Here is a 69698-nt window from a genome sequence, read left to right on the forward strand (position 1 = left end):
GCTTGCGAAAATGACAGTATTAGAAAAGAATAAGGATCTTTCTGGCACTTATGATACCAGCAAGTGTTGGAGGAGAGATGAAAACTTCACTTTCTACCCCCACCCCCATTGCAGTCCCTGGACATGAGGCTCTAGAGTTCAGTTCAGTAAAGCCTCCTCCCTAGTAAGAGCATGGAGAAATCCCACCTAAGCATGGTTGGAGGATTGGGGCAGCGACTCCGCATTAACTTAACCACCAGCTGAATGTTCAGGGATAAGCACCCGGCATTAACTCAGTGTATACACCCTGAGTAGGGATGTTGTAACTGTTAATGTAGGGGAGCCCTTCAACTCCGAAGTGAGTTGATGTTAATTTGTTTAAGCATTTATTTACATTATTTATAGTTGATCTTTCATGCTGACACTCAAAGCTGATTACACCATGTGAAACAGTACAATCGTTTGCAGAGACATTTCAATAAACAATGCCATCGGGTATATAAATGCAAATTTGCAAAGGTTTGAAAACAAGGAGAAATCCAATGCAGAGCACAAGCACTTCTAAACCTGACACATTATAAACAACACAGAAACTACCCAATAGGCTTTTGCAGGAATAGACAGTACGTAGTAGTATAGTCTATTTGAGACCATTTCCCTACAGTGCATCCCTCCTACCTGAATTTTTAAAAGCCCCTTTGAATTAATTTGGTTTTACATGTTTTGCAGAAAGCCAAGAGAATGGGAGCTTTCCTGACCTGATCTGGTAGGTAATAATACCTGGTTTTGTTAAATAGATCAGTAAGTGAAACTTAGCAGCTTGCCTATGTGGTTGATTGTTCTCATTAACCAGACCAGCATTACCCAGATTTCGATTAAGAGGCCGAGTAAAAACAAAACAGCCAAAGAATAAATAGCATGGAATAAATACGATTCCTCCTCAATGCCGCCTGCGAGACCCAAAATCCACGCCGCTTGTGGGCGTGACTTCCTCCCTGCCTGGCTCCGCCCTTGTCCCGTGTGAACTCTCCGGAGAGCGCCACGTCGGATATGAACGAAGCAAACTGGGAGGGCCGAAGCGGACAGAGAGGAATCCGAGGCTGGGGCCGGAGGCTGGTCTGGAGGGATCGTCTTGAGAAGGGAAGGAAAGAGGCTTACAGGGATAAGAAACGCTTTTGGTGTGAGCTCAATTTGGGGTCTGCCAGGAAAAGAGGCTTTGTTGGCCCCGATCAGCCATGCGGGTCCTCGGACTCCTGGGTCCCTTGGCACTGGCGCTGGCACTGGCGGGCGGATGCCACGGGCTTTCTTTCCACCTGCCGCCGCAGACCCGCAAATGCCTTAAAGAGGAGTTGCACCGGGACGTGATGGTCACCGGGGAATACGAAGTCTCCGAAGCTGCTGCTCCGGGACTCAGGACAGACTTACGGGTAAGAAGACCAGACCTTCCCTGCCACCCCCACCCCCTTACATGGGGAGAAATAGGCTTCCTCCTTTGGGGTCTTCCGCTTTTCTTTGCTGTTTCCTGCCCCCAATTTTGGCTTCTGCCTCCATTTGCCAACCAGTGTCCAGAGAGGCATGGAGTTTACTCAGGTTTCTCCCCCCACTTTCTTTCCACAGGTCACTGACTCTTCTGGACACACTCTGTACTCCAAAGACGATGCCAAGAAGGGAAAATTTGCCTTCACCACTGACAACTATGAAATCTATGAAATCTGCTTTGAGAGCCACGGGCAGCCAGGTAGGGGCCTTCCAGGTGCTCTGAACCCCCCCCCCCCCCCCGTGATCCTCTGATCACCTGCCCCTCCATGGCCAGGTCTTCCCCTGACCCTGCAAGAAACATGCTTTGGTGCCAGCTTGCAACCTTGGCTCCGAATCCCAAATGTCAGTGGGCTGGTTGGAGAGGAGGCTGCTCTGTACATGCTTAGAAGCCCACATTCTCTTTGGTTTAAGACATATTCTGGATCTGAAAAGGGGCTTCTCCCAGTTGGTACCCAATTCACCATCTGTTTGCCATCCCCCGGTACTGCCCGTGGAAATCAAAAGTTGGTTTTAATTCTTAGGGGTGGAAATGTCAGATTTGAACTTCCGTGGATGCCCTGTGCCCTAATTTCATGTCTGGCTGTGGCTGCTTAGTGATAAGGGGGAAGGTCTTCTGCCTACACTCTTTGTAATTGCTGCAGAGTTCAAGAGGCTCCACTTGTCAATTACTTGTATTTTGTAACACTCTCTATACAGAGGCCTGCCTCTCTCTCTGTATTTTCCTTGTCAGAGCTCATTCTCTCTTTTTCTGGTCTCCCAGGGAACTTCAGGATTCCAGACCAACTGATATCCCTCGATATCAAGCATGGCGTGGAGGCACGGAATTATGACGATGTAAGCAAGGCATCTCGTTGACTAAGCTTAGCTCTAAATATATCTGGGAAATATATTCATAGTGCCCGTGCCAGGCATGGGGAGGCAGCTTGTGCCAATCATTACTGCATTGGGAAACGTCTTGCAAGCTTGTGTTGCCGTAAGGTAAGGCTAAAAAAATGTTCTAAATAAATACAATAAATAAATTGGTTGGAAAGAAGAATGGAGTCATTCTCGCACAAACATTTGTAATGCTTCACCCCTGAGGCAGTTGCATCTTGGAGTGAAGAGGTTTTGTATTAAAGTGCAGCCACTCCAGAAGTGATTGTTGGTCCCCACAGAAGTAACCTGAGTTGATCCAGCCCTAGTTAGGACTTCATGTGGGTTATTTGTATTCATCTGGTCTTCAACCTACCTTGCAGATCGCTAAGGCAGAAAAACTAAAGCCCTTAGAAGTAGACCTGCGTCGTCTTGAGGACCTTTCAGAATCCATCGTTAAAGATTTTGCCTTCATGAAGCAACGTGAGGAAGAGATGCGGGACACCAATGGTGAGTGACAGGCAAACATTGTGGGTTAAGATGTTTCCCCTCTATAGGATGGGGGTGGGAGAGCAAAATAAACTGTAATAACGCTTCTCCACCTCTCTTTCTTTTTTGCTTTTAGACTGTAAGCTCCTTGGGGCAGAGAATTTTCCTTGTTGTTTAGGGAACTGTAAAGTTTGAGTAGCATAGTGGGGAAGGGAGTGGGGGCCAGGAAGCCTATTGTTCTCATCTCTGCCATGAGCTCATGAGATGACCTTGGGCAAGCCGCTGTTCTTTCAGCACCTCCAGCCTGCAATATGCGAATGATAACAACACTGGCCAACACTGAAGTTCTGGTGTTTGGATTACTGAGATAATTTCAATGAAATGTGAATTGCTATTGAAATGTCCCGTACATTTGTGGCCCTATGAAATAGAATGTTCTTCCTAATTTTTCACCTGAGAGTTTAATGACATGGCTTTTCTCCTGCGAACACAGTGAATGCCTGAATTCCCATTACCTTTCTGAGATCTTTGAAAGTATCAAAATCTGCCCACTTTTGATTTTCTTTGCTGTTGGCTAAACGCGCCTGATTTCTTCAGCCTCAAACAGCACTGCCCCACGCATTTTCTGCTGCAGCATGTCAGGATTTCCTGCCTTTTCTCAAAGGATGTTGGAGACATAATTTGAATGCCTGCTCTGCCATGGAAGCTTGATGGGTGACTTTGGGCCAGTCGCACTCTCTAAGCCTAACCTACCTCACAGGATTGTTGTGAGGATAAAATGAAGGCGAGAAGAGTGATGTCAGCTGAGGAGGGTCTGTGGCTCAGTGGAAGAGCCTCTGGTTTTGCATTCAGAAGCCTCAGGTTCAATCTCTGGCATTTCCAGTTAAAAGGACCAGGCAGGTGGTGTGAAAGATCCCTGTTTGAGACCCTGGAGAGCTGCTGCTAGCCTGAGTAAGCAATACTGATCTTGATGGACCAAAGGGCTGACAGCCATGTGTGTGTCTCATGTGTGCTTTGGGTTCCCATTGGGGAAGAAAGGCGGAGCATAAATGAATACATTCTCAAATCACAGTAAAAACGGATTTTTGGACCAAACCCCTGGTTACAATGAAGCCCTGTTAAATTTGTCTTCCTGGATAGAATTTAATTCAGCTCTCCAATTTCTTGGGTAATTTCCAAACAGAAGAGAGGAGGCAAACTGTAGTGCATTTATCCATTCAATCGGCACCTCATCTCTCCCATAAGGAATGCAGAGGCTGTACATAGAGTTACGCATGGCTTTTTTCACCTCCCAAGAACCCCGGCTGAGGGAATGAATGGTGACTTCCCCAAAATGACCCGTTGATTATTATGGCAGAGTGGGAGAAGAGCCCTGTGGGATCAGATCCTTGGGGGCAGGGCCCATCTAGTCCATCCCTGTTTCCCACAGTGGCCAGTTAGATGCTTCCAAGAATCCCAGATGATGACAGCCCTCCCCTCCCTCTTTTCTAAGGTTCTAGTTCCGTACCAAGGCTAACAGAGCTGGCCCCCCATCACTTTGCCTCTCGGGTCCAAGTCTGACACTACCCTACACTGGCACTTAACTCCTGTGCCAAGGGCTGAACTCTGGGAGAGGTGACGTAATAACAGGGTACCTCTGAGCATCTAGGAATCTGTGACAGTGGTTTCTGGGCAGGAGATGTGGCTTCTAGGCCCTGACGCTGTGTTGCTCTTTCTCCTTTGCAGAGTCCACCAGCGCCCGTGTCTTCTGCTTCAGCATCTTCTCCATGTTTTGTCTTGTGGGCCTGGCCACTTGGCAGGTCTTTTATCTCCGGCGTTTCTTCAAAGCCAAGAAACTCATAGAGTGAATGAGCTTCAGCCTGGGGGGGGGGGTGGAGCAAAGAGCAGCTGGCCCACCCTCCCCACCTGGTTTCTTCCTGGTCTGTGATCTGCAAGTCATCAGAGTTCTTCCCCTGCCAATCTTGCTGAGCTCCTGAGCTGATTGGATGTTTTTCTCCAGGGTTTGTCTCAGCTAGGACTCTTGATGGGAGCCCTTGGACGGAATCTCTGCCAGCCTGGATGGGACTTTGGTCATCAGAAAGGCATAGATTCTGGATGCCAGACTTGAATATGATTTGCTCCTCTTTTCTGGTGTGGAATGTGCCGTTCTTTCCCCCCACAGTGGTGAGGGATCTAATTCGTTTTTAATTTAAGTCCCAATTGCTGAATGCACTAAGAAAATTTTGGAAATAATAAAATTTGGTTTTTAAATATCACTGCTATTTTGCGGGGACGAGGGAAAATGCAGGCAGCTGGGTCTCCCTCTCCCTCCACTGGGACAGGATCATAGTGCTCTATGGCTGCAATCCTAAGCACGCATAATAGGGAGTAATTTCCATTGAACTCAATGGGTCTTGCTTTTGAGTATGTATGCTTTTGAGTATGTACGCGGATCTGGAGGCCCCAGGATCAAATCCTCACTCTGCCATAGAAGCTTGCTGGGTGACTTTGGGCCACTCGCTCTCACTGTCTAACCTACCTCACAGGGTTGTTGTGAGGATAAATGGAGGAAGGGAAAATGGTGTATGCTGTCCTGAGCTCCTTGGAGGCAGGGTAGAGTAAAGGCACTGAATAAAAGAAAACGATAGACATGGGGTCTGGCAACCTAACCCTACTGACTCCAATTTTCTGCATTTAGGGTTGCCAGCATGCCTGGAGAAAAATGTCCATTTATTGATGTGTGGAAATGGACAGTTGAAACTTTTCATGGCATGTAGGTAAATCACATCCCATTAAGCCTCGGTTAAATGGATTAAATTCCCTGACCTGGATAGCCCAGGCAAGCTTGATCTTGTTGGATCTCAGAAGCTAAGCCAGGTTTGCCTTTGTTAGGAACTGAATGGGGAGCCCTCTAAAGAAGACCAGGGTTGCTGTGCAGAGACAAGGAATGGCAAACCACCTCTGTTAGTCTCTTGCCTTGAAAACCTCAGCAGGGGTTACCATAAGTTGGTTATGAGTTGATGGCGCTTCCCCCCATCAAATGAATGAGAAACATTTCTCCAGACTTGTTCGCAACCCTCCGTATATTTTGTGAGGATCTGCTTACTTCACCCTATAAGACACTATGCAGTGTTAATTTGGAGTTAACATCTGTCAAGGTTGCTAGCACTTTCCGGTGTCTCTGCTGCTGTGCCTTTAAACAGTCTTCTTTAAAAAAAAAAAACCTTTAATTTTGTTGAAAAGTTCTTGTTTTACAGGAAAAGGCAAACACATAAATATAAATAGCCTTCTACTGTGCAGGAGGAGACCATAGAACGGAGACAGGCTGCTTTTGTTTAATTTCGGCTTCAGGTGGATATGAAAGGCACAGCAGCAGAAGCAGTAAAAAAAAAAAAAGTTGTCAAATAATTGTGTTTCCTGTCTTCCCCTGCCGGCTATGGCCGTCCTGGTCTGGATACAATTTTCTTTTAAAAGAAGGGGTTAGGGTTCATCATTCTTTAGAATACTTTCTCCTGCCTTAGAAGAATACCGGAACTCTAGCCTTAGATAAAGGCTGTTTGTGGATTCTCTGGAGAGAGAAAAATGCACCATGCACAGGCTCAGAGATACTCTCATCCTTGGCAGCAGATTAACCCCATGGGACTGTGCTGTGCAAATGGCAAAGACTTTGTGCTAATGCACCTCGAAATAGAAGGGGGTGCGTGTGCGAATATAGGCTCTGCAAGGGTCAGTGCCAGTCAGCTTGTGTATAAACACACACTTGCCTGCTTAATTTCTAAACAACAGATGCCGGCCTTGCAGCTTTGCCCTGTAAATCCTAAGCTGGCTGGACTTCTTGAAGGGGTTGGGGGCAGGGGAGAGAGACATTAAAGGCTTATTTAAATGTTGTAGAAAAATAAATCTTTACTGCCTCATCTAATAAGGGGGTTTGGGATCACTTTGTGAAGTTGATTTGCTACCTGTTCAGGACTAATGAACAGAAGTAAATCTTTATGCAATGGATTTATAAAACTCACTGCTACAAGATGGAGAGGTGTCCACTAGCCAGGATGATTAATTTTTTTAATAGATGATTTATGTACTTCAAAGCTACTGATCGACTGATCCACCTCTATTAGTCGTGAGAGTTAAATAGAACCACCATATTCAAAGGCAGTATACCCTTGCGTACTGATGCCGGGGACAAACAGTAGTGAAGGGCTGTTGCCCTTGTGCCCTGCTTTCCCAGATGCATACGACCAGCCATTGTTGAGAAGAGAATGATAGTACAGGTGGACTTTGGGGTTTGATCCAGCAACACCATTAGGTCACAATCCAGCCAAAGTTAAGCACCTTTAGGACCCATTGTTTTAACAAAGTTTTAAACATTTGCAAAAGTGACGTGACACATGTTTACTCAGAAGCGAGTCCTGCTTTGTTCAGTAGAGATTTTTCCCATTTGAGTATGCGTAGGAGTGCAGTCTTAAAAGAGCTGTGGCTGGATCATAGTTGGAGAAAAACACTTTTGTACGTGTTCAGAAGCCCTAGGTATTGTATGATCCAGGGATAAGGGGCTGCTTGCCTCACTGATCATCCTGTAGCGCTGAGATCAAAACTAATCTTTCTTCTCCCCACCCCATCCTCATGGGTGGGGAAATTTCCCCCTGTCTAAAAACGTGTTCCTGGCTCTTCCGGAACAGAAAGAGGACAAACTTTTACAGAGGCTCCGAGTTGTATTAAAATAGTTGGTGTGTTTTTATTGTAAGTCTGGAGACGTTTCTTCATAAGTGATAACATTTTTTTAAAAGTGTCCTTTGGCAACCTCCTCCCACCCCAAGTGGGGGAAAAGAACTGGAGGAATTGACATGGTGGAGAGGTCTACACTGCATATATAAACCAGTTCACTATATACTGGACTGGCATGAGTGATGCTTTTATCTGATGTGTGCCAAGATTATAGAATAGGGTTGCCAACTGACCAGGGAAAAAGCCTGGCCTGCTCCTGTGCCTTTAATAACTGCTTGATCAACAGAAACCAGGTGGTGAAACTTTCTTGGGTAAGGAGATAAGCCTGTTTTCTTGCTGTTAGAGATATGAGCAGGGATTTTTTAAAAAAGCAACAGTATTAAAGGAATTATTCCTACTCAAAAGTTACCTCATTTTGAACAAAGTTCAGCAACAGGGCTAAAGATCTCAAAAATTAAAAAAAATGTTGCAATTCCTAGGGTTTTTTGGACTGCTAAATTAGTTTCAAACCGATTTAAATGTGCAGGGCAGATGGGCTTTTTAAAAGGCCATTCTGCTGCAGCAGAGGACTCATGCGCTCCGTTTCGTGTTGCAGAGTTGGGTAGAAACAGGTTTTCCCACTGCTCCTCTCCTGCGTTAGAAAACACCAGTTTGGGGGCATTCCTTACAGGAGAAAATCTGTGATGGTAGCAGATCCCCGTCATCCTCAATGTGTGGTTTTTTCTATGTCAAGCTGAGCAGTCTTCAGGGTTGGCAGTGGCAGTCGCTATTCAAGCGTGGCGCCTGTACAACCAATGTACCGTCTTCTTGGAGGAACGTGAAGGGGAGAGGGGTCCGGCGTGGCCGGCAGCAGCGCCCCTGGAGAGAAGCAAAAGATTGTGATTGAGATGAAGGGCAAAGAGACGGACAATTTCTGCACTGTGCTCTCAAGCGAATAGTAACAATAGTTCAGATAATGGTTGTTCAGGAGCAGGCTGTAAGTATTTTAGTAGGACAAACACCTAACTCCAGGGTAGGCAACCCTTTTGACCTGAGTGCCAAAAAAAGTACATCTACCCAAGTTGTTGCTGGTGTGCCAGCAAACAAACGGGAAAAAGAGTGGAGGGTCACACTTGGCCAGACACACATGGAGCAAGCGGAATAAGCAGCCTTTCCAATAGCTTGGGGGCTTGCAGTGGCCCTGGCTGGCAACTGTATATGTCCAGGGGGTATGGAATCATAGAATCATAGGGTTGGAAGGGATCTCTAGGGTCATCTAGTCCAACCCCCTGCACAATGCAGGAAATTCACAACTACCGCCCCAACTGCCCCAGGGGCCCCCTGCTCCATGCCCAGAAGATGGCAAAATACCTCCAGGATCTCTACCCAAATTGCTACCTGACCCCAAGGTGGCAAACAGCATTACCCTGGGCATGTAAGAAGGGCCACAGCACTGATGTAACTTGCCCTCCCCCTCATGATCTGCCCAAGTTCACAGAATCAGCATTGCTGTCAGATGGCCATCTAGCCTCTGCTTAAAAACCTCCAAAGAAGGAGAGCCCACCACCTCCCGAGGAAGCCTCTTCCAGTGAGGGACCGCTCTAACTGTCAGGAAGTTCTTCCTAATGTTTAGCTGAAAGCCCTTTTGATTTAATTTCAAACCGTCGGTTCTGGTCTGACCTTCTGGGGCCATGGAAAACAATTCTGTGCCATCCTCTAAATGACGTCACCTGCCTTCATGGTTCTGTGTCAGATTGCATTAGAACAGCAAAAGAAGTTTGTAGTCCTATCCTGAAAATCGTGCCCCAGGCACTTTTGGCCTCCTCCTGTCCCCTCAAACATGTAAGAGCATCCTGCTTCAGTGGCATGCGTGGGTTATTGGAGAACCACCGCCTGTACCTGCTTTGAGTCCACTGGCGGCAGATGGCTTGGTTGTTCAAGGAGTCCACATTCTTGAATCCAAATAGGGGTTGGCGATCGCTCTTCCTTTCTGTGGCATTGGCAACCCAGGCATATGGTGATGATGAAGGAATTGGGGTGAAGCACCCAAGTTTGCCAGCCAAGATCTAGGGCAGTGGTGAACATAGGGAGAAAGACATAAACAGAGAGGAGGGTATGGGTAGAAGGTTGTTTTCACAAGTCACAGCTAAAATCAGTAGTTGCCTTTCACATAAAATGGCTAGAATGGTAATTCTCACGTGGGAATTGCAAGAGTGCCATTAAAATACACTAAATTGCTAATGTGACACCTATAAGGAGGCAGCCCGTTGAATCTCTATATGATCAAGTGCTCTAGCATGGCTGCCTTCGCACCAGTCTTTGATTAGATGCCTCTGCATCAGATGTGATTGGAATAGAGACACAATAGAATTCCAAAGGAGGTTGCTTGTTGAATCTCTGCAACAATCACTAATCTAGCTCTGCCTCCTTCCAATCCAGAGGCATGTTCAGAACAGCTATTCACACAGGATAAACTCTTCTGAGTATGGGCAATTCTTTCCTTTCTGTGTTCTAGGACTGTTTGAGTGTAAGAGCTTTTGCCTTGGCTATCAGAATTTCAGGGAAACATTTGGTAGAATATTTGTTTCTACTTAGCACTATTCACTCTTCCCCTTTCTATTGCACAATAATAATATTCACAAGGGACACTTATTCCAGAATTAAAAGTCCTTCCCTTGAGAAAAGGGTGCAAGAAGTCATTCACAGATTTCAACTCAACAACTAAGGGAACTCCAAGTCCTCTGGACTGCTGAATACTCTTGCAGTTTCAGCTTTGTGCGTTCCTTGGCTTACCTGGTTGTTATGCCATTTGCATGAGCAAGCTACTCCAAGGGAAAAGAGGAAAGGAGAAAATAAATGGATGGCATGGGATATGTTCTTTGAAAAGGAACTGTTATTCATTGGAATTGCATTAGGTACCCTGTTATTTCTCTATAGTTTCATGGGGTGTACGCGAATAATGCCTTAAACAAATGCATTTAGTGTGGAAGCATTCTAGAATCACAGACAAATCACAATCACAGGTGTCTCTTTGAAACACATGGTTGTCTGCATTGTCATCAACCTCTGCTCCTGCGCCTGAAGTATTTCCTAGCGTGATGTTGGGGAGGGGTGAATTTAGAGCAGATGGCAGAGGAAAGATGCTTAGTTCTTCCTCCTCCCATTGGAGTTTTTTTCAGTCCAAATTGCCCCTCCAAGCTGCTTCCATCAATGGAATTAAAAATGCAGGGGGGAAAGCCGTGGGGAGTGATGATGATAGTGATGACACAGGATTTGAACTGGAATGAAAAATGATGGACAGGGTAAGAATTAACATTTCCTGCCACCTGCCATTTCTTTAAATTCCTCCCTCCCCAAAATAGCTTTCCTTTAGGAAAGAAACAAAAACAGCACATGCATTTGTGCATAACATGTGGCCAGGTCTCCTAGGCAAGTTCCATGTTGCAAATTTGAGTACAGCAATAAACCTTGGGGAATCCTGATAGGGACCAGGTTTCCTGACACAGGGGTTTGATAGCACAACCTTATTTTTATTTACTTTGTAGTCCACCTTTCTCACTGACACTCAGGGTGGATTACACAGGGTAAGTCAATGCAATCAGTAGGATGGTGTGCATCTAATAAGCAGTGAAATAGGATGCGCTTTGAAACAAAGCAAAAAGAGTTCAACATGGTATGTCACAAACAATGCAAAAATGGAATTACAAAAGTAGAAAGCAATGCAGTAAGGGTAGGATAATACATACAACGGACAGATAATGCATAACATATGCAGGGGCATAGGCTACAGTTCTGTTCCCTTTATCAAAGCACCTTCCTGAATCATTACTTTTATAAAAAAATACCCTCCCAGAACTATTCTGTTTTACATTGTTTATAATCACTTGAGTCAATCAACAAGTTTTAGTATAAAATGTAGTTACTGCAGGAGACCCACAGTACACATATAACTATCACCACCCTACGTTTTGGGCAGCCTTCTAAACTAATAGCAGGCTGGTTTGTTCTTTACCGTGTCTGACAGCATCACAAGGCACTGCACTGGCTGGGGAGAAAAAGAAAGACATTTTTTATCCAAGGAGAACTAGAACATTTACCATCTAGTGTGACATGATATGAGATCTGAACGCAGCTCCCTCTTCGTAACAGCAGCATTTGATTGGAGGAGATATCTGTTTAGGGAAGAAAGAATACTTGGTGATTGGTTAATCAGGAGAGAGAATCTCAGCAGTTGCCGATTCTCTCTGCAGCACAGCATTATGATGGGAAAAGTTGTTACTGCCAGATCTGATTTATTTAATAGGATCCTGGATTAAGCAGGGCACAGAGTGAAGGACAGAAGAAACGAAAACCTTCTAATAGCCCTGTTTGTTTTACTAGGTATTACGTAGCTGGCTAAACACTGCTGATCACCTTTCTGTGAATTTCTTCCCTGACTGATAAAAGGCATTGGCTGTGCTGCTGTGATGTCACAGATTATTCAAGGAGGTCATTCGCTTAATGTTTAAAACCAAAGTGCAGGAACTTGAAGGTTATATGACAAGGGGAAATACTTCAGAGTCTCAGGGCAGGAAGAGAAACTGAATGTCGGGGCGGGGTGGGTGGGTGGATCTGAGTTGTAGGGTTGCCCACTCTGGGTTAGGAAATTCCTGGAGATTATACCCCCCTCAGGGGGGTATAATACAATAGAGTCCACTCCAGGGGAACTGCTCTCTGTGGTCTGGAGATTAGCTGTAATTCTGGGAGACTTCCAGGCCCTACCTAGAGGTTAGTAACCCTCGAGCAGAAATAGGTGGCAACAGAAACAATAAGCTAGTTGGGATGATGGAGGTATATTGATTTGATTTTAACAGCCAAGCATGACTATCGGTCTCAACAGCAAACTTGTAATTCTGGTCCCGCTTTAAAGATGGGAGAGCTGAGACTGAAAGTGAAGTCAAAATCCACACAATAATCTTTAGTTAGGGTTTCAGCAGGTTTGGCAGGGGGGAAACGTCCTGTCCCTTTAAAAGAGACTTAATGGAATGTGTTTTACTTCCATGCCACGAAAAACTTCAATTGCCCATTTCTATGTACTAAACTTCTGTTTAAAAAAGACAGGATTTTTTTTTTGTCCTTAGTACATGCAGGATTTGAACCCAGGTTTCTTGGGGTCAAAGCCAACCAAATTGACCTTTGCATGCCAATCAATCTAAGATGGCTACAAGAAACTTAGAAAGTGAAGGTTTTCCAGCCTTCCCTGAAAAGCATCAACTTTTTGTTAAAAGGCTGTTTTAAAGGTGGAAGAGAAGGGTTGGAGGGAGGGGGAGAGCAACCTTTATCTCGGCAATACCTGGTGAGGCATTGGTTAATTTCTAAAAAGCAATCTAGAATCTCATTCCAAAGCTGCTATGGACCAGGCAATGGCTCACGGTGTGGCAGAACACACACTGCACATGCTGAGGGGTATTCTCAGCAGTTTGCACGGTCTGGAACCAGGCCTTGGCACTGAAGGCTAGTTCAAGGGCTTGAATTAAAATCCTGTTGTGAAGCTGAAGAAACAGGTCATGTGGGGCTCAGAGGAACTCACTGTGGTGCTGCCCCTGACTGGACAGGGCCGGGAGCTCCTGCGCCACCTTTGCCCAGGCTTCACGAGCTCGGTCTGCCACGTTGGCTGCAATCCTAGGAGGCCGGTCCAACCTAAGGTGCCGAAGCATCACAGAAGCTGTTCGCCAGAGAACTTCTGCCCAGCAGCTGTCAGGGGAGAGAGAACAAAGCAAAGATATGCTGTAGGTGCCAAAAGCTGGACTGTTTGACAACTTCCCTTTGTTACCATTATGATCACAGCGACGGCTCTGTTTGGGTTTAGAGGACTACAGAGTAGCCAGAGGCAAAAGAGGACAGCTGGACTCCTGTGCCTTTGGAAGTTGGCTTGAAGGAGGCATTTCAGCCATGCAACTTTCCTCACCTCTGCAGCAGAAGCTGCACCTCCCAAACTCCCTCCTTGAGCACATCTGTTAAAACACAAGACACATCACCTCCTTTTCTCCTAGGCTGCCAGCCCATCAACATACTCCTGAACCTTAAACAGCAGCTGGCTGTGGAGGAGTTAGTGAACAAACTTTTGCACAGTCATATCACCGGCTAATACCAGCTCACAGAGTTGCTGTTGTAGGCACAGGAGCAGCTGGAAGGCTGAAAAGTTGGCCATTCTACTTGCAGCTGGGCTATTTTTTAATAATAATAATAATAATTATGCTCTCAATAAGTTTATCTGCCTCCATTCCCTCTCCAAACAAGACACTGTTTGTTTCTCCACAAAGTGCTGCACATCTTCCACAGATTAAACATTTCCCTGCTCAAAAAAGAAAAATATAAAAAAAATAATTCACACTTCAGCACCATTGACAACCGTATCTTAGCAAAAAGAAGTTTTCTGTCCTCCACAGAGGACAGGCCTCGTATGTAAAATGTGGTCCACCCTCTTTTCTAGAGAAATATGTTTAACCCTACCGAAACAATTCAGATTCTCTTTTGAGATGTGGTTTACCTTTACTAGTCTCCAGACCTCTTTAACAGGTAGCAATTCAATAGGTAAAATGTGTCAGGGGAATCTGCACTGCTGTTAATGGTGAAAAAGGAGCCCCCAAATATTCCCTCTTCTAAACAAATATGAAAAGTACACAGGAGTCTTGACCTCCTAGCGATTTTCTTATGCATCTTACCCTTAACATCAGGCAATGAAAAGCACAACAACCCTTTTCAACTCCCTTAAAACGATCATAGTTAAGGATCAGTAATGCATTAAGGAGTCATTCAGACACCATTTCTGATATGCAGAGAAAATCAAAGAAATGGAAAGATCAGTCACCCCCAGCAGTCCTACACGGAGCAACTTACATTGTAGGCCACAAGCTGGAAGGACGGAAGGAAGGAAGGCCGACTTTTTGGCTAGATCCTGTTCCTGTACCTTTAAAAGCATATTGATGAGCAGGCGATGGATGTTTTTATTTCCAGAGCCTGGAAACCATTCACTTGCAGACCAAACTAGCTGTGCTAAGATACAGAAGCAGGCCAAATAATCTTTTCCGATCAGCTGGCGGTCTTACTGAAAAGGCGCTTACAAAAGAGAGGGAATAGTCTGTAGTGATAGAGCATCTGCTCTCTTGTGGAAAGTCTGCAATGTCGACAGAAGGGATCAAATTAGCAGATGATATGAAAAGATTCTGGGAACCTGCTGCTAATCATTACTACTGATCTTGATAGGCTAAGGGTCTGACTAGTATCAGACAACTTCACGTGTTCGTTTGTAATAAGGAAAGAAAAATTGCTCACAGGGTCATTAGATTTACGAACTGAATTACAGTGGATAGACCCTGAGCATCAGCGGGGAAAGTGGTTCCTATAAGCCAACAGCAAGGGAACTCTTCATCCAAACGTAGCTCTGTACCACCCATTAGAGTCATCCCCAGTGCCTTGGAGGATGGTGGGGGAATAAAGCCCTTCCCGAACCCATGGAGGTCTGAACTCCTCACTGAGATGCCAGGACTGGAAAGGGAATAAATCTTCATTGTCATTTGAGAGAAGTCTATTGGGAAGCGGCTTCCCCACCACTCAATTTCTTGTCGTTTTTCGTCGAAAATCTCTTATGCTATTTAGAAACCATGTATGTGTGTCAGCTGGAAATCTTGGGGCAGGGGTACCTTGTACTAGTTCTAAAAGGACACAAAGGAGGTGTTGCAAGGGGAAAATGCAAATCGCCCTTCATGAATGAGTATATTCATTTCTATCTTGAACCCAAAGACTGGAAAAACTATCCCAAATTTTTCCTGAATCAAGTGGAAAATCATCATAGCTGTAGGCCGACCCTGTGAGTTTACATAACCTTTTTTCAGTGACGTCTAGTGACCGGCATCACCACTTCTGGCTTGAAATTCTACAAGTGAATTTTGCAATGTGTGATGAAGAACGTACCTTGATTTATCCTGAATCTGCTGCTCATCAGTTTCATAGGGTGAAGACTGATGAAAGAGGGATAGTTCCTTCCACCCCATACATAACTGTGCAAATCCCTTTCACGTGCCTCTTTAGTAATCCTTTTTTTCTTAAATGAAAAAGCCCCAAATGCTTTAGCCTTTTCTCCTAGGGAAGCTAATTGAACCCTTGCTCATTTGGACTGACCTTCTTTTGCCCCCTTTACAGCCCTACAATATACTTTTTGACCTGAACTTTACTTGATCAACCCGTTTTGTTGTCTGTTCCTTGGTATTTCCACCTTTCAATAGGGAGACCAAATGCAAAAGAAGACGGGCCCTTTGGAGGAATTTCAAAAAAGGCAGCAACTTTTCTTTCCATGTGCATTGCAGAAACCCATTCTTCCGTGCTACTATTAAAGGCAGGTCCCTTTTAAAAAGTCACTGTTTCCTTATTTATGGCTGGCCACCCCAATCCACAAACCGCAACTGCCCAGGAGGGAACCCAGATATCTGTGCAGCTGCTTACCTGTCATTGAGGGTAACCACAGCAGATTCCAGTGGTTGATCATCACCAAAGTTTGTCTCCCGAGGGGCACAGGCACCCCAGGGTGGCAGCCCTGCCAGCAACCAACTCAGAAAAAGCAGGAGCAACATAGCCAAGCAGAATGTATCTGGGCTAAGGCGAAGGGGTGTGGGTTTTGCAGCTGGGTGGGTGAAGCTGGGGGGGACTGGATAAAGATGTGAGTGGACAGACTGTGGGAACCCACTTTTATCTGCCTCTCCTCCAGCACTGCGGTGACCTTGGCATTCTTCACAGGCAGGCTTGTGTCTTCCTGGCAGGGAACTGGGAAAGGAGTATCTGATGCCAGCTTTCTGCCCTTTCGGGAGTGGCCAGACACTCCACCCCATCAATTCCACCCCTTTTAAAAAATCATAAAAGCAAGGTGAATGTAAGAAGGTTCCTGCGAGATCAAACCAGCATATCACTTCATACATGGGTGAACCAGGTGCCCTGGAGGGCTGATAAACCGGGCATAGGGACCAAGGTCTTCCCCTGTTGTTGCCTCCTAGCACTGGTATTCATAGGTTTACTGCCTCTGAATATGGGGGCTCACTTTAGTCAGCAGGCATTGACAGACCTCCCCTCCATGAATCCGTCTAATCTCCTTTTAAGTTCTCAAGGCCGTCACTACATCCACTGGCTTAACTCAGAAGTTTAACTCAAACTCAATCCAAAAATATGCATCTTCGGAAGGAACTGTTTTACATTTTGGAACAAGTGAGTAAAGGTGAGAGAGAGCCTCTGGGCATGAGCAGAGCGCATTTTTAAATCATCAGCACCGAATAACCACAGCCTATGCCAGGAGTTGGGAGTGGAGCTTCCAGATCAGAGGTGGATGTAGCTTTTATGCATGAACCCTGACACCAACAGCATGAAAGAGATGCCCGATGCCAAGCTAGAAAAAAAGGGGAGAATTGGGCTCACTGAATTCTGTGCGGCTTGAAATTATGAAAATACTGTGCCAACAGAAGTCCTCGCCATTAGATGGATTAATATTGTTGTGGTTTAATAATGCTGTTTAGTCACCCTGAACCTGTTTGTGGGGAGAGTTGAGTTAGAAATTTAATAAATTAAATTAATTAATTAAATTCTTTTGGGGCCTTTTTTGATGAGGAAACTGCAGATTTTACACTAGATGGGTTTAAAATATTTAACCTTACCTTGTGAGAACCCCTCCCGCACAAAGGCCTCTCAGAGAAGAGAGCAGTAAATGGGGTCTTTAAAAAAAAGCAGGTGGGAAGGGAACTCAAGGTGAAAAAGTTTCATAAGCCCTCAAGGCAATTAGAAGAAAACCAAAATATTATTTTCTTTTCAGAAATATATTAAGCACTATAAAACATTCTCAAAGCATACAAATATTGTAACATAATGGTCTGAGATGTCCAAATGTTGCATAGACATGCACACACCATACCCAATATTTGGAAGGCCTACAACAGCCTACAGGCATAACAAATATTCCAATTCCCCCCAGGAAGATAGTGCCGTGATATCCTGTCAAGGAAGCTTTCGGAACTCCAGAATGCCTGAAGGCCCAGAAAATGCTTTTACCAGAAAAACCCTGGAGTCCAGTCTCAATGGAAGCTGGGCTATGACCTGTTTTAGACAACTTGCTTGTGGGATTTTTTGTTGGTTGTTTTTTTTGCTGCTGTTGCTGTTCAGTTTGCACAGAAAAAGCAGAATTTTCATGTACCTGTTGTTCCTCATAGAAATGGATGGGACTTCAGAATTTGTGACTTCAAGTTAAGACCTAATCAGCATGGCCTTCCAAAAAGGATAATTTCCATTTATTTTAATTGCTAGAAGTTTGACATTTCTTGGGCTGGTTATGCTGCAGATTCCCTCCATGCAGGGCTGGATGATAAAATAACTCAGCAGGAAGCTGGGTTGAGTGGCTGTAATGGAGTTGACTGTGCCACTCCACAGGGGCTGCTCAAGTCAGATTTGGAGGGACTAAACCTGGGGCAAGCCTATGCCCACCACATCACCACTGCTGACCAGGTACAAGCCAAGAAGCCTTAAGGGGCAGCCTGAATGTTCTTGATCCTGGTGTCATGAACACACCTAAGGTTACAAACTTCCAGGTGGGGCTTAGAGAGCTTTTGGAATCACACCTGATCTCTAGCCTACAGAGATCAGTTCCCCTGGAGAAAATGGCTACTTTGCAGGGTGAACTCTATGGCATTATACCATGCTGAGGTCCCTCCCTTCCCCAGGCTCCACCCCCAAATCTCCAGGAATTTCCCAACCTATAACTGGCAACCCTGAGCCCTCCAGGACCTTTCCAGTGAGTTAAGGGGGCCAATTCACCTAGGTTTGTAGGCACAGGATTATACAAAAGGGTTAGTGTGAACCAGTGATCCCCAACATGGAGCCCATGATCATCATGGCTCCTATCAATGTATTTCCAGGTGGCCACTTAATTCTTCCCCATAGCTTGTTGCCAAAGCAAAGAGCCAATCCTGGCTTTCCTGCACTTCAGTGTAGGAAGAGGTGCTTCAGAAGAACCTAGGTGGTACCACCTTTGTGTCTGTAGGGAGCATCCGTTTAGAAACAGTTGCCTCTATCACAGGAGGATGCTTGTCCTGGAAGCTGTTAATATTTTGTTGTCCAGCCTCCAAAGTTGGCCATTTTGCTGTGGTACCCATGACCTGTTCTCATATATCATAAAAATGCCCATAAGTTCAATAAGGTTAGGGACTTCTGCTGTGAACCAACAGGGCTCTGGAGAGCCACTATGGGTCCCCAAAGATTTCCTCTGCCCCCGCAACAAAACATCATATGAAAATATGTCCTATGACTCGCCTGGCACAATCGTCCCCGAGTGTAGCCACAGCCCCCAAACTTCGCTCCCTCTAGTCCCATCCTTTCAACAGATATGGGAACCAGGGTGTATGCATTGTGTGTTCATTTCCAATGCTCTTTTTCCATCAGCTGTAGTTACAAAGCTGTCTTGCGGTTTGCTGTGTGGAAAGATTTAACAGTCTGAAACAGTTTGTGGCTGCATCTTCCACATCTTTCAAGAAGCTTTGTTCTCGGTTATTTATTTATTCAAAACATTTCTATGCTGTTTTTCCACCCAGTTCAGATGCTGCAAATTTTATATATATATTTTCACACAACTCAGTAAAATACACAAACTGGGAGGAGGGCTTAATAAGTTAGTAAGGGAGATGCTAAATAAAACAAAGTGTTCACCCACTGACAGAAGACAGTGATATATACAGAGAGAAACAAATCTCCCTAGGGAGGGAGTACCAAAGTTTTGACTTCATCACGACCAAGACTATTTCTCCAGTTGCTGCCATCTGCCTAGCCTCAGATGGTGACAGCCCTGGATGCGAGGCTTCCAAAGCTGACTGGTAGGGTTCTCATTTGCCCATTGGTGGTGGGCAATCTCCCAGGGGTTTGCCCCATTGCCTGCTGATTGCTGCTGATCGGTGGGTGTTGGCAAACCACCCAGTGATCACCCACCAGCAGCAGGCAACCTGGGCATGTAGTGGGCATGCTCCTGGTGTGGCGTGGTTACAGGTTCATAAGGGAGTCGGTGATACTTCAGGTATGTTGGCCCCAAACTCTACAGGGCTTTACAGCCAAAACCAGCACCTTGAACTGGGCCTGGAGGGATTTCAGAATCACACAATGCCTGATGTTGAAATGCATGGAATTCTGGGCCCAGTCCGAAGGTGTGTGCCTCAACCATCTTGCTGAAGCAAAACAAATCTGGGTCTAGCCACTACCTGAATGGGAGACCAATTGGCAAACCCCACCCCAACCCATGGACATAATCCTTGAGTTCTCTGGAAGAAAGGCTAGTGATAAATTGTAAAAAATTAGTAAATATGGTACCCACTAAGTAGCTCTAGCCTCACTTCATTCAACAAGCATTTGGCTCAATACGAGCAGAGAAGAAAACTACCCAAAGTGATAATGCTATAAAATACTATTCAGTTAAATATAAAATGCAGAAAAACAAAGATAAAAGTGTATTACTAGTAGGTTGGGAAACCCTAGAGATTTGTCAGGTGGAGCCTGGGGAGGGCAGGGTTTTGGGAGGGGAGTAGGGTTGCCAGCTTCCAGGTAGTGACTGGCGATCTCCCGGAATTACAACTAGTCTCCAGGCCACAGAGATCAGTTCACCTGGAGAAAATGGCTACTTTGGGGGGTACACTCTATGGAATTATGCCATGCCAAGGTCCTTTCCCTCCCCAAACCCCACTTTCTCCAGGTTTCTTCAGGTTTCACCCCCCAGATCTCCAGGAATTTCCCAACTTAGAGCTGGCAACCCTAGAGGGGAGGGACTACAGCTGGGTATAATGCTATAGAGTTCACCTTCTAAGGCAGCCATTTTCTTCGGGGGGATTGTTTTTTGTTGCCTAGAGATCAGTTGTAATGCAACAGAGGGGTTCTATTTGATTGATCGTTTGTGGCATTTTAACTTGCCTTTCTCCTCAAGGGGCTCAGATAGGATTGCCAACCTCCAAGTGGGGCCTGGAGATCTCTTGAAATTACAATTCATCTTCAGATGACAGAGATGGTCCCCTGGAGAATGGAAACCAATTAAGATCTTATAATAGATACCAAATATGGGCATGGTGGGATGTGCCTGTCGACACTCTAGCTACCAAATTTTGATCCACTTGCTGCTTCCAAGAGATCTTCCAGACCAGCTGCATGTAGAAGGCATGTAATCTAATCTCAATCAAACCAGAGTGTAGGACTCTGTACCCAGATTGTTACTTTCTAGGACTAAACCCAGCTAGTATACGAGGCCCCATCAAGAAGTCAATGCTCACTGGGTATGTGCCTTTCAAAAAAAAACGATTACAAACATTTGTGAATGATAGACCTCTCTGCAGCAACTAGCCAAAATATCCAAATAGAACTAACATTAAGAGGCAGTCTGTGGCGCAGAGTGGTAAACTGCAGTACTGCAGCCCAAACTCTGCTCACAATCTGAGTTCCATCCTGGGGGAAGCCGGGTTCAGGTAGCTGCCTCAAGGTTGACTCAGCCTTCCATCCTTCTGAGGTTGGTAAAATGAGTACCCAGTCCCCTGGGGGTAAAGTGTAGATGACTGGGGAAGGCAATGGCAAACTACCCCGTAAAAAGTCTGTCAAGAAAACGTCATGATGTGACGTCCCCCCATGGGTCAGTAATGACTCAGTGCTTGCACCTTTACCTTTTACCTACATGGGTACCAGATGCTATGCTGAAGATAGACAACTGGGCAGGGCTAGTACCTTCATGCCCTAATGGCAGGCTTCAAAAGGCGCCTGGCTAGTACAGTAGGATGCAGTACTAGATGGGCCATTATTCCAGCAAAGGAAGCTCTCTTGTCCTTGTAAAAACAGTCTCCTTTTTGCCAACAATGAAGGGGTAGAGATTGGAGAAGAGGCCAGCGAAGGGAGCATCTTTTTTCTGTTTTCTATATTGTTCTTTCTTCAGGCCAGACATTCCAGTGGAACAGAGAGAACTGTTGTCTATGCTATAAATAGCTCCCCAGGTTGGCTGCCAGGAGTGCATGTGGAAGGGACGTATGTGTGTGTGGATGTGTGAAGGAACTGAAAGCCTAGAATCCGGTCAGAGTAGATTAACAGTTTGCAAACATGACCCTGCACCTGCTTCCAAGGCCTTTGCATCAAAGAGCTGAGTTCGGATGGGTTAGGGAAGCTGGTAACTGGATGAAAGGAGTCACCTGGGGAGGGAGCAAGGGGAGTCTGGCCCCTTCCAAGATATTTCAGACCCCTTCTCAGATTTTCAGTTTAATTTAAAAAGTAATTATAACACAAGTTGAACTCTTTTGTTTTGTTTTTTACTTTCAGAGATAAAGCAAAAACAAAATGTCCAGGCAGGCAGGATGCTTTCCAAAGTTCCAGGGTTCTCAAGGCCACTAATTGTACCTGTTTTCTCCAGGTACAGGAGACTAGTTGAGACCTGTTTGTGCTTAACAGATTGTCTGGATTGAGAGATCCCAGAAAAGAGCCTGCACAAACAACCCCTCTCACAATAGATATCCAGGCTAGTTTTGCTGTACCTGGAGCAGGGGGGCGGGGAATTAGTGGCCCAGGTAAGGAAATCCTGACAAGTAGCAACTTTAGACAACTGATCTTAACTCACACAGTGCTGAATCCAGTGGCAAGTGTGTGTCACTACAAGGCAGGCTTGTACACTTAGCTTCTAAAAGGAAATGTGTTTAGAGTGGCTCATATCTGCAGAACAAAATTCAATTCGACTAGCATCTTAAAAGTCCAACAAAAATTTCCAGGGTATAAGCTTTTGGGAGTCAAAACTCACTTTATACCCTGAAAAACTGTTGGACCTTAAGGAGCTAGTGTGGTGAAAAGGGCCATCAAATTGCAGGCAATGGTGATCCCATACAGTTTTCAAGGCAAGAGATGTTCAGAGGTGGTTTGCCGTTGCTTGCCTCTGACTAACAGTCCTGGATTTCCTTGTGGTTTCCCATCCAAACACCAATCAGGGCTAACTCTGCTTAGCTTCAGAGAGCTGATGAGATCAGGCTAGTCTAGGACATGTCAAAAAGGCACTACTTGAATTTTGTTCTGTTGCTATTGACTAACATGACTACCCACCTGAAATAATCTTGTGTGTATGCCTAAGGATATACTATGGTTATCTACATAAACAGAATCTGTCCAGTCTACCTAGCAAGAAAGAGTTGCCAACAGGCCTGGAGAAAAATGCCCTGTCCATTGAATAGAGGCTTAACACGTGGAAATAGGCAGTTGAAGTGTTTATGGCATTCCATTAAAGGGGCACAACATTTTTTCCTGCAGGGAGTTGGCAACCCTAGCTTCCAAGCCATTGGGGATGCTTGTTTTTTTACCAGCTCCTGCTACTCTACCTTTAACAGCTGGCTGACGTGCACATACGAATAAGAAAATGATTGTGTTTCTTATTTCTGTGTTGTGAAAAAAACATCTCCGCTGATTTTCTACAGATCAAATTATTATTTCAAGGCGCGAAACTAGGAGAGGCTGTTTTGTTCGCTAATCAGTTGGCAGCCTTAGAAACCACATCCTCTGATTTGAAAGGTCGGTTCCCATTCCATACGTGCAAAGGGGTCGCGTTTCAGATCTCAGCTGGGGGAGGAGGTGCAAAGACAGTTGATGGGCACAGAGAAATCCCCTGAAAGGTTGGGGGCTTTCAGAGACATTCAACACAGAACTGCATAATCCATAAATTGATTTAAAAAGTATTTGTTGTAATAACAAGAAATAAAAGTAAAGATCCTCTGGAGGAATACACACACACCCTTGCAATTATAAGGATGGTTATGCAGCTTACATTTCACGGTTGTTGTACAGATTACAAGATAATGTACATGGAACATTCTGAAAAGTTATAAATGCAAAGTAGTAGTAGTAGTAGTAGTAGTAGTGATTTTCCAAGTGGATTTTGGTACAATTTCTGGCTTGTTTAATCCCAGATTGCAGAGGGGAGGGGGAAGAGAGACAGAGCCTTTCTTTTTCTCCCCATTCAGACTTGCAGATATCAATTTGCAAAAAGTGGGAGACACAGAGAAGATGGTTTTGAGTGGCAGGATTGTCCTTTGGGTCTTTTCCAACAACGTGCTGCTTCAAGCCAGCCAAACACTGCTCAAGGCCAACTACAGAACAAAGGAACATTGGCAAGGGGCTATTGATTGTGGGATGGGCCTGGGGGCTGCAACCAAGTATGGGGGGCAGAGAGAGAAAGGATGTAGATAGTTGAGAATTCAGTGCATGGCTGGGGATTTTGCAATGGTAGTCTTGGAAGGGAAGATTAAAAAATCGCAGGTGTTGGTTATATAGTTAATGGACATGGCTCAATTTCTTAAGAAAGGGAAACGTGCAGAGATTCGTGCTTACTATTTAATCTAAAAGTCCCTTAATTCTAAACACAAGGTGATGGTGATACTGAAAGGCATTCTGCATGTGTTCAGGGGCACTCTGATAGATACCAAAAGTCAAATTAAGCCCTGCCTGCACACACACAATTTGACTATAATTCTCAAAATATCAGCCCTCCTCTTCTTCCTGCCTCAGCTGTTTCCCCACCGGATGCCTCACTCACCCTCTGCTCCTGAGTCCCTATAAGTACTTTTGCACGCAGTTACAGGCTGGCAGTTTCACAGTGGAACAGCTACACCTGCAATGTGGTCAGCCACTACTCTGCATGCTTGCCTGATGCTGTGGGGGTTATGGGACTCTGCCCCCTATCCTGCCAATTCCTTCCTGCCCTTAGACCTGAACCTGGTGAGGAGTGAAGAATGGGGTGGGATGGAAGGTGCCAAGAATGCAGTGGGCATGAGCAGAAGCAGGCACAGGGTGAGGGGTGTGCTAATAGGATAGTTTAATACCTGTTCTTTTTCTGGTGGGGCTTCTATGCCTTCCACTGATGCTTTATGGACAATAGGATTTGAGTCCAGTGGCATCTTAGAGACCAACAAGATTTCCAGGGAGTACAGCCTGACAATCTTGTTGGTCTCTAAGATGCCACTGGACTCTAAACCTGCTGTTCTACTGCAGACCAACACAGCTACCCATCTAGAGAAATTCAACAAGAAAACTCGCCCCCCCCGCCCCGGTGTACAGCCATATGAGAAAAAGGAACTTTTCCTGCGTTTCTTTTGCGCAGCTGTTAAAAAGGCAGGAACAAGAAGGAAAGTCAACAAGCCTGCAAGGAGGTCGTAGATAAGGCACTGAGGCCAGAATAGGGGTGGGTAGCCAATTAATAATAAACATTACAAACATATTTTTAATAAATAACAGTTGATGGGTGAGGGAGAAATCTGCTCCTTTGGGGAATTAAACCCTCTGCTTAACTTTTTAAAAATTTCTGTCTCTGTCCTAGACAGCCCATATTTTCCAGGATTTTATGACACAGTTCAACAAAACCTACAGGACCCAAGAAGGTAAGGGCTCCAGCCTTCATTGCAATCTGCAGGGACTGGGAGGGGAGACGTGGTCTTTTCTGACCAATTTCCAAGGGGGGGGAGGGCTGGCAGGCAGAAATTTACCCAGAAACTGTGTTTCCGAATGAAAGGTGGAAGCCTGCCTGTTTAATTTCTGCTGTGTCTGAACCTGTTAACGTTGCAGAAGACATGCCAGAAAGCAAGCAAACTTGGCCTCCCACATCCAGCATGCCTCCTCCCCAATCACATTCACTTGTTCCCCAAATTTGGCAGTTCTTGACAGCTAATCCTCACAGGCACGCTGTGAGGTCAGTCACAGTCATGCCCATTTTCCAGATAAGGGATCTGAAGCTGAGGGACTGGACCACAGTAATTTAGCAAGGTTTAGGACAGAGCTTACTTTTTACTCCAGGTCTCCTCTGTGTTCCACTTTCCCTTGTTGAGCATCTGTTGAGGGAGGGGCAGCTCCAGAAGTCATCTGAAAAATATCTCAGGATGATGTATGTTTCCTCCAAAAAGAGCCAATATGCAGTGTTGGTTGAGATCGTGGGATCTGAGATTTAGCAGAAGTCTGAAATGTGTGATGAATTTGTTCAAGTTTGAGGAAGTCTGCTGAATCTGCCATTTCACACCTCAGAGAGAGATTATCGCTTCACAGTCTTCGTGCAAAACCTGAAAGCCAGCTGTGTGTTACAAGCCTCAGAGTTGGGGACGGCCCAGTATGGGGTCACTTTGTTCAGTGACCTGACAGGTAAGGAGGGGTCAAGCCTCAAAGGGTCTCACAGTCTCTGGCTGTGGATGTTTTATTTATTTAAAACTTTTTGTGCTGTCTTTCCATCTTTCCCAGTTTCCACAGCTTTCCTGGGATCTGCTGGAAGCAAAAGATAGAGCTGAGTGCCATCTGCATGTTGCTGGCGACTCAGCCCAAATCTCCAGACGACCTCTCCCAATGGATTTACATAGATGCTGGGTGTTGAAAATGTTGGATGTCAGTCAAAGGTGGCAGATAGGAGAGAGATCAGACTTAATGGCTGTGTCCCAGGACTTATGAAGTTCTCCTGCATGACCCCCACGGAAAGTTATATTGATTAATGGGAGGAGGAGGGGGCATTTGGCTTTTCCTGTCATGCTGGTGTGGGGCATCTTCCTCTTACTGGAGAGAAGAAACTGGGACCTGTCCCTTTTCTAGAATTGCCATATCAGTGGTCCTTTGTGGCTAGATATTCTCCTAGCAGCGAGTCCTATCAATGTAGCTATTTCAATGCCCCTTGCAGCTGCGTCACCTAACACATACGTGGCTATTCTGAGGTAAAAATTCTGCTCCATGACATGAAACATGATCTGACCAGGACTAGAGACAAGTAGGGAAGCTTTAGAGGGTGCCAGATTTTTTTTAAAAATTAGAGGATTAACTCTGTGCCCTTGGCAGCATTGTATCAGGAGAATCCACAGATTTGCTGCTATAGTAATGAGGCAGGCAAACAGTCAACAGGTAGACCTTTTCTCATTACTGCACTTGAGGACATTGCAACTGTTGAATTTCTGCCTGTCATGCAGTCATTAAAATCTCTCCCCACCCCCATGTGCAGCCTTTTCTCCAGCTGTTCTTTAAAACTTTTCCGAAGAGGAGCAAGTCTCCACAACCTCCATTGTCCATAGAATTCTACCCAAGGTTTAAGGTAAACCTGCCTTCCTCTAGTTGAAACTAGAGCTGCTTACCGTTTTTTATTCTCCCCTAGAAAGTGAGTTTGAGAAGATGTTTGGGATCCAGCACCCTTCTCACCCCCCCACATTGAAGCAGTCGGTGAAACTCCTCAAGGGTGCAAAATCTGTGTCCTGTGACTGGAGAAAATTTGGAGCCATCACAGCAGTAAAACATCAGGTACAGGGATTTGTTGTGTGATGGAAATCGTTATTTGATGCAGACTAAAGCAGGGTGTCCCTGTGTAATGAACAATAGAAAGGAAGAGTTATTCATGCAGTGATGGTGTTAATGTCAGAGTGCTTGTCTCTTGGGGTGGGGATTCAAGGACAGCTCTTGCAAGCTGCCATTTGGGACAGCCTCCAGATACAGGCCTTTCTGAAAAATCTTCCTTTTCAAGTTTATGGGGTAAGAAGGAAAATGTTGAATAGGTGCAACTATGGCAGAATCAGAGCAGGCCCAAGAATCTTGCATGCTGAGGACAACCATCAGGATACTTTCCAGTGGGGCTGGCCGAGGATAACTCAGCAAGCTCCTTGGCCGTGTGAGGATTTAAACCTAGGTCTTTTGGATTCTAGTCCAGAATTCCAAACTATTGCCCCTGGGAAGAGTGGCGGCTGGAAACAAGTTGTGCTGTGCAGCCTGTCCATTTCCAGAAGAGGTGGTTTTTTTGTCCTGAAAGAAACCTATTCGGATTTTGAACAAACTACAATTGCCATTTTTTCTAACTGTCCCTGTTTCTGGGCTATTGATAGCAGCCTGACAGAAGTTTCCCTGCCACTTTTGGTCCACGCCAGTACAATGCTGGCCAACAAATGGAGTAAGATTGACAACTGTAGTGGCTCCCACCTTGTGGAATGGCCTGCCTGAAGAGTGGCTCTTTTTGCATCCTCTTAGTGCTGTAATTCTTTCTTCCCCTTCTCTCAGGGTAACTGTAAGTCATGCTGGGCTTTTGCTGCTGTATCCAACATTGAGGCCTTGTGGAACATCCACTTTGGTTTGCCACGAAACCTCTCCGTGCAGGGTATGTCTAGTATCAAATGAAAGCTTGATGAGTTTGGGCCAGGTCTGACAAGAGCTGAGCACTAGAGCTGTTGTGTGATTGGCTGTAGGATATGCTTCCAAACGGTACAGCTCCAGCTTCCATAATTTGAAGGATGAGTGCCTCTAAACGTATGCAGACTCTTACACTTAGCAATTTGCCATTGGCCACTACCACAAAGCTATGAGTAAATAGAGTTACTCTCTTTTCCACATTAGATGAGTTGAGTCTCCACCAACTCTTCTGATTTATGGAATTATCCTGTGATTTTGTGCATCATTAATCTTTGTAACTCACTGCCGTAGTATGTAACAAAACCAAACTGAATTAGCTAGACAAATTCTAGGAAGATGGGATGCAAGGAAAATGTTTCTGGAGCCTTAATTTCAACAAGGGATTTTTCCTGCTAGAGAAGGGCTACCTCCCTGCCTTCTGCTGTATTTACATGTATATACAATGAATATAGATAGAATAGTATCAATTTTTCTGCCTGATTGAGTGGTTCTGCAAAAAAATATTTGCAGATTAACCTACCTCCTATCTATGGGAAGTAAGGAACTGATTACGCAACATTACCAGAGACAAATAATTGCTGGATCTGAGCATTTTAAGAGAGTGTAAAGAAATGACACGTTCATTTCTGAAATCATTACCCTTTTTTACAATGAGATTTACAAAAAAAAAACCATTCCAAGTGAATTTTTACAGGTTTGAAAACTGAAAAATTCATATATTGAAAACCCACCTGGATTTCAAATGTGTTAAAACGTCAATCCTGTATGAAGTCTGTTTTGTCAGTTTTCAGTTTCAATTGAGGGTTGTTACTGCTAACCATCTAGAAAGGGACTCGCATTTTTTAAGCTAGCTTGGATCAACCTGTCTTAAATTAGGGGGAAGTGAGAAAAGGACCAGGGGTGAACACTGCTCTTATCAAGTCTTATATTTCCCCAGCCAAATGTGAGACTTTAAAAAAAAAACTTGTTGATGTTGCCTTCTCGTTTCAGAGGTTGTAGATTGCATGAGATGTGCACATGGCTGTGAGGGGGGCTATCCATGGGACGCCTTCCAGACTGTTCTCAATCGCAGTATGTATACCAACATACTTTCTCCTACGCTGCCCTGGCAACCACGTGGCCATTCTGATCTGGAGGAAGTTCTTCCTCAACCCGAATATCACAGGATTGTGAAAAGGGGCCCTTTTACACCTGGCTGGTTTTTGTACTCTTCTGAAATCTGGCCACCCACTTGCTAGGCCCTTTCTCTGTTGGTGGCCTGCAGCAGGCCTTGGGACAGACAGATGATAACTCATCTCTTAAACAGGGAAGAGGAGGCTAGGACTAGCTGATCCCAAGACTTCCTACTGCCTGCCACACTTTTTTCTTTTGCTTCTGTGCCTGTAGGCCACCTGCGCACCTTCTTTGACTAAGGGCTTCAAGCCCAGCCCTTGAGAACAAGAGGCTTATGGTTCAAATCCCAGAGGCCCTATGTTAGGGGAACCCCAGCCCTAGCGGTAGCAATGTATCAGTCCCACAAGGTGAACTAGTTTGCGTGTAAACTGAACTTTGTTAACCTCATTATTAGTGTCGAGACTTGGACCAAGAAGACCAGGCTTCAAATCCCGGCTTGGCTGTAAAAGTTGCACAGTTGGGGAGCTTGAGTCTATCATATCGTGGGTACAAGCTCTGATGAATGAGATGGTTAGACAGAAAAAACCTGTTTTCCTGTTAGCCTATGCACTTTATTCCAGGTGGACTGACAAATGATAAACAATATCCCTACATGGGCAAACAGCAGTCGTGCAGAAAGAACCAAGGAAAAGCAGTTGCCTGGATCCAAGACTATGAATTCCTTCCCAAGGATGAGAAATGTAAGGATTTATGGTGATTGTGTGGATGATTTGATAAATGATGATTGAGAAGGAAGGACCTTAGGGTTTTTAAAGGTTTGTTTTTATTTAAACAGACAAATATACAAATAACAAAACTTAACATAAGATAAATAGAGCACAGAAAGACTAGAAAAAAGGGAAAAAAGAAAAGAGGGGAAAAGGAGAAAGGAAGGGGAAAATAAATAAAAGAAATATAAAGAAAAAATGAAAGGCTTCCTATTTTCTCTGAGACAAACACAAGTACAATTATAATATTATCTCTTAATCTATGGTTACAAAGAAAAGCTTTCTTTTTTCTATTTATCTAAGTATTTTTCTTAATTGTCAAAACCACAAATCATCAATTCTTTTCTGTCTGTTTCATATAAAGCCTATAAGGGATTTTCACTCAGCAATAAATGTTGATATTGACCTTTTTCCTAATGCTAGTTCCAGCATCTTCACTAACCATTCCTCTGTTGTAGATATTGCCAAATAAAAGAACCCGTTTTGAGTGCTAGCTTAAATGAAGTCTGGTGGAAAAAAGACTAGACTACATCTAGCAAAAGGGCTACATCCAGAGAGTATCTGGAAGAAAGAAATTAAAAGCCCCTGAGCAGGGCAAGGAGAAAGTAGGGAGAAGGGGAGGACCTAGAACAAGATGCCCGGAGCTTGCTCGCTCTGACGATCTTCTATTGTTGCACTGGGCCAAAGAATGCTCTGAATGCTGGGGATTAGCTTCTGAGTTACACAGAATTCTTTGTAAGGGTTGTAACTGTGAACTTCCTTTTTAAAGACAAAGAATATTGCACATCCAGAAAAAATGGCAGTTCTTAAAGAAATGGAGCAGAGAATGTTATTGGGCCAATTACCAGGCTGAGAAGATGGCATCCTCTCTCTAATTTTCCACTGGAATGTGTACACCTGCAGAAGAATTCTGTACCCCAAAAGCTAACTTCTGGCACTTTAACCTTTAGTCAGTCCACACTGATTTCCCCTGTCTTCTAACAATGCCCTGGCCACCACACACAGGATAGTTGAGGTGACTTGGAAATGGGAGAAAGCCATTCGGCACATATTCAGTGGTATTAATTATAATTTCACATGTGCCAAGAGTGGAACTTGACATGGGTGTGGAGATCACATTCTGGGGCAGGAACAAGGCTCACAATTAAGGCCTGGCCTCCCTTCTGTGTACGCGCATGCTAACCTAGATGTCTTTTCCCTTGCCACTCCCCAGACATAGCCCATGTTGTTGCTTCCCGTGGTCCTGTAACTGCTCTCCTCAATGTAAAAGCGTTTCAGGTAGGTGTCTGGTGGAGATACGCAGAAACTCACTCCCCCATCCTCTCCTTCCCACTTTCCTTGGCTCATGTCACCTCCAGGAAAGTAAACTGCTCCTCGCGCCAGAACTCCTCCTGTTCCCTTTCGGATCAGCACTTGCTTTAGTTATTGTTCTCTCTCTGCCAGCACTACCGAAAGGGGATTATCCGGAGACCTTCTCAGGCATGCAGCCCTGAAAACGTGGATCATGTTGTGCTCATTGTGGGTTATGGTGAAGGTGAGGCTTTCGTTAACGGGGCAGGGCAGACAAATAGGCCTAAGGCCGAGGGCAGTGCTTTTGGCACTGAAGCGGGCACAGAGGGACAGGAGCCACGCGTGAGGGGAAGTGGGTGGCCAGTATCCTCTCCAGGCTTGTGTTCAGTAGCACCGTTCCTCTGAATAGCATTAGAGGAGGGATAATATGGGGGAGACTGATGCCTCCATACTGTGTGTGTGTGTGTGAATTTCCTGGAAGCAGATTGACCTTACTCTGAGCCAGCAAGGCAGCTCCTATTTTGCCTTGCTCCTTTTCAGAAAAACTACCTCTTTCCCTACCAGCAAAGTGGCTTACTAAAATACATGCATACAGACGTAAATATCCTCTCCTCAAAGGGGGGGGGGCACATTAGAAAAGGAAAACAAAGCCATCAGTAGAAACTGAATTTAACTCATCTTAAATAATACATTTTAAATGAACTTTGGAAAATGTGACCAGCCATGCAAACCATGCAGGGGACTGAGTTCTGCAGTCTACGGCAACTAGGAACGGTCAGGGCTGCTTCTCTTTGTAACAACCCATATGACAGTTGTGCTCTTCTACTGTCTGCCAGTTAGGATTAATATTCTAGCCACTGCTAAATTGACAGCTCTCCCCCTCCCGCCCCCCGGGCTCCTGTTCTACAGAATAGCTTTCCTGACGTTTCTACTCTGCTGAGATTTCAGAAATGTATGCATGGCAGAGTTATTCAGAAGGGCTTTAGACACTGCCACCAAATCATTTGATGAGAGCTAGATCTGGTTGTTAGTTCTTATGGATACCTATTGCTTATTTATTTAAGACATTTCTGTGCCACCTCATCAGGATCCTGCTTATAATGAGATAATTTATCAACAACAACAACAACAAAACAAGCATAAAATTAAATTTCAGACCAGAAGGAGAGCATTTTAAAGGCTAGCAAGATAAAACCCACAATAAAATCCTGAGTAAAAAGATATGTTTTGGTCTGGAGCCCAGGAGACAGTAAAATAAGCACCAAGTGGGCCTCCGGGGGGGGGGGGCAGTGTTTGAAAGCTGAAGTGCCACCATGGAAAATGCCCTGTTTAGTCACCACCTGGCTCACTTCTGATGGTGGGAGTACAGAGCAGAGCTTTAGAGGCAGATCTTAATTGATGGGCTGGGAGGTATGGGAAGAAACAGTCCTTCAGGTGCCCTTGCTCCAAGCTCTTTAGGGCCGTAAAGGGAAGAGCCAGCACTTTGAATTGTGGGGTCAGAAACAGATGGGTAGCTACTTTTATTATTGTAATCCATCTTGAGTCCAGTTCCAGAGAAAGACAGGTTGAAAATGCTCTAAAAACCCATTAACTTCAATTAAACCATTGATTTCTATGGCTGTGGGCTTCTAGATATGTTACAGAATGTTTTGCCGTGGGATGTGACAATATCCATTAGCTTTGAGGGCAGGGAGGATTCGATGAAATTAACAGAAGATTGGTCCAAGATAGTGAAAGGGATTGTCACAGTTCAGAAGCAGTCTCCCTCAGATGCTGGGGACAAGCAGCAACAGGAGGACTAGATGACCACCTTGTCTGGACTAGTAAAATAAACTATTCTTTACCCTTCTGTACAGTCAAATCAAGGCGGGGCTCCTGGTCCGGACCGTACTGGATCATCCAGAACTCATGGGGAAAGAACTGGGGAGAAGAGGTACGCTGACCTCCAACCGGTTATTCATCAGAGGAGCACATGGAGAAAGACTAGAGAGCTGGGAGGGCATTCAGCAACAGTTTGGTGTAGTGGTTAAGAGCACAGGACTCTAATCTGGAGAACTGGATTTGATCCTCCGCTTGAAGCCAGCTGGGTGACCTTGGGTCAGTCACAGCTTCTAGCTCTCTCAGCCCCACCCACCTCACAGGGTGTTTTGTTGTGGGGATAATAATGGCATACTTTGTAAACAGCTCTGAGTGGATGTTAAGTCATCCTGAAGGGCGGTACATAAATCGAATGTTGTTGTTATTATTAACATGGTCTATATACGATTTGCTCACACGAGTGAGTTGGGGTGGGAGGAAAGGCCCTCCCACCAGCCTGCTGGAGGAGGAGGATGGGCTCATTCCCTGAGCTTGTGAAGGACTGGTGAAGCTACAGGGGAATCACTCCCTTCTTCCAAACTTGAAGGAAGGGGGAGGAAATAAATGAGTTTTTCAAACCAGAAGGTGTAACTTCTATGCAAGTTTGAAAAGAAGGGGGTGGGTGGCACAGCAGAAATTTGTAAGATATGGGGACTTGGCCTGAAATTCACTCTCAAACCAGATGCCCCCACCCCAGCACTTTTAATCCATGGTTTCTCTTCCCACCTAGGGATATTTTCGACTGCACCGGGGAACCAACACTTGTGGCATTGCCAAATATCCAGTGACTGCAATTGTAAGGAATGCTGAGACTCGCTTGCCTGCCTTGTGCCCTCCGTGATGGCAGAACTGAATATGAAAAGGGTGACTGAAGGAACCCCTCCAGCTCCACAGACTAGAGATACAGCATACATGTTACTGAAAACAAATGCCCCATGCTCTCATTTTCTTGCCTCACCGTATGCAATATCACAAATCTGTTTATGATAAAATTAGTACTGAGATGTCAGAGATTCTGCATTTTTTTACGGCAACAAACACACACGGCCATCCTTTGGAACCCCATTCTTAACATCCACTGTGTTCTTAACAATCCAGGAACTACCCTAATGTGTTCAATGCAGCATGTTTAAGCTTCAGGAAAATCAGCATTACCAGGTGTAGAAAGGAATCATTGCCTACCCCACCCCCACAAACCTCCAAACTATAAGCCACTTGCCAAACCAGCATCTCGTGACAGTGGAAACTCAGCAGTCGCTCATGAAGATAGTGGTTAAAACTGAGAATGGGGATAGAACTTGCTTATTCACACCTCTGTGTTCATCAAAAGGTGCCAAAAAGAAACCACACAGCTGTGGAAAAAAGTACAATGACACTGTCCACCTCACAACAGGAAAGGCCCTCCCAGTGTAGCTGCTCCACCTCCCTTACCAGAGATGGAAAGAAAACAGGATGGTTCAAAGCGGCTGAGATACCAAGGCCACAATGCAGTGTGCAACTTCTGTTCAAAGTGGGAGGAGAAAAGATGAGAAGGGCGATTAATAGGTGATTCTGGCCCTTAAGGGACGACCTAAGCTGTGTCCTATGTGACAGGAAGGCAAGCTGACAGTGGAGCTTAACCTGAGTTGGGACTCAGCCTTGATACTCACTGGCTGCCAGGGCAGAGTGTATGATAATGCGGCAATACCAAAGATGGCAATGGCCATTTCTCCTCCCCTTCTGTAGGATTCACAAGCACTTGCTTCTACATCTGGAATCAGAAGGTCTTCTTAGATAAAAGCATCCTATTTTGTTTTTAGACTTGCTCAAAGAACAGTTTGAATGCATGCTTTTTGCATGCATGAGGGCCAGGTTTATTTTACTTTACCTCATCTATATCCTGTCTGTCCACTTTAAAAAGCCTATACCAGAAAATCTATTCGAGCGGCTGCCAGTCAGAGGAGACAAGATTGGCTTAGATGAGCTAACAAAGTGACTCAGCATGATGGCTTTATATGTTCCTGTTTACACACATTCCCGGTGGGCTACTAACACAGCCTCAAACACCTCCACACACTGCCTGCCGATATACACACACAGAGCACCAATTCAAGGAACAGTATCATTCATTGGGCTACTCAGACCACCGGCTTCACTGTCAAAGGCTCCGCCAAACCTGGGAAGGAAGCTGCCTAGTTCAGAGCTGGATCTATCTCCTGGCGTCTTCCTAGCAGGAAGGAGCATCATTTACCACAGCAAAGAATGGCATCTTCCTTGTCCTGGGATGCCCCACCCCAGAACACATGGAGGTAAAGGGCGTGCTACTGAAGAGGCCTTCGCCCCAGAAAAGTGCCTACAGGCTAAAACTGCTCTCCCTTTTCCCTTTCACCATAATTCCAACTGTTCATGCAGCTGCCAGGCCTTCACTGACGGGCATATTGATGTGCGCCATGAGCAATGGGGCGCTCTCTCCCTCCCGCAACACGAACACCTGCAATGCAAAGGGAGTCAAAACATAAATGAGGAGCAATGCCCCCTGCTTTTTCAAAAAGTCAGCCGAGCTGTTTGGGATATGGCCACCTGGAGGGCAGGATGCCAACACTGCAGCCAACTTGGAGGTGGAAGACAGTGGACAAAATCTCTGTCTGGGAGCAAGGCTTTTCTTCTGGGATAAGAATTCTTCATTTCTAAAAGGAGAATTGAGTATGCCATCATAAGATAGGCAAGTGTGATGATTGTGATTGGGAGGGGACAAGAGGCAGAAAAATCAAGGCATGGGCACCAACCTTAATTACATCAGAGATCCCTTTGTCACTCAGGCACTCCACAAAGGTTTCCAGGGGGTAATTCAGCCCAGGGACCAACATAGGAGCCTGAAGGGAGGAAGACGATACAAAGTTCTCAGTGCAGAAGTGCTGAAGTGGAATAAAAATGTATCTGCAGAGTGTACAGTGTGGCAATATGGAGACTATGCCCAAAGAGGAGACCTTCACTGCACTAGAAGGGGACAAGCCCCCATGGGCACGGCCTTTGAAAATGCAGTGGTACAGTGTTACAGTGGTTGCTGTATTCAGAGATCATTGCTGATGTCACAAACACATTTTAGTAGTAGTATTTTGAACAATGGCATTACATAAGGAAAACTGCAGGGGAGAAAAGAAGAGGAATCCAGGGGGCAGCGTTACCTTGAAGAAGGGACGTGCCATGTAGTAGAGGCCTTCGTCGTACAGGAAACTGATGAGAAGGTTGATGGCTGGGCGGGTGGCTGATGTGGTCTGGAGGTGAAGGGTCAGCTTGAAGGTGGGGCCAATGCCCTGGACCTGTACAGGAGTGTGTGTGAGGGGGAAATGTGGAGACTGAACAATTGTGACCATGGGGAGCGTGCTGGGGAACAACATACCAGCAAATTGCCAGTGAGTCCCATCAGGAGGAAAGTACTCTAAACATCTGCTACCAGCCCCCCAAACTGCATCCATGCTTGATGTATGAAACCAGCTAGGAGAGCAACTTGCACCCCCAAAGAAGCTCTGATCGTTTTTCAAAAAGGGAAGGCACTCCTAGTCTTTGCACAGATGCCCGGATTTTCAATGCCATGTCCCCAATTTTTTCCTGCTTAGATTTGATTTGCAAGCATGTCTGATGACTTGTTGTGACCATTTTAGTTCCTACAAAATTAAACAGTGAAGCCCCTCTCTTTTCTATGGCATAGTCCTGCTGACATCCCAAGTTCCATCAAGCCCCGAGGAACAGACTTACCTCCCCCTAAAAACACGCTATACACCCAAAAGTGCAGTTTGGGATGGTATTGAGAAGTCTCAGAAATCCCTGCCACTCCCCCCAACCCTCAGATACACAAATACCCCAGGTTCCATGGAGAGAATAACTATCGCCCAGTTTACAGATAAGCTCTTAGAGGGCGTTCATCTCTCATTTTACTGTAAGCACCCAATCCACAACCCCATTGTGTCCACAGAAGAGTTAAAGGCCACTTGGACATGTCCACATTCGTGGCCCCTCCTCTGTGCTACTCCCCCTGCTTCCTCCTCACCACAGCATTCATCTTGAGCGGTTCCTGCAGTGTCTCTGTGATGGGAGTCAGGCTGGACTCCAGTGCCTGGGCATAGGTGCGTGTCGCCTGGAGGCGGATACGGTTCAACTCCATTTGAAACACCTGATACATGGCTGGACATGCAGGGAAAGAGGCAGAAAGAAGATCTCTAATATTTTCCCCCTTTGCCCACCCATTTTTTATTTATTTACTTCATTTCTATCCCATTTTTCTCTGTAATGGGGACCCAAAGCAGCTTACATCCTCCTCCTCTGCTCTGTTTTTTCCTCACAACGACCCTGAGAGATAGGATAGGCTGAGTGTATATGACTGGTCCAAGGTCATGCAACAAGCTTCAACAAAAAGCAAGGATTTGAACCTGGTCTTCGAGATCCCAGTGTGACACTAAACACCATGCCACACTGGCTCTCAAATTCTCTGTGTACAGAGGGTCAGGAGGCCAGGTGTTTTGCCATCAAACTCTGAGAATGGACACCTGGGCTTGCATTCGCTTGCTGGCACCTTTCTGGAGTCATCCTCTAAGAGTGCAGCCGCCCAGGAAAGTGTCCATGTCAAGCAATCCTCACAAAGTTCAGAGTGCTTTCAAATACACTTTGTTTTCAGGTGGCCATGCTGGCCTGGCTGAGGTCTCCCTGAAGCATTCAGGAGATACTTATTTCATGCAAATGACTTCCCTAAGGAGTCGTGATTCCTCATACAAATCTGTCTTCTCCCTTTAGTGGGCTTCTCATCTCTCTGACCATGTGAGCTATAATAGTACTGTGGGCTATGATAGTACCATGGGGCTTTTTTTAAACAGCTGAGACTCCCAGGATCAGAGGAGAAGGGGAGAAACTGGTCCAGAGATAGAGGCAGCTGGAGCCCCGCTAAGAGGCTGTGTAGCTAAGCCTTGAGGCGGACCAGCTGGGCCATCAAGGGGACCATGCAAACAGACCCACTTTCCCCATTTACTCACCCACACTGCATTCCCGCTCCCTCAGTGTCTGGTCCACATACAGCTTTGTCTTCTTGGGCACATTGAGCTTGATGCTCTGGGCAGTGGGAACCCCTGTAGATGCATCACCCCTATCAAACACAGCAGTCCGCTTTAAGATCTTGATGATCAAACCTCCACCTAGGAGAAGGGGGTACAAAGCAGGGGTAAGTAGTCCTGCAGGGTATAAAGCCACCCTCCTCCCATGTGACACCATTTGACAGGTGGTTTTTAAAAACCTATTTTAAAGGTTTTTATAGCCTGCCTTCTCATTGACAAGTGTCAACTCTCAAAGAGGGTAATAAACCACAATAGCTGCACCAATGCAAAGAATACCACCAAGGATAAAACAGTTAGAGAGCAGCAGTTAGCTTAAAATTCATGAGAAGGTTCACAAAGCAGCAACCAATCCATAAAACAGCAGCCGGTAACCCCCAAAAAGCAACCAACAAAGTCATAGCATTACAACAGACCCGCACAGTCTCAAAAACCTAATGGTCAAAGGATAAACACATCAAAGGTCTTTCTTCCAGAATAAAACAGGCTGCAGCAACTTCTAGAAGGCCAGACAGGCGTGAGGCATGGCAAACTTTCTGGCACTGGAAAACTTTCTGATACTGTATTTTCGAATGTACATCCACAAGAGGAAAAGATTTCCACCCTCTTTTTTAAAATAAAAAAGGAAAACACTATAGCCTTCACTGCCAATTTAAGCCATTCTAAGAAAGAGAGAAATGTCTTCCTATGAAGAAGGGGGCTTGTTCACAGTTACAGCTTCTCCACTGGGGCCAAGAGGTCCTTGGATGCTGCAACCAGACTGCAGTCCTGTCATTTCCAGGGCCACCCAGATCATCCTTGAATAGAGGCAGTATACCTGTGAATATGAGATGCTGGGAACAAACAACAAAGTGTGGGGTGGCAGCTGGCTGTATGCTATTGAAGACACTGTTGGGTTAGATGGGCTGATCTATCAAGACAAGCTTTTCATTTCTTACCTTTAGTTGTCATGACAAGGGTGTTGTCCTCCCGCCCATAGCAGCCATAGCAGATGCTGGTTACCACATCCTGGCAGCAGGAAACACAGGAAAAGAGAGTTTCTTAGTGCCGGTAGAGGTTGCGTTTCCCCCCCCCCCTCCAATTCCTAGCTCCTCTGCCAAAGTTCTCTTCGCCCCTTTTCTCTGACTTTTCTCTGACTCCTGGTCCTAATCAGCATGCCACCTCCACTGCCTCCATTACACTTTCTCCCCCGTACTATTTTCCACTCACTTCAGCATGGACAAGATCATCTCTTGCTAGGCCTGAGGAGCTGTTGTTCTTCTCTTTTTCATTCTCCCCATTCCCTGCTAGAGTTCTGCCATGTCATGTCATTCCCTTGCTTTGCAACAACCTCCTCAGGGATTCCCCTCCTAGAACTGTGTCTGTGTCAGGAGTCTGCAATGGCTCTTGAACTGGCTGCCGATGGGGATGACAGGCAAGGCACACCATCGATCTTCATGCCAAAGGAGGGAATTCAAGCAGACCAGCCACCCCTTAGGTAGTCAGATGATACTCCTTGTCACAAAGTTTCTATGTCAAGGCAACTATAGGAGAGGCTGCTCCTTGCTATCGATGATGCATTTCAGCTTAACGGGAGACACTTCTGATGGTTACAGAAGCTAGGAGTCCCAATTCTCAAGTTCTCCTTCTTTAACTCCCTAAGCAATACCCTTTCCACAGCAAGGGGCAAGACAAAGGAACAGAGGATCTCAGAAACACACCTACAATTTTTAGAATTTGCCTCCCCATTCCACAGAACTGGGAAAGGCTCCCGTTCCAGCCCAAACGTTTGCTCCACATACTCCATCGCATCCCACCTGTGTTCGGATGACAGTAACAAGGCTCTTGTCTTGGTACATGTGCACCTCCATGTTGGCCAAAGCCACCAGCACAGCCTGGAAACCCCGGGATTTCTGTTCCATCAGGCTCATGGTCATTGGCGTTGCTGGCAGTGATACTGTCCAGAGTTTCTTTCCCTGTCATGAGAATATGCTGCTAAGAATATGTAGGCATGGTTGCTTCAACCTACTCCTCAACTGAATCCTCTAGTGAAGGATCAACATTGCATTTAAAAGTAGCTTTCCCCTTAGAACAAAGTTAGAAGCTGCAGCAGCACCCTCTTTAGGTAGAAGAATCAAAAGAAGGAAAGACAGCAGGAACACAGCTGCATCCCCCATTATAATAAAAAAAATAACTTGTATTTAATAGGACTTCATAACCATTGGATTAAATATACTGACACCAACAATGTTAATGTGCAACTATGCCCAGCATGAGTTTCCAGGTAAAATCTTCTTCTCTGTCCTTTCTCAGTTATCAATTAAAGAGATCGCCTTCATGATAGCCTACCTCTACAGCAATGTTTTTAATGAACAAATCAAGCTGGACAGCCTGTTTGAAAGACTAAAAAAGAAGAGCATACAATGGTTACCCAATATTGAACTAAAGTGTTACTCTCTTGGAATTCTATTGCAGAATTATTTCTTTAAATAGTACTGTGTGATTGTCTTCTTAAACCACCGCTACAATTTTATTTCCTTGGAAGTAAAGATGTTAGTGAAATTGTAAAATGATACCTTCGAAAGGTTTTATATGAAACAGGATGTACCTGGAAACCCATCACGTATGTATCTGAACATTTGACAATACTGGGATCAATATATTCACCCCTTTGTTTATGGCAATATTACGCACAAGTTATTTTATTACGAATGGGTGAGGCAACGGTATTGTGTGAAATGTAAGTTGGCGGTGTTTCCTTATGGGAAAAAACCAGACCTGCAGAGCGTGTTCCCTTCCCAGTTACCTCTAATGCCCCTTGAAACGAAGCCCCCTTTTGCACACTGCAGCTCAAGCCAAATCCCAGCGGATATACTTACAACTCAGGTGAGGAAAACCGACTCAGCCCTACATCCCAATAAATAATCCCCCTTCCAACCTTCTGTGTATATCCTTGAAGTGTCTGGTCAGAACAGGCAGCCACGATGTTCTTTTGGACCCGAACCAAACCCACGGGCTGAGAGCTCAGTTCAATGCTGTACTTGGGCCGCTTGGAGTCTCTACAAAGAAGAGAGAGTTTGACGGATCAGCACTGAGACTTCTCCAATAGCCCTCACAGACGTTCTTACCCCCATCCCACTACACGGGTGACCCTGGAGGAGAGCTGGTCAAACACATTTTACTGCTTTAGATGGAAAATCCAAAATGGCTTCCTGTGCCACTTAACACAGCACACAATCTACCAGTACGCACTCCTGCATAAGCCGCTTATGAGAGAGCCGGCATGGTGCAGTGGTTAGACTGCTAACTATGATCTGTGAGACCCAGGTTTGAATCCCCTGTCTGCCATGGAAGTGCACTGGTGACCCTGAACCACTCGTACACAGCCTAACCTACTCCATAGGGTTGTTGCTGAGATGACAAAATGTAATGTAAGCTGCTTTTGGCCCCACTGAGGAGAAAAATGGGCTATAAATAAATACATTCTTTGAAATGATCAGGAATCAAGAAACAGTACTACTGAGAGGGGACTGCAAAGGACTATGGCCTATCCATTGACTTGGTCTGTCCTGTGTTTAAAAGCTGCTGGCTTCCTCATATTGCCTTAGTAAGGCCAGTTGAGCTCCAAAGCCTTTGCAGCTCACTGAAAGTCACTTCACACAGACTGTTCTTCCGACATAGGAAGCACTGGTGTCTTTAAAATAGTACACCACTGAGATACAGACTATGGTTGTGAATTGTGCATTTTTCTGTACTGTTGCCACATACTCTGAGCATCCTTTTCATTAGTCTCTCTATCCTTCATGCCTGTGACCAGCCCAACACTGAGTCTTGCAGGCCCTGCCTCAGACTGCATGCAGCATAATAGGAGACAAATCGGTTGAAGAATAGGTAGGAGTGGGAAACCCAGCATAACCAAATTATAGCCAAATTACAGCTTGTGTGGTAAATGATAAACCCAGAGACGTTTCCCTGATACAACTGAAGTTCAGAAAGAAACTGACTCCATCATGCATTATCAGTTCTTAGGCCACTCTTTAAGCTGTTTAAACTCAATCAAGATGCTTTTAGGCACCCTGCTCAGCTGTCTTCACAGAATCACAAAGTTGGAAGGGGCCATACAGACCTTCTAGTCCAACCCCCTGTCCAATGCAGGACGAGCCTAAAGCTTCTCTTGACAAATATTTATCCAGCCTCTTCTTGAAAACTGCCAGTGAAGGGCAGCTCACCACCTCCCTAGGCAGCTGATTCCACCTTTGAACTACTCTGACCGTGAAAAAGTTTTTCCTAATATCCAGCCGGTACCTTTCTGCATGTAATTTAAGCCCATTGCTTCGGGTCCTATCCTCTGCTGCCAACTGAACAGCTCCTTGCCCTCCTCCAAATGACAGCCTTTCAAATATTTAAAGAGAGCAATCATGTCCCCTCTCAATCTCCTCTTCTCCAAACTAAACATTCCTAAGACCCTCAGCCTTTCCTCGTAGGGCTCAGTCTCCAGACCCCTGATCATCCTCATCGCTCTCTTCTGCACCCTCTCGATTTTGTCTACATCCTTTTTGAAGTGAGGCCTCCAGAACCGCACACAGTACTCCAGGTGTGGCCTGACCAAGGCAGTATAGAGAGGGACTATGACCTCCTGTGATTTCGATGCAATGGCCCTTTTGATACAACCCAAGACTGAGTTTGCCTTTTTTGCCACCACATCACACTGACTGCTCATATTTAGTTTACAGTCCATATTTAGTAAACTCGTATTTAGTTTACAGTCTTGACCCATTCCTTCCTAACAAAGAATCTCCAATGACATCAGTCCTCAGTAAATAAAGTATTACCTCAGGAAATTCCTAGATCCCACAACCCCAACCAACGGGAAGGCTTGCCTTTGACTTCATTAACCACAACCACCCAAGCTCTCCCAGGAAAAGCCTGTGGAAATCACGTTTTCTCTACCTATCTGGCTCCTATATCAGAGCTACACTCTCCCCCCATTTGCGTGTGCTGAGTAACTGGATCTTAACCTTGCTGCTACATACTCTGGATCTCTTGCCGCCCCACTCCACTACCTGTGCCACTCACACTTCGACCTCTTTTTTGATAACTACAAAGCACTCTTGCTCAGTCCCCTACCCCCAGCTCTCACTAAGCCTCTCCTCTTGCACAAACTGAGAAGCCTGGACCTCCAGGTCATAGGCCTGCTGGATCATCAGATTCTTGGAATTTAGACATCACCCCAAGACACTTTCCCCATGCAGAATACAGCAAGTAATATGCAGTGCAACCTCAAGCATAGTTACACCCTTTGAAATTCATTGAAGTCGGTGGGTTTAGAAGGGTGAGAACTCTGTTTAGGATTACTATCTTCTCCTCTTCCCCACCCGCTATCCATACCTTCTCTTAAGTTTACATGGTGTACAGAGTGTATGTGGGCACTAAGACACTCCACATTTGTTGTGGGCTGTGTGGTACTGGACTACTTGTGTGTCTGGTATAACAGCATAAATGTTTTGGTATCTTGCTCAATAAAACTATCCCTGTTTTTCTACTTTGCTCAAATCTTGAGTTTTTCCGCACTTCAAGCTTGCTCTGGATCGCCATCACTTTGTCACAGATCCCTAAAAGACAATGTTGAGGTCTGTGTCCGGACCTGAACTTCTAGCTGAGGGTTCAGACCTAAGTCTGCAGCTCCTGCCTAAGACACAATGGAGGGACATTGGAGAAGAAGCTTCCCCCCCATCTTTATTCTTGGGTGTCTTTGTGAACTCCAGGGTCCAGTTTGGAAGGGGGGCTCATTCAGAGAGACTGCATGTCTAACACATATGCATACAGACTACACAATAAACAGAATGCCTGTAAAGTTGGAAGCCATGGCTAAGTAAGGCCAAACACGTATGCTGGAAATACACTGAGAGATCCACTTTTTTACTGCTACATTCCAGAGCTGTGCTCTGTCACCAGACATTGGTTCTAGAGCCAAGAAAACCTGAACTAGAGAAGGAGAGTGGGCTTGAAGAGGGGAGTTTGTTCCCAAAATGCCACTTGGATTCAGGATGAATCACAGAACAAAAACATGGGGGCATGTATGAGAGAAAGCTTGAGCTAGATGTGGAACATACATGCCACCATGTTTTTGTTCTGTGTCCCTCCTCCACCCCACTTCCTTCCCACCATCTTCCTTTTGACAAGAGTGTTGCCCAGCAGTCATCTACCTGCGGAAGATGTATACACATCCATTACGGCAAGCCACAGTCATGCGGTATTCCACGTCAAACTGGCCCATGACATCCAGGAAGGTTGGTACACTTGGCACTGTCATCTGCCACGGAAAACAAAGAAGCCAGAGGTAAGGCCAGGCACTCCAGCACCTGAGTTGAGAATGGGGATTATCAGGCTGTCTGAGGTTTCAAATGTCAATGAGAAGTCTCCCCTCCCCTCTACCTCCCCTGTTCCCCATGACCTGAAGCTTTAGCAATTTCAGACACTGCCCACAGGCTTCGAGGTCATCTCTGTGCCATAAGGGGTAGAAACTGTTTTTTTAACAGACATTTTCCAGATGCTGGACTGTGTGCCTGATAGCTAATTCAGTAACTGAGAACAGTGAGTGAATGATGGTCATGTTAAACCCAAGCAATAACTAAAATCTCTCTCACGCACACACTGGGTCAGTTGGGATTGAGAGAGGAGGATGCAAGCTTTTGAATTTCACATAAATCTTCTCCAGGGCCTCACCCTTGCCAGGATGGTGAAGGCCTCGGGGTCCAAAACCAGGATTTCATTGCTCTCCATTCCAATCACCAGGCAGCTGATGGCATCCTCATCTGCCATGTTCTTCTTCAGAGTAGCCATGCACGTGATCACTGTCTGAAAGATGTAAGAGGCATCCTTTAGCCCCCTCTAACCAGCGGATGGGACTTTTTTTAATTAGTAAGACACCAGATTAACAATGAATGGGAGAATTATATTTCACTTCACCAGAGCAATCTGAAGCAATTTTAGAACAAACCAGATTAAATTAGCATAAGAACACAATGCACAGTAAAAACGAATGAAAATACACAATCGAACTGCTGAATTGGACAAAGAAAATTAGCAGTTACCCTAAAATAGTACAATTCAATTACATTTCAAAAAGTACAGTTTTACAGTCTTTTCAAAGTGACCTCTCTGGAAGGATGTTGGAGACATGATGGAGAAAGAACTGAGCTTTCCCTGAAACAAGGCATACTTGGCAGATAGAAGGGGCCAGAAGAGAACTGTGGGTTGATCTCAGTTAGCAAGCAGGCAAGCATATACAGGGAGAGGTGATCCCTTAGGTATGTAGGCTCCTTTGTAAGGGTTGCTTAGATAATCTCAGTGAAGTACTTTGGCCATCTGCAAGGGTCACGAATGGCTACTGGACTCCTTTTGGGCCTAAAGATGGTCTTTGGGCTCCTTTCAGTCAGGAATCTTTCAGAGAAGCACCTGAAACTGAAAGCTCTGAAAAACCCCATCTGGCCACACAGGAATCCCTACCTGGCGCTTGATTGGCTGCATCTTGTACTGGTTCACAAATGCTCCCATCTCAGGGGGCTCGAGGGCCAGGAACCTGCAGAAACAGAGGGGAAAGGGATGAGGCAGGGCACAGAGGAGGATCCCTGCTTCCATAAAAGGAGAAACCAATCCTCTGGGGGGAAAGGGGTTCAAAACAAGGCCCTCTGTTCAAGGTATGGTATATAGGGCTCGGTGCCAAAGAACTCACCTCAAGGACCGCACAGACAAAGGAATCTCAGCCTTCTCTCTGCCAGAAAAGGAACAATAGATCAGGTAAGTCACAAAGGACATACATGAGGTGGGCCTGAAGCCTCTTTCTCACTAAGTGTTGCCATCATCCACCAGTGCGTAAAGATGTTTCGCATGGCCCCTCAGTGATCCCTCCTCTTCCTGCAGTATGCTTTAATTGTTGTTTTCATGTTATTGTATGTATATTTGAGCTTGGTTTTAATTACTTTAATAGTTTGGTTTAGTTTTAATGGTTTTTTAAGGTGTGTTTTTATTATGTATGTTTTCGTCAGCTGCCTTGGGTGTCCCTAATGAGGGCAGAAAGGTGGGGTGTAAATTTTGTAAATAAATAATAAAATAAATAAACTTGGCTCTGAGAGCCCCAGGTTCTAGCCTTTAGTTAAGTCATGCACTTATCAGAAGATCTCATTCAAACCAGTTCTCTCTTAGTTCCAAAACTGTTCCGTGGGAATGTTAAAAATCTCGCCTTCCAAGTGGGCAGCCATGAAGCTTACTGAGTGAATCTAGGCCAGTCATTCCCTTTTAACCTAAGCTACATTACAAAATAGTGATGAAGATGTAAGAGGGGAGAACTATGTCTGCCAGGCACTCTTGAGTTCCTTTGACGAGGAGCAAGATAAATCTATGCCAGCTCAAAAAAGAATGAAGTGCAGACTCCCTCTCAGCATGTGCAAAACATCTTTCTTTCACCAAGGAACTAACAGAGCTATTAGTGTTGCTGAGCTTAAGGCATGTCTGAACCCTGGCTATTGGACAAGGGCATTCATGCAGGATTATCAAGCAAATATTAGTCACCCATTGTGTGCGTGCGTGCAGTGGTGGAGAGTGCCCTCAAGTCATAGTTGATTTATGGCAACCCCTGGTGGGGTTTTCAAGGCAAGAGAATAACAGAGATGGTTTTGCCATTGCCTGCCTCTGCAACCCTGGTATTTGTTGGAGGTCTCCCATCCAATTACCAACCAAGACTGACCCTGCTTAGCTTGAGTTCTGATGAGATCAGGCTCATCTGGCCTATCCCGGTCCGCAGTGTACCTTTCCCACCCTTTCCAACTCACATCTACAACACCACTCTCACATTTGACAGTAGTTAATCCGGAATCCTTGTTCCAACCTCACAATCTCTTTGAACGACATTCAGAAGTACGTACCGAAACGGAGGAGGGAGCCAACCCTTTCACCACCTCAAGTGCTTGACAGTAACATGCTCCATATTTAACAAGCAAAAAGGCTAGGGGGAGAAGTGAGGATTCCAAGTCCAAATATGGAAGCAGAGCGAGGTGGCCATTTCAGATTAATGAAGAGGGATGATCCTGTGTTTGTGGCATTAGGCTGGAGTTTCAACCTTACTGCCATCCCTGACTGCTTTTTGAAGGCAGGCAGACTGGCCTCTTACACTGCAGTCCTAAACAGAGTTACATTCTTATAAGTCCACTGAAGTCAATGAGCTTAGAAAGACACAACTCTACTTAGGATGCCACCGTTAGATCACTTCCACGGTGATGATTCTGCTCTGCTTACCACTAGGAATGCACAGATGTGTACAGTGGCAATGGTACTTCTGCGCAGAGCTTTACACCATGCTTTCCCCTCCTGCTCATCATTTCCCCCTACCCACCATGGGTGGCCTTTTTTGCTATTTTTCCTTTAATTTAGTTGGTATAGTGCATATACCAATATTTATAGATTTCTTTAAATATTTCTATCTAGCTTTATCTCTTCGAATCAAGGTGGCAATTTTTTAAAAAAACTGGCAAAAAGCCTCCTGGCGGCAGCAAAGGGAATAGCAGGCAGAGGGAAAATGGCATTGGACGTGATGCTAGATTTGATTGGGAGGTGCAGAAATCCATACTTCCCTTCCATACTTTCGTAACCTATGTTTGGGTAAGACATTCAAAGAAAAATCATATTAAAATAGGCTTGGGGAAATCGCAGAACAGCCAGGGAAAATTGGAAGGTTCATGGAAGCATGACAATATTGTGTGGAAACTATAGTTAAATTCGCTGTAATAGTGTGTGTGGGGGGTGGGGGGAGATAGCAGGACCATGAAGCAAGACCTTCAAGTGTAAGGAACCTTCATCACATATTTATCCACATCTCTCCAGTGCTTCTTAGGATTCTGAAGTTTCTATTCTACAACTTCCAGGGCTCCAAACTCAGTTAAAAGACACGGGTTCTGAGCTCCTCACCGGATCATCTCCAACATCTCTTTCAGTGACAGCGGATCAATCTTGTCCTTCAAGGAGAGAAGAAGAATAGTCAGCTGCTGCCTATGGCAGTTCTAGCACACACTAAAGAGAATTCAGAAAAAAATGCAGTGCCCAGGCTCTCATCACCTCTCCTTGATGGAGATGGAGACAGTCGCAGGCATTTCAGAGCTAGGAGGCTAACCTCGGGACCCAATCATGAGCTGCTGTCCACAAGCATGTGCAGGGAAGTACATGAAACTTAAGCAGTGTTCAGTTTAAGAGGACATGGATCACTCCATGTAAGCTGCACAAAGCTTCTAAAGCACTGATCTGCAAGCTTTTCCATGAAGCCCTGAAGTTCCTTGGAAACTTATGGAGGCTCTTTGAAGAGGTCAGAAATGGGTGACAAGTATCCTTCAAAGAAATCCTGCTGACCATTGCCAATTTTTCCCTGCAGAACATTAAATCTCTACTAGGTGTACTCTCAACCTATATGGGATGTTATCTAAATATGAGAGATCTGCATAGGACCCTGCGTTTGCAGGCATGTCCAGAATCCTCAGCAACACGGAGAAGTCATTGTAGGAAGGGTGCCCTGGAGGTAGAAAGTTTGAAAATTACGATCCTAAAGGAACAGCAGGCAGAAGTTACAGGAGTGTAACGAGGATACAGTTCCAAAGGGGAACTGTCTTACAACAGAAGTATGCAACTGAAGGAGTCCAAAGAACCACTCCTTCATCCTTCTTTGTTCTTGATTTTATTGTTTATCACTTTATCCAGAGCATCTCTCTGGAAAGGAAGTTAATAATTTATAAAATAAAAATCCCCATGTTAGGGTCCAGCTCTGAGCTCTGCAACCCCAAAGAGGAACCCGATGATCACAGTAGCACAATCCATGGGCACTGAACACCCAAAGCCTAGTGAGCCCGGGACGCTCAGAATTAAGGCAAGAGACGCTTCACCCTCACCCAACCTCCAGATATAAGTACCAGCCGGAAGAATAATGGGGTTCAGCCAGAATACTGATAAAAGGCAACTTGGTGACGGTGGAAGAAGGGACTCTTCCCATTCCCATGTACCTGATTTAGCAGCCTCCACAATGCTGCAAGGCTCAGAGAAAATGAGCAAGCAAAAATGCAGAGAGCAACTTGAGACCCTTAGCATTGGGCCGTAGTGTCAGAAGCCAGAGAGGACTTCTTGCAGCCCAGGACAGTCCAGAGAAGAGCTATTTCCCCCCTCCCTGGGCCAAAAATCATGTTCACAACACACAAAAGCCTCACTAGAAGGAAGGTGGGGGACAATCTGTGCCTAAGGACCTTATCCCAAAGAGTTCCCAGCCACAAAGCAGCCTCCATGTTTGAGCCCATATGCCTTCTCCTTACCTCCTTAGCCTGCTCCCAGACATCCTTCTCCAAGGGGTTGATTTCCATGGGTGGCAGTGTAAATTTAAAATAGGGACGGAGATTCTTGTACACGTAGACAAAAGGCCCAGAGGCTACAGCCACAGCAGGTGTGCGTGGCTCGTGTTGTTCCATCAGGAAGGCAGCAACGCTAGCAGGCATGTCCGGCAGGGCGTTCTCACTCAGCAGATCCGTGCCCCGGTACACCTTCAGCTTCATGTCATGCCAGGAAGTGCCTAGGTCACCCACCACAAGCTGGTGAAGGGGGAAAAAAAAGAGGTAAGGACCTGCCTAAATTATCACACAAGAGTGTACACTCAAGATCTTTTAACTCCCTGAATAATGAATTACACTTTATGTCAGAGCTATCAGCCTCCCAATGAATTTCTTTTAACCTCATAAAGCAACTATGCCCCCCTCCCCTAACTTGCATCAGAGGTATGGAACAGAGAATTAATCATTCTACCTCCATGTAGTTTTGCCAACGTAAGACCCCACCCCCCGCATACACTAGTAGCCCTAAAATGAAAGAAGACAGATACCCATTGGGGCCAACAACAGCAACAGGAGAAGGAGATATCTATTCAGAAGATGGTTCAGGGAAAGGGGCTACTCACTTTCCCCATACCATATCCCTAATCCAACCTTGGTCCTCTGGGACTGCTTTTTAAGGATAAAATATACTAAGAGATCTGAAACAGCTCTTCCCCTTAAAGCTCTCAGCCCCAAGATAAAGTAAGCGGTCAATCAAGAAACAAACACAAACAAAGAGGACTAGGAACATGCACTCAAAATCTACAGGGGAAAATTGTATGCATGCATTAATACATGCATGAACATGTATGAACAGGCCCAGTCAATAAGACCAATCAGGGAAGTGAAGTTGGGATAGAGAAGTATCAGACTGGCCATAGGTTGGAGGGTGCAATGGAAAAGGACATATGGGCAACCAGACTGAGAGAGGTTTGTGAGTCCAATCAGCCCTCTTACCTTATATTCTCCATCACCATGGAGGTCAGCCAGAGCTAGAATAGAAAACCATATGTCAGCCCATGCAATGAGACCCAGAAACACAGCTAGTTTTTCAGCACTTCTATAAACCAATTAATTTAATATATTGGCTAGCAAGCCACCTTTGGCTCCCAAAAAATTCAATGCTGTCATTTAGGAATTTGAAATATTATTCTGAGCTCAAACCAGGAGACATATTACATTTTTAGGAGAGAACACTTCTGGAGTTCCCAGCTCCAGAGTAATCCTTCTAGATAATATAGTCAGTGGCAGAAACATTAGCTTTTGCCATCTCCTGACCAGTTAAGATTAAGAGAGGCCTTCTAAGGCACATGGCGTCAGAACCAGGTAAGCAGCTACATCCCAGCTGGAAGGCAGCCAAGACAGAAGATCTTCACTTATGACATCCTCAGCTGGAATTACAGACTTGGGGAAAGCTATTCCATTGGCTGCCATCATCCTGCTGCGCTGAGCTACATGCCTTGCCAGGATTAAGCACCTAAACCCATTACCAGTGGTAGGACTAAGCTCTGTGATATGTGCAGCAACAATAAAGAGAAAGGAACCTCTGAACATGTACAGAGATATAGCAAGATGGGCAGCTGTGTGAGGCTGTCTGTAGCAGTAGAAAAGAGCCCAGTAGCACCTATAAGACTAAAAGAAATTGTGGTAGGGTATGAGCTTTCGTAAGCTACAGCTTACTTCTTCATCTACCACAAATTTTGTTAGTCTTATAGGTGCTACTGGACTCGCTCTTTTCTATATGTACAGAGAGGGTTTCCTTCACCAGTGAGCAACCATATCTAATCCCTACACATCTGAGATTAGAGAAAGAGTTTGGGGGGGCAGAGGGTACAATTTCTAGGCAAACTAAATTAATAACTGCCTACACTGTCTCAGTTTTAATAAATGCCAGAATCTGGATTCCCCACCATTCAATCAAAGGCAAACATTATCAAGGATCAAACTGGAGTTTGCCATAGATCAGACATTGCTAGCAAATGGCATGAATTAACAGGGTGCTTTATAGCATGAGAAAAAAAGGTTGGTTCCTGACCACAAGGTATTTACAGAAGCTGGGGAAGTTTTAAGCGAAAATCATGTAGCTATCGGTTGTTGATTTTATCTGTCTTTTGTAACTTGTCTTTCCTCCAGACATGTCAGGGCAATATAAATTTGCACTGTTTATCCTCTGAACAGCCCTGTGAGAGTAAGCTGAGAATGTGAAATGGTCCAAAGTTGTTGATAGATCTATGCATAATGCCAATGGCTTTCTAACTGTGTTCTGGAGAACCCCAAGGTTTTGTCAGAAGATAACCAGAGGTTATTCAAAGAGAAGATGGCAGTGTTTTTTCCTGAATGACCATCAATTCTTTCACCATGGCTGATCTTTCCCACCAAGCAGTTTTCACTATGTCTTAGGATCCACTTTAATTTCATGCATGGTGATGGCAAAACTCATTTGAGATTGAATACATCCTTAATATGTCCCAGAATTCTCTTCGTGCAGGGGCTCCCTTGGCAGACACATCAGTGCATAAAGGAGCCTTAAAATATAGAAAATTTGAAATCCCCTGTAGGCCATCACGCTGGTTTTTTAACCCAAAAGGATGTAAACTTCCATGCAAAGGTTGCTATAATTGAACACCTCTTCTCCCAGTTCTCGTTAGCCACAACAACACATAGTACCAAATCTGCATAATTTATATACTTTGATGGAGAACCAAGCACATCTTTGCCTCTTGCAAACCTAGTTATAAGCCTAGGGAAAACCAACATCTTTTCAAAATACCTCTGGCATCCTGCTGCAACCACCAGAAGTTATGATCTCCCCTGTTCCTCCTCAAAACAGGAGACACCCCTGGTTAGGGAAGAGATGGAATAGAGGTTTAGACTTACTGACACAGGAAGAAAACGCATACAGGTTGGCCACCGGGTCGTAGTGTGCATCCAGCCATTTGGAATTGGCTTGAGTACTGGCAGACGTGGTACAGGTGGGGAAAAGAATTGAGGAAAAGGTAGATGGAAGAATATCTTTGAGACTGTGCAAGAATCTTCAGTTCAGAAGCAAATCCTCATGGGGCTTAAGTCCCACTTTCCCCATCACAACCAACAGGCCTTTCTCTGCCTTTCTAGACTAGTAAATGCAACATCCCAACTCCCAAGCTCTGACCATTAAAATCACACTTTGCTCTCCAAGAACTCAAGTATCCTGACTCCCAAGTGACCACACAGCATACAAATTCATCCTATTCCCTTTTTATTCTAACAGTAAGTTGACAGTCTTACAAACAAACCCAGGGCTCTTGGATTCTATCGGGAGCCAGTTTGGTGTAGTGGTTAAGAGCAGCGGGACTCTAATCTGGAGAACTGGGTTTGATTCCTCACTCCTCCACTTGAAGCCAGCTGGGTGACCTTGGGTCAGTCACAGCTTCTAGGAGCTCTCTCAGCCCCACCACCTCACAGGGCAATTGTTGTGGGGATAAGAATAGCATACTTTATAAACTGCTCTGAGTGGGTATTAAGTTGTCCTGAAGGGCGGTATATAAACTGAATGTTGTTGATGTTGCTTCCCATCACCTTGCTTACACTGCTGTTATACTTGGGGAAGATACAACATGAGAAGAAGAAATGCACATTTCACAGGGATGTATGATAAACACATTTCATCCACCTACTGTGTGTTTGGAGTGACATTGCTATTGTTATGTTATTTATAAAACATCTAAAAATGCTAGGCACCTTACAAAAACTTGAAAATATTTCTCTTTGTCAGATGCATCTGGCGGGGAGGACTGTGGTTATCAAAGGCTTGTGCTACAGTGAAATTGGATAGTCTAGGTGCTGCTGCTGAACTCTTTTTGATTTTGCTACTACAGACTAACACGGCAAACTCCTTTGAACCTTTACACAAGCAAACTGATCCCCACACCAAAAGGAGCTGTCTGCATCTCCATATCAAAGGAGTTGTTTACATCCCCCCTCTCCTCCTCCTCCCCCCTCCTCTATATTTGACCAGTTTCCTTCTGCACTCCATGCATCTGACGAAGAGAACGTGATTCTCGAAAGCTTATGCTACAATAAAATTGGTTAGTCTTAAAGGTGCTACTGGACTCTTTTTGATTTTGAAAATATTTATTTCCTGTTTACAGGCTTACAATGTAAAGCTGAAAAACTAGACACATTATGGAAGAAAGATAAATCAATGAAAGGTGTATCTTTCTTCCATACTTTACATCTACCCTGAAGAGAATACTGGCATAAATATCCCAGGAACATGATAAAGTATGGATTAACTCTGGTTGTTGTGGGTTTTGCCTTCGACAATACATATGGATTAACTCCTTTAGAGAAGTCAGGGCCTTTACTGCTACGCAGATGGAACTACATTAGCCTATAGCAGCAAAACAAAACAGGTGTTTCAAAGACTTTGAGAGGCCTCTAGACTCCGGTTGTATTTTTCCTGTGCTACTACGTTGGGCAACAACTTCCCTTGAGTAAGAAATAGAACTAGGGTTGCCAACTGCCTGGAGGGAAAGTGTTCTGTCCTTTTAATAAGGCTTAACGGGATATTATTTAACAAGTGGAGTTATTGATCTTCATGCCATAAAACGCTTCCACTGACCATTTTTACATATTAAGCATCAATTAAAGGGCAGAACACTTTTCTCCAGGCCTGTTGGCAAGCCTAAATGGACCTCATAACACTTCATTTTCAAATATACCAATGGGGAAAGCAGCATTTGTGCACTTATGCCGATCACAATGCAGAATATAAAGATGTAAGCCCTGCCGGAATACGGATAAAGTGGGTAGCAACAAAAGGACCCCCTAGTTAGGCTGAATTCTAAAAGTTTCATCCTTTCCCCTTAACGGACCCAGGAATCCTAGCTACCAGCCTTCCTGCTCTAGCCACAAACCCCCTTCGCCTAGAAATCCCGGCTCAAGTTCGGAAACACAGGAGGCGACTCCCAGACATCCAGAAGGAGGAAAGAAAAAAAATCTCCTTTCTACAAGAATAGTTCTCCTAGGCATGATAGCCGCCCAGTCTTTACCTTTCTCCGGCGCTGCTGGAGGAGGAGGTGGCCGCCATGACAAAACCACGGCTAAATTGAGAACGTTGCTATGGAAACTTCGTGGCTGCTAATGGGTGCTACGAGAAAAGGCGTCCCCCTAGAACGACTGCGTGTTACTATCGCAAACGCTCCTGAAGGAAAGGAGCTGCGTTCAGAAATCTCACTTCTCTGCCTTTCCCGCCGGATAGATTGTCTTTGGATATGGAAGTTTAATGTTCAACTATCATTGCTAATAGTGCACACAAAACCCGTATGAATTTGAAAACCCGAACTGTACATGCCCCACTACACCACCCCTGCCTTTTTACAGTGTGGCAATGAGTTTCCAAGGTTTAGTAATGGAAGATTATGAATAGATTTTGGTTTCCATTCTGTTTATCCATGTCACTGGGTGATTATAAACTTAGCGTTTGAAAGACAATGCATAATTTCTATCTAGCCCGTCTCTTTCCCCAAATCCCAGCCAGAGTTTTATCATTTTGGCTAATTGAAAAAAGCTGGTAACCCAGACAAGCCATTTTTGCTTTAGGTGCTCAAATGGGTGCTGCTATTGTACATGTTTCTGTGCTAGTAAGGTGCCATATGGGGCTAGAAACTGCTTTTGTGGTGTACAGGAGGACTTTGAAGGTAACTAGCATCATTTTGCTAGTTACCTTCATTTTCTCCAAATGAACTGATCTCTGTGGCCTGGAGATCAGTTGTAATTCCGGGAGATCTCCAGCTACTACCTGGATGCTGGCAACCCTAGTTTGTTATAGAGCATGCAAAATAGCCAATTTACCTAAAGTACCTCTCATTTAAGTGCCTGTTTGCATATTGCCATGACTCATGCTGCAAAGCTGGTCCTCTGCCACCATCAAACAGGGTATATAACACAACAAACCAAGGCTCAATACAGTCAAAACCCCAAAGGTGTAATTCAATTATATATATTATAAAGTGCAAAAGTGCTACAATTTCATTATATACATACAAAAGTCATGGAATTACAGAAGTGCATCAGTACAGCGTCCGTTCATAAATCAATGTACATTGTCCGTGAATCACGCTGGTGGAGGAACGGTGGGAGATCTTGTTTTTCGTGCTTGCGACACACTTATGTCCAGTCCGAAAGATCTTACGCCCAGGAGGAAGTGAGGAGTGGTCCTCACGAAACGGGTTAATTACAATTGCCTGCAAACCCCCGTCGGCGTTTTCCTGTATATATAATTGACTTTATGGACTGTTATTGCAACATTCTGGCGGCACGATCTCCTACCTACCGACTTCCCCTTACTAACTGTGGCATTTGCACTTTAATTAATTGAATTGTTTCCGGACAAATGTATATTTGTGTATTTTGCAATTTATGTACATTGATTTATGAACGGACGCTGTACTGATGCACTTCTGTAATTCCATGACTTTTGTATGTATATAATGAAATTGTAGCACTTTTGCACTTTATAATATATATAATTGAATTACACCTTTGGGGTTTTGACTGTATTGAGCCTTGGTTTGTTGTGTTATATACTTGTTACCAGGGTTGCCCATAGTAGCTTCGGACCATCAAACAGGGTAGCAAGGATGCAGCCACCAGGGACTGATATACTCCCCCATTGGTGTAAGCCCATCTTCAGCAAGGAGAAACCAATAACACGGGACTGTAGCAATACCACTTTAATTACTCAATCACATATAACAGGCAACTCATGAGATTAAAACTGTCACTCCAACCAGGAAGCTAAGTCTCTTATTATCACGGCCAGCTTTTTCAATCCAAGCTCCATGTATGAGTCCTTCCACAGGTCCTTTAAACTACAGCTTCAGGCTGCCACACCTATGTTATAGAATCCTGTCAATATCCAAGGAAATACTACCTGCTGTATTCCTGGCTAGAAATGCTGCCTCCCAGAGAGGTAGGCCTTACTAATTACTTTCCTTCCAAGGCTCCTGCCTGTGCCAGCCACCTGCTTCCACCTGCTGAAGATTTTATCCCTCCTGGTTACTCCCTGCCTTTTTAGTTTATTCCTGAGGAAGCCTTTTCTCCCAGAGGAGGCTTTTCCTCCGTGTAGAACTAGTGCTTTTTGTCAGTCCTCCTGTCTGTTCTGCAGCTACCCATGTTTACCCACCTTGTGCTTCCCCCTGCCCTTAAGATGTGCTGCTACCTCCCTGCCTTTTCTCCCCTGGGCTTAGAGTGCCCTGAGTTGTGTGACAGGCTGCTCCCCTTCCCTTCCAGGATCAGAGCACTCCAGGTGACAGCCTAGGAACGCATGATTTTTAAAAGGCAAGCGGATTTCTAGAAGCCAAAGATCTTACAATAGTAAAGGCAACCAAAGTGCACCAGGCTGTAGAAGTCACTCAGTAGACAACAGATTTTCTGACAAGGAAAAGTTGTTCTGAGTCTGTCAGCAAAATTGTATCTTCAGTGTTAAAATTACGGGACTGCCTCTCTATGCCCCACCACAGCAGCTTTGATCCTCTGAGCAGGGCCTTCTGCAGGTGCTATCCTGAAAATCAGCAAAAATCCTCACTTGCCCACATTGCTATCCACATGAATGAAATGGAATCCTGCCTTCAAGTCATAGTTGACTTATAGTGACCCCTGGTGGGGTTTTCATGGCAAGAGACAAACAGAGATGATTTGCCATTGGCTGGCTCTGCAACCCTGGTCTTCATTGGAGGTCTCCCATCCAATTACTAACCAAGGCTGACCCCGCTTAGCTTCTGAGATCTGACAAGATCAGGCTGTCCTGGGCTATCCAGGTCAGGATCTTAGCTACATCAAAACCCTATATTCAGCAAAGGCATCTCTTCTTGCTGACACAGAATAAACATGTCACAGCACAAAAACAAGAACCCAAGGCACGGATACTCATGCATCCTGAGGATTTTTACATGGGGTCCCCCCAAACCCATCATCTGATCACTTAACAAGTCCAAGCCTATGTGAATGTTGGGAGACCCCATGTAAAAATCCTCAGGACGCTTGAGGATCCATGCCTTGGATTCTTATTTTGGGGCTGTAATTTCACCCTGAAGTGGTGGGTGTGTGCTTGTTATGGTGCTGCCTATAGACTAAGGCATTTCTACAATGTGATGGTTGGTTTTATTTTGTGTAAATGTTAAAATGCACCTTCGGGCAGTGAGAAGGCAGAAGTGGGTCCTTTTTGCTTTCTGGAGAGTCAACCTAAGGGTTAAAGGGAAGGAGTGTCCATTCCTAGAGAGGCCTGAAGAGAGGAAGTCACCTGTCTTGTCATCGTCACTTCCTATGCTGAGTGGTGATGGGGAGGAGAGGCAGCACCGGAGGACTTTTTAAATAGAGGTAAGGTAAGTAATGGACTAATTTTTCCTTTGCAGACCATCTCCCTGCTTTCGGTAATAGTAACCAGAGGGCTTTCCTGCTTGCTCTCTGGAAGCTGCTCTATCCTGCAGGTGGAGCTGAGTTCTTCTTGCAATAAGGGATGCCTCTCCTGCTGTTTTTTCTCTGCGTTGGGGTGCTGTCTGCAGTCTCTAGCAAAATAGCTTGTCTTTTGGCAATCTGCTTATTTTACTTTTACTTGATGTATGCAATTGATCAGGTCTGCCTGATCAGTTGCTGGGACAGTCAATAAACAGTGCAATTGAAATGTGAAGAAACGGAAGCAGAAATCTAACAGCCAAAATAATGCTGAAACAAAACGTAAGTAAAGGGATATGACATATTAACAATGCAGAGCAACTATCTAATAGGAGCATTATGACAGCAAAAGGAAGTACACAGTGGTACAGTCTCCGTCCCTTTAGCAACACATCTCTCTGAACCATTTCCTTACTACCCAGCCCTGTTTCCTGCGGAAAAAAGCCCTCCTGAATAATTCAATTTAATTGAATAATTCAATGTTCATTTGTAGGCAACATGAGGAGACACACTCTGACTTAGTCATGTAAGTGATGAAGAAGTCTCCCCCATCCCTGATATATTTTGACACCATGGGGAGATCTGCAATTAAGAAGCACTCCCTTTGTAAAAAGGAGGGAAGCCATGCATTGGCACAAAAATTTGATTCCAAAGCAAAGATCCTCATGGATCCTAGAGATTTTTACATGGGGGACCCCAAACTCATATGGCCATGGACTTAATAAGCGATATGGTGAATTTTGGGGGACCTTGTAAAAACCTTCAGAATACACGAGGATCCATGTCTTGGATCCTTGTTTTTTAGCTGTGATGTTTTTATTCAGTGTCAGCAAGGGGAGGATGCCTTTGCTGAATATGGGGTATTCATGTGTATAGCAATTTGGGCAATGAGGGCAAGTCTAGATTTTGCCAATTTTCAAGATGGCACCTGCAGAAGACCCTGCTTAGAGGAGCGAAGCAGCTGTGGTGGGGCATAGATAGTCAGTCCCATAATTTTTTTCATAAGTCTGGCACTGCTGTAGTGCAGTTGGGTTTCTATGTGGCCTTCCTGTTTTTTCTTGCTGTTTTGGAATAGTAAATTTGGATATTTGGAGAGTCCCCTCTTCATTCTACTATGGCTTACTGAAGATATAATTTTGATGACAGATTCAGCACAACATTTCCTCACCAGAAAATCTGTCATCTGTCGGGTAACTTCTGCATCCTGGCGCACTTTGCCTTTGCTTTTGTAAGATCTTTAGCTTCTAGAAAAACCCTGTCCTCCTGAAATCATGCACACCTGGGACAGTGTGATCCATTCTTAATGAGTCCACAACCCTTGCGAAATCATGTGTCAGTTTTGGTTTTCTTATATGAGCCACAGAAATTTCTACCTGAGTTTGCTTCCTTGTATGACAAAGATATTTACTTCTTTAGAGAATTTTTATGCTGCCTCTCCAGAGAACCTGGCAGCTTAAAAAGCAGATTGTAATGAAAACATAAAATATTAATGGGTATTAATTAAAAATCCAGCATAAAAATCCAGCCAGAGTATAAAAACATAGACCCTTGAATGACAACGAATTAGGCTTTCTAGAATGAAATCACCCTATCAATATTATTCACAGATCAACCTTACTTTAAAAGGTACCCTTCAAAAACCTCATTCTTAATCAGCATAAAAACCTCTTCCAGCTTCTTATCATATTTAGAGTTCTTGTCTGTGCTGTTAGTAGAAAGATATGAAACCAATCCGTGGGTTGGGGCCCTGCAAACATCCAAGTTAGGATCCCCTTCTTTGTCTCTGGCTCCTCTATGGCTCTAGCGGCTTCCATGAAGAAGTCAAGCTGCTGTTGAAATCTCCAGTTGTCTACAACATGATTAGATAGATCCAGCACCTCTGGGACTCTCAGTTGCTCCATTCTGCTCCTGGTTCACTCTAACTTCACAACCATTTTGTAAATATGTACCCCACTCCTGGTCCCATGTCATGTTCTCTGGTAGCTGAATGCTGCAGGAATCTTTAGTTTATAGCTTAGCAACAAGTGGGGACCCACAAAGACTTTTGAGGAGCATCTCATTTTCCCCTCCCCACTATTTTCTCTTTCCCTTCCTTGGCCCCCATAGCATCTCCCCCTTTTCTGCTTCCTCTCCTTTTCACCCACCTTTGTCTTCCCCCATCTTCACCTTTCCCTTTTTACATTCCCCGGTATCCCCTTCTTGACATTATTTCCTCTTTTCCTCCTCCTGGCAGCCTCCATATGCTCGCAGAAAACAGAGAGCCACCAGGCTCAAGGAAGAACACCAAGGGGCACCAATATGAAAACTTCCGTTGTTAATCCCAAAAATCCATGCAATAATACAATACAATATGGGTGCAATAGGAATGCAATACAAAATACAAAATACAAAATGGATGTAATACAAAAAGCCAATGTGAGGCAAGATCAGTACATCTGTAGCAAGGCTTAAATAAGCTCATATGCCGGCAGTCCGTAAATGAGTCCAACCGGCTAAACCGGGGAAAGACAGTCAACACAATGCATCTGCCAAACAGAATTGCAGAAACGAAGGGTGTGGGCGACGAGTTGGGTCGACCTGTTCACTGCTCGTTTCAGAAGTACATTCTTCTTTCTTCAGGCCAAAATCTATGTGAACACATCACAGAAGGGAAATATTTTCACACCTCCCCCAATGTTTCAGCAAAACAATATCTTCCCTGTGTGAAACTTACTGACAAGGAACCGCTCTGCATCTTCCAGTTCAAGTCCTTAAAGTAAGTCTAACGAATCGTTTGGATAAGGAGTCTGAGCCTCTCCCATAATTTATACAAACGCTGTGCCAATTTAATTAAAGTAAAAGGCACCAAATTTCCTTAAAGTGAAAATCACCAAATCTGACTCTGCTGCAATATTAATCAATGCAAAAAATGCAAAAAATGCAATAAATGCAATAAATACCTTGAGATGCACAGAGACTGAGACCTGCTTATGAATACTGGCACTATGTAAAGGTCCTTACTGGATAAATATTAAAACTATGGTGTGAAGAACGATCATAGAAACGATGAATAGTCCAGTTCGTTGTTTAGACCACCAGGGGACACTGTGCGGAGGCGAAAAATCCAACGTGCCTCCGCTTGCAATAGGAAACGGTTTGCATTACCAGGTTTGTTAACCCTTTCCAGGACCGTAAAGACTAGTTCTCTCTCACTACCATGCTGGGTCATAAAATGCTGGGTGAGGGGAGCCTCCTCGTTCCGAGTCCGTATTTTAGAGAGGTGTTCCTGGATCCTCAAACGGACCGGGCGGGTGGTGCATCCAATGTACATCAGTTTGCAACTGCACTGGATCAAATAAACCACATTCGGCGTGGAGCAAGTTGAAAAGTTTTTGGACTCCAGTGGGTTATTGTAGACTGGATGAATAATGGTTTTAAGGTCTACACAAAGGGAGCAAACATTACAACGGCCACAGGGGAAATGCCCCTGTGGTACATTACTATCAGCGGTCAAAGTTTTCATATCCGAATGCACCAGGATGTCCCTTAGACTTTTAGTCCTTTTATAACCGATCTGTGGTGGGGCCTCGCAGCCCGGCACGTCGGCTAGGACATGCCAGTTTCTCCTAATCGCTCCTGCAATTCTCCCAGATAGGGGCGAGAAGTGTATGGCCCATGTGATTCTCTTTTGAGGTCTATTCTCTCTCACCTTATAGGTAAGTAGATCCCTCCGGGCGGACCGCTCTGCTCGTAATTTCGCTTGTTCTATAACCTGCCTAGGGTAGCCCCGTGATCTAAAGGCTTGACTCATGGTCCTGGCTTCCTTGATGTAATCAAAATAGTTAGTGGCATTCCTCCTAATTCTTAAAAACTGCCCATAAGGTATATTCCGTTTAAGGACAGAGCGATGGTGAGACGTGAACTCTAAGTATCCCGCTCTGTCCGTGGGCTTGCGAAAGGGCCTGACGCCCAATTGATTGGCTGATCTCTTGAATACCACCACATCTAAAAAATTGACCTGGTCCAAACTACCCTGGTTTGTGAAACGAATGTTGGGGTCCAAACTGTTGATCCAACTCATCAGTGGTGCAACTGACTCTGCATCTTTAATTATCAAAAAAATGTCATCAATGTATCGTTTCCAACACACAATATGTTTAAAAAAGGGATTCCTATCTTCCGCATAGATGTAGCGATCCTCCAAACTGGCCATATATAGATTTGCTATACTCGGGGCCGCAGAGCAGCCCATGGCCACTCCCTTTGTTTGGTAATAGAACTGGGACTCGAAACGGAAATAGTTATGTTCCATAATCAAGTCCAAAAGATCCAACAAAAAATGGGTGGGTGGAGACCTAGGATGTCTCCGATCCAATACAACTTCAATCACTTGGCGTGCCTCCGAATGTGGTATTGAAGTGTATAGTGACTGTACATCCATGGTCAACAAAAATGAATTGTAAGGTATAGTCAAAGACTCCACAAAATTAATGAAGGAAGTGGTGTCCTTAACATATGATTTGGTTTGGACCACAAAGGGTTGTAGAATATGGTCCAAAAAAATTGCCAAAGGCTCTAAGATCGAATTGGAGGCTGACACGATTGGGCGCCCGGGAGGCGGGTAGATGTTTTTGTGGATCTTTGGGAGACAGTAAAATACTGGCACCCGTGGATCTCGATTGAGTAAATCCCTGTGTAAATGCTGGCTGATATAGCCATTTCCCAGGGCATCATCTAGTGTGATTTTAATAATCCTCCCTACAGTGGCTGTGGGGTCTTGATTAATGGGACGGTAGTAGTCCCTATCCGATAGTTGGCGTAGAACCTCCGTTCGGTAAACCTCCCGGTCTAGAATGACAACACCCCCACCTTTGTCTGCTGGTTTCACAATCACCGAACTATCTCTTTTTAGATCTTCAAGCGCCCGTTTCTCTAATTTCGTTAAATTATGCCAATTATGATACGGTTTACTCTCTATAGATGTCACTTCCTTGAGAACCAATCTCTCAAATGTTTCAATGTGGACATCCGTAATTTTGGGAGTAAAAGTTGACCTGTGCTTCAAGCCAGTATACAAAATGCCTTCAGATGTATTGCCAAAAAACTTCTTTAATTTTAACATCCGGAACAATTTGAACAAATCTATGCGGGTATCAAAGGGGTTGTACCCGGGAGAAGGAACAAACCCCAAACCTTTATTGAGAACCTTTAATTCCAAAGCCGTAAGTCGTTTTGAGGAAAGATTGAAAACTAGGTCCGGAGATGAAGGGGGCCGTGCTCTTCGCAATCGGGTCGTCCCCCCTGCTCTCCCTTTACCACCTAGAAGATCTTTTTTAGGGAGAGGCCGCCTCTCGAGACGCGGGAGAAACCGGACCTAGTTTTCAATCTTTCCTCAAAACGACTTACGGCTTTGGAATTAAAGGTTCTCAATAAAGGTTTGGGGTTTGTTCCTTCTCCCGGGTACAACCCCTTTGATACCCGCATAGATTTGTTCAAATTGTTCCGGATGTTAAAATTAAAGAAGTTTTTTGGCAATACATCTGAAGGCATTTTGTATACTGGCTTGAAGCACAGGTCAACTTTTACTCCCAAAATTACGGATGTCCACATTGAAACATTTGAGAGATTGGTTCTCAAGGAAGTGACATCTATAGAGAGTAAACCGTATCATAATTGGCATAATTTAACGAAATTAGAGAAACGGGCGCTTGAAGATCTAAAAAGAGATAGTTCGGTGATTGTGAAACCAGCAGACAAAGGTGGGGGTGTTGTCATTCTAGACCGGGAGGTTTACCGAACGGAGGTTCTACGCCAACTATCGGATAGGGACTACTACCGTCCCATTAATCAAGACCCCACAGCCACTGTAGGGAGGATTATTAAAATCACACTAGATGATGCCCTGGGAAATGGCTATATCAGCCAGCATTTACACAGGGATTTACTCAATCGAGATCCACGGGTGCCAGTATTTTACTGTCTCCCAAAGATCCACAAAAACATCTACCCGCCTCCCGGGCGCCCAATCGTGTCAGCCTCCAATTCGATCTTAGAGCCTTTGGCAATTTTTTTGGACCATATTCTACAACCCTTTGTGGTCCAAACCAAATCATATGTTAAGGACACCACTTCCTTCATTAATTTTGTGGAGTCTTTGACTATACCTTACAATTCATTTTTGTTGACCATGGATGTACAGTCACTATACACTTCAATACCACATTCGGAGGCACGCCAAGTGATTGAAGTTGTATTGGATCGGAGACATCCTAGGTCTCCACCCACCCATTTTTTGTTGGATCTTTTGGACTTGATTATGGAACATAACTATTTCCGTTTCGAGTCCCAGTTCTATTACCAAACAAAGGGAGTGGCCATGGGCTGCTCTGCGGCCCCGAGTATAGCAAATCTATATATGGCCAGTTTGGAGGATCGCTACATCTATGCGGAAGATAGGAATCCCTTTTTTAAACATATTGTGTGTTGGAAACGATACATTGATGACATTTTTTTGATAATTAAAGATGCAGAGTCAGTTGCACCACTGATGAGTTGGATCAACAGTTTGGACCCCAACATTCGTTTCACAAACCAGGGTAGTTTGGACCAGGTCAATTTTTTAGATGTGGTGGTATTCAAGAGATCAGCCAATCAATTGGGCGTCAGGCCCTTTCGCAAGCCCACGGACAGAGCGGGATACTTAGAGTTCACGTCTCACCATCGCTCTGTCCTTAAACGGAATATACCTTATGGGCAGTTTTTAAGAATTAGGAGGAATGCCACTAACTATTTTGATTACATCAAGGAAGCCAGGACCATGAGTCAAGCCTTTAGATCACGGGGCTACCCTAGGCAGGTTATAGAACAAGCGAAATTACGAGCAGAGCGGTCCGCCCGGAGGGATCTACTTACCTATAAGGTGAGAGAGAATAGACCTCAAAAGAGAATCACATGGGCCATACACTTCTCGCCCCTATCTGGGAGAATTGCAGGAGCGATTAGGAGAAACTGGCATGTCCTAGCCGACGTGCCGGGCTGCGAGGCCCCACCACAGATCGGTTATAAAAGGACTAAAAGTCTAAGGGACATCCTGGTGCATTCGGATATGAAAACTTTGACCGCTGATAGTAATGTACCACAGGGGCATTTCCTCTGTGGCCGTTGTAATGTTTGCTCCCTTTGTGTAGACCTTAAAACCATTATTCATCCAGTCTACAATAACCCACTGGAGTCCAAAAACTTTTCAACTTGCTCCACGCCGAATGTGGTTTATTTGATCCAGTGCAGTTGCAAACTGATGTACATTGGATGCACCACCCGCCCGGTCCGTTTGAGGATCCAGGAACACCTCTCTAAAATACGGACTCGGAACGAGGAGGCTCCCCTCACCCAGCATTTTATGACCCAGCATGGTAGTGAGAGAGAACTAGTCTTTACGGTCCTGGAAAGGGTTAACAAACCTGGTAATGCAAACCGTTTCCTATTGCAAGCGGAGGCACGTTGGATTTTTCGCCTCCGCACAGTGTCCCCTGGTGGTCTAAACAACGAACTGGACTATTCATCGTTTCTATGATCGTTCTTCACACCATAGTTTTAATATTTATCCAGTAAGGACCTTTACATAGTGCCAGTATTCATAAGCAGGTCTCAGTCTCTGTGCATCTCAAGGTATTTATTGCATTTATTGCATTTTTTGCATTTTTTGCATTGATTAATATTGCAGCAGAGTCAGATTTGGTGATTTTCACTTTAAGGAAATTTGGTGCCTTTTACTTTAATTAAATTGGCACAGCGTTTGTATAAATTATGGGAGAGGCTCAGACTCCTTATCCAAACGATTCGTTAGACTTACTTTAAGGACTTGAACTGGAAGATGCAGAGCGGTTCCTTGTCAGTAAGTTTCACACAGGGAAGATATTGTTTTGCTGAAACATTGGGGGAGGTGTGAAAATATTTCCCTTCTGTGATGTGTTCACATAGATTTTGGCCTGAAGAAAGAAGAATGTACTTCTGAAACGAGCAGTGAACAGGTCGACCCAACTCGTCGCCCACACCCTTCGTTTCTGCAATTCTGTTTGGCAGATGCATTGTGTTGACTGTCTTTCCCCGGTTTAGCCGGTTGGACTCATTTACGGACTGCCGGCATATGAGCTTATTTAAGCCTTGCTACAGATGTACTGATCTTGCCTCACATTGGCTTTTTGTATTACATCCATTTTGTATTTTGTATTTTGTATTGCATTCCTATTGCACCCATATTGTATTGTATTATTGCATGGATTTTTGGGATTAACAACGGAAGTTTTCATATTGGTGCCCCTTGGTGTTCTTCCTTGAGCCTGGTGGCTCTCTGTTTTCTGCGTGTCTTTGGGAGGAAGACTTTCCTGTTTGCTTGTGTTTTTAGCCTCCATATGCTCACCTTTCCCTACGCCCTTCTTCACACGCACTAAACAACTTACTTTTTTCTGCCCCCCCCATCTTCATCTATTCATCTATATCTATTATATATTTATTATTCATTTACTTCATTTATATATTGTGTTTCTCCACAATGGGAGCTCAAAGCAGCTGACATCATTCTCCTTGCTGCCATATTAACATCCCAACAGCCCTGAGAGGTAGGTTCGACTGTAGTGACTGGATCAATGTGATCCAGTGAGCTTCCACAGCGGAGTGGTGATTTGAACCTGGGTCTCCCAGATCCTGCTCTGAAACTCCGACTAATATCCTTCACTGGCTTTGGAGGCAGGGGAGGGTTCCCAGGTGCCCGCCAGTGGTGGGCAAACTCCAGGGGGTTTGCCTCCTTGCCCACCAACCCACCAGTGATTGGTGAGAAGTGGCAAGCTCCTGGAGGCTGCCTCCCACCAGCAGGCACCCCAGGAACCCATGCCGCACATAAGCTCCCAGAAGTAACGTTGTCTCGCCAGCCTCAGGAGCACTCCCATGCTTCATTTCGGCCTGATTTTGGCCCCAAATGGGCATAATCGGCCCCACATGGAGTGCAAGAGCGCTCATGCGACTGGCATGACGATGTTACTTCCGGGAGTGATGTCATCGTGCCTGCACCAGAGTGTGCTCAAAGGAACACCACGCTGCTGGCACAAGATAAGTGCCAGGTCCCTCCCCCTCTCGCCAGGAGAGTATCGGGACCTGGCAACCCTAGGGGAGGGGTTGTTTTTGAACAGGAGCAAGCAGCCCGGCCTGGGTGAGTCATGCAAATTATGTGGTATCGAGTGACCTGGTGGTTGCTTTTGGGCCTGGCCCCAATGAATCCTCCCTGAGAGGCCAAAACAACCCCAGAAAGGACCCTGTCCTTTCCCCCTGCATTTTACTGACAGAAACCAAGTCTGGAATACTAGCTAACCTCTCATGGTTTCTTGGCGATGGTCACTGAGGACTTGTGGTTAAACCAATGGCATTTTTCAGATTTTAGAAAGATCTGTCTTTGTCAGTTCGTGACTCCAGTCTTTGAACTTAACTAGCCTCAGGTCAGACCACTTGCCTATTAGTATATAAGATGCTTTTATTAAGCAGAATAGCAAAGAGTCCAGTAGCACCTTTAAGACTAACCAACTTTATTGTAGCATAAGCTTTCGAGAGCCACAGCTCTCTTCGTCAGATGCATGGAGGTTATTAAGCGGAGTAAAGCCTTTCTGCTTGCTAAGTAGAAGCTCCTCTTCACTTGCTTTGTCCAGCTTCTTATTGATGAACTCTTTTGATTCTGGGAGAGTCCATAACCTTTAGTGAGTCATGGGTTACCTCTTTAGATGCAGATGTCCGTCTCTCTCTCTCTCTCTCTCTCTCTCTCTCTCTCTCTCTCTCTCTCTCTCTCCTCTTTAGATGCAGATGTCCGTCTCTCTCTCTCTCTCTCTCTCTCTCTCTCTCTCTCTCTCTCTCTCTCTCTCTCTCTCCCTCTCTCCCCCTCTCCCTCTCCCCTCCCCCCCCCCAACCGATCAATCTTCTCTTTGCAGAAGGTCATACATCCGGCTCCTTCCTTGATAGAAGAATCTGGCAGAGGAAGAAGGCAATCAACTGGAGAGGAAGGGAGGATGAGGGGAAAGCTAGACTCAGTCCATCCAGAAGCAAGAAAAGGCCCTGATATCGCGGAGGCTGGAAGCAGAAGGGAACTGTGGGAAGGAACCTTGTAGAAGAGCCTGGGGGAGGATTTTCCCCCTTCAGATGTACAGCGCCACCAATTCTGGTACTTTCACTACCAGGAGGCCAAAGGGCCCCAAAAGATCTGCAGCCTTCTCTACCGCCTTTGCCTCCAGTTACTGAAGCCAGAAAGGCACAGCAAGAAGGAGATCCTGGACCTGGTGATCCTCGACCAGTTCCTGGATGTCCTGCCCCCAGAGATGGAGAGCTGGGTCAGGGAATGCAGGCCGAAGAGCAGTTCTCAGGCGGTGGCCCTAGCAGAAGGCTTCCTCCTGAGCCACACAGATGATACGACCAGCAGGTAAGAAGGATTCCTCTAGGTAGTATGTGGGGCACAGAATATGATCAGAGATTCGCTTGAAATGCATACAAATGGCCTCAACTTTTTTAGACCCGGACATTTTCCTGTTCCTTTTTTCAACAGTTTCTCCTTTGTGGGATCCCCATATGTCTTTCAGGTGAAGGGAAAGATCATCTGTTGCCACGGAGCAGCTTTTCAGGGTAAGCTCGAAAGGGTTGTCGTACCCACTGGATGACCTCTTTGAGTGTATGTGGGCTGCTTTTATTCCCCGACCACAATCTAGTGTGGGAAAGATGCTCACTCGAGCTTCTCAGTTTAGAAATATCCATTTGGGGAAGTGAAAACCTAGAATCGATTTAAAATCTGTGCAAATTAATTGGAAGAATAATGGTTTACACCATAACCCATCTCCAATTATATTATGTTTGTACAATAGTAACACGGTTAACCAATCGGGTAACTACTTGGTAAAAATGCTAGTAGGTTTGTGGTTGCAAACAAAGATAAATGATAGGGATTTATACTTTAACCATGATAAAGTCACAAGTGAGAATCTACTAAATGTATGGGAGATAATATGGCAAAAACGTTTCCAGTCCTCCTCACCTCTGATGTCAGCAGTCAGGGGATTGAGAATAAAGCTGCCTCTGAATGCAAAAAATAATGATTAATGAAAATTGATGTGAAAAATTAGGAAGATAGTGTGTGGGGGCAATAAGAAGACGAACAAAACTATAACCCTTGAGGAGATTTTATGCCGTAATAACATAGTTGTTCTAGGGGATTTCAACATCCATCCGGAGGCTACCTTATTGGAAAGAGTTCAGGATTTCATGGCCTCCATTACAGATAATAACAGATGACAGGAAATAACAGATTACCTGTTTTTCACTCTGGGCAGGAGGAAGGTGATGTGAAGGTGGGGGGGGGGGGGCTGAAGGCATGGACACGTCACTACTTGCTGGGATTTAGGGATTACAGGGATACCAAGACTGCGCAGGGGTAGGGGATCGATTAAAGTGGTCTGCACTCTCAGCCTGATGGAGCTGATCAGTTTTCAGATGGCACTGGGGGAATTTCCTGGTGATAAGGTTGGCACTTCTATCAATATCCTGGTTGACCCTGGAATTAGGAATTGACATGGGCATTTGATATGATTACTCCTAGGCGCCCTCAGGCAGCCACTTGGTTTTCTGAGGGGCTCTGGACAATAAAAAGATGAGGGAGATAGTATGGGAGGTGGCAAAGCTCACCTTAAAGCCTTCTCCATGGCAGTGATGGTGGCAAAGAATACATCTAAGCCACCCTTGCATCTGCACAGAGTAGGCCAGCAGAGCTGATCTGAGTGGTCAAAGCCATTAGAATCTGGACTGCAGGAGGAAGTAGAGGCCTCAGTGGCCCGTTGTGACCATTTTGCTCAGCACTTTCCAGATAAAATCTTCTGCATCAGTTCCAACTTGGACTTGGCATTAGCAGTGATAGAGTCAGAGGGTGCCAGGTTGGAGATTCATCCGGTTATTTGGGATATAGAGCAGAATTGGTAAGATTACCATTACCTTGTGCAACGACCCTGTGAAGTCGGCAAAACTGGAGGAAAGCAATTGGTTCAAGACCA

General features: G+C 45.0%; 5 protein-coding genes across 5 annotated transcripts in view; 3 read left to right on the forward strand and 2 right to left on the reverse strand.

Moving 5' to 3' along the window:
• The first annotated feature begins 1038 nt into the window (after nt 1-1038).
• On the forward strand, nt 1039-5114 carry LOC129336949 (transmembrane emp24 domain-containing protein 10-like). Its single transcript, XM_054990381.1, has 5 exons — nt 1039-1406; nt 1597-1717; nt 2279-2352; nt 2754-2880; nt 4585-5114. Exons 1-5 carry the CDS (start codon nt 1215-1217, stop codon nt 4704-4706), a joined length of 636 nt encoding a protein of 211 aa, XP_054846356.1. The 5' UTR covers nt 1039-1214; the 3' UTR covers nt 4707-5114.
• A 2942-nt stretch (nt 5115-8056) lies between these two features.
• Nucleotides 8057-25634, reverse strand: LOC129336958 (growth/differentiation factor 15-like). Its single transcript, XM_054990393.1, has 5 exons — nt 25375-25634; nt 13112-13275; nt 11640-11714; nt 9442-9608; nt 8057-8421 (listed from the first exon to the last, which is right to left on the reverse strand). Exons 1-5 carry the CDS (start codon nt 25419-25421, stop codon nt 8308-8310), a joined length of 567 nt encoding a protein of 188 aa, XP_054846368.1. The 5' UTR covers nt 25422-25634; the 3' UTR covers nt 8057-8307.
• CTSW (cathepsin W) lies at nt 24202-33768 on the forward strand. Its single transcript, XM_054990370.1, has 11 exons — nt 24202-24315; nt 24914-24974; nt 25612-25725; nt 26714-26856; nt 27604-27700; nt 28723-28803; nt 29466-29585; nt 30826-30890; nt 31056-31146; nt 32759-32835; nt 33490-33768. Exons 1-11 carry the CDS (start codon nt 24214-24216, stop codon nt 33598-33600), a joined length of 1062 nt encoding a protein of 353 aa, XP_054846345.1. The 5' UTR covers nt 24202-24213; the 3' UTR covers nt 33601-33768.
• Nucleotides 33769-33850: 82 nt separating this feature from the next.
• On the reverse strand, nt 33851-54300 carry BBS1 (Bardet-Biedl syndrome 1). Its single transcript, XM_054990358.1, has 17 exons — nt 54246-54300; nt 52090-52166; nt 50170-50204; nt 49162-49434; nt 47780-47826; nt 45552-45590; nt 45326-45398; nt 44543-44674; nt 44023-44129; nt 40755-40875; nt 39634-39792; nt 38776-38845; nt 37763-37921; nt 36787-36920; nt 35924-36058; nt 35525-35611; nt 33851-35229 (listed from the first exon to the last, which is right to left on the reverse strand). Exons 1-17 carry the CDS (start codon nt 54281-54283, stop codon nt 35143-35145), a joined length of 1773 nt encoding a protein of 590 aa, XP_054846333.1. The 5' UTR covers nt 54284-54300; the 3' UTR covers nt 33851-35142.
• A 13286-nt stretch (nt 54301-67586) lies between these two features.
• LOC129339985 (zinc finger protein 571-like) overlaps nt 67587-69698 on the forward strand; it is an 8339-nt gene continuing 6227 nt past the window's right edge. The window contains exons 1-2 of the mRNA XM_054994534.1: nt 67587-68083; nt 68207-68283. Coding sequence (XP_054850509.1) covers nt 67983-68083; nt 68207-68283 — 178 coding nt within the window. The 5' untranslated portion in view covers nt 67587-67982. The remainder of the gene's footprint in view (nt 68084-68206; nt 68284-69698) is intronic.

Source organism: Eublepharis macularius, chromosome 1 (genome assembly GCF_028583425.1).
Source record: "Eublepharis macularius isolate TG4126 chromosome 1, MPM_Emac_v1.0, whole genome shotgun sequence".
Lineage (NCBI taxonomy): Eukaryota > Metazoa > Chordata > Lepidosauria > Squamata > Eublepharidae > Eublepharis > Eublepharis macularius.

Bases quoted from the DNA above. Each gene is read 5' to 3' on its own strand.
- LOC129336949 (XM_054990381.1), top strand. From the start codon at position 1,215: ATGCGGGTCCTCGGACTCCTGGGTCCCTTGGCACTGGCGCTGGCACTG. The intron at 1,407-1,596 runs GTAAGAAGACCA...TTCTTTCCACAG, and splicing joins GACTCAGGACAGACTTACGG to GTCACTGACTCTTCTGGACA. The intron at 1,718-2,278 runs GTAGGGGCCTTC...CTGGTCTCCCAG, and splicing joins TGAGAGCCACGGGCAGCCAG to GGAACTTCAGGATTCCAGAC.
- BBS1 (XM_054990358.1), bottom strand. From the start codon at position 54,283: ATGGCGGCCACCTCCTCCTCCAGCAGCGCCGGAGAAAG. The intron at 49,435-50,169 runs GTAAGAGGGCTG...CCCCTTCACCAG, and splicing joins ATGGTGATGGAGAATATAAG to CTTGTGGTGGGTGACCTAGG. The intron at 35,230-35,524 runs GTTGGTGCCCAT...TTTGCATTGCAG, and splicing joins GGATCTCTGATGTAATTAAG to GTGTTCGTGTTGCGGGAGGG.
- CTSW (XM_054990370.1), top strand. From the start codon at position 24,214: ATGTGGTCAGCCACTACTCTGCATGCTTGCCTGATGCTGTGGGGGTTA. The intron at 25,726-26,713 runs GTAAGGAGGGGT...ATTCTCCCCTAG, and splicing joins TTTGTTCAGTGACCTGACAG to AAAGTGAGTTTGAGAAGATG. The intron at 26,857-27,603 runs GTACAGGGATTT...CCCTTCTCTCAG, and splicing joins TCACAGCAGTAAAACATCAG to GGTAACTGTAAGTCATGCTG.
- LOC129336958 (XM_054990393.1), bottom strand. From the start codon at position 25,421: ATGCTCAACAAGGGAAAGTGGAACACAGAGGAGACCTGGAGTAAAAA. The intron at 11,715-13,111 runs GTGAGTTCCTCT...TTCCCTAAACAG, and splicing joins CAGTCAGGGGCAGCACCACA to ATATCTCCTCCAATCAAATG. The intron at 8,422-9,441 runs GTACAGGCGGTG...GCTTCTCTCCAG, and splicing joins CGCCAGTGGACTCAAAGCAG to GGGCGCTGCTGCCGGCCACG.